Here is a 71,135-nt window from a genome sequence, read left to right on the forward strand (position 1 = left end):
CCCTCGAATGGGTTCTTCCTGAGCTTGCAGACTTGTCGTCGTCAGTCACGATCTCCCTCTTGGTGTGATCTCCCGACATCACTTCGAGTGGTTAGACTCCAATGAAGTACCGACTTTGATACCAATTGAAAGTCGCCTAGAAGGGGGTGGATAGGCGGAAACTGAAATTTACAACTTTAAACACACTACAAGCCGGGGTTAGTGTTAGAATAAAAACCGAGTCCGGGAGAGAGGGAAAACAAATCAACCAAGAAAATAAAGCGGATGACACGATGATTTGTTTTACTGAGGTTCGGTTCCAAAGAACCTAGTCCCTGTTGAGGTGGTCACAAAGACCAGGTCTCTTTTAACCCTTTCCCTCTCTCAAACGGTCACTTAGACCGAGTGAGCTTTCTTCCTTGATTTCCTGGGTCACTTAGACCCCACAAGGACCACCACACAATTGGTGTCTCTTGCTTCACTTACAAGGCTTTGAGAGTAAGAGTGAGATAAAGAAGAAAGCCAACCAAGCAACAAGAGCAACAAGGAACACAAGACGATCTTCTCACAAGTCCTAAAATACTAGAGTTGAATTGTGGACTTTGATTGGATCGGAGGCTTTGATTTGTGTCTTGGAGTGTTGTATTTTGCTCTTGTATTGAATGAGGAGTAGTGAATGCTTGGATGGTTGGAGTGGAGGTGGTTGGGGGTATTTATAGCCCCCAACCACCAATTCAACCGTTGGGGCAGGCTGCTGTCGATGGGCGCACCGGACAGTGTCCGGTGCGCCAGCCACGTCACCCAACCGTTAGGGTTCTGACGGTTTCGATCGTTGGAGCTTTGTCTTCATGTGCCACCGGACTGTCCGGTGCCGCACCGAACAGTCCGTGTTCACTATCCGGTGCGCCTTCTGGCGGCTGCTCTGACTCTGTGCAAACTATCCGCGCACTGTAGCACTTTTGCAGGTGTCCGTTGCAGTCGACCGTTGCGCTGGAGCCGTTGCTCCGCTGGTGCACCGGACAGTCCGATGAATTATAGTGGAGCGCGGCCTCAGAAACCCGAAGGTGAAGAGTTCGAGTCGATCGCCCCTGGTGCACCGGACACTGTCCGGTGCGCCAGACTAGGGTTCTCTTCGGTTTCTTTTGCTCCTTTCTTTTTGAACCCTAACTTGATTTTTTATTGGTTTGTGTTGAACCTTTAGCACCTGTAGAATATATAATCTAGAGCAAACTAGTTAGTCCAATTATTTGTGTTGGGCATTCAACAACCAAAATCATTTATCGAAAAAGGTTAAACCATATTTCCCTTTCACTTGACATGCGCTACAAACCCTATCTTTCTCAAAATGAACATTGGTTAGTCCCAAAATGTGTTCTCCCTTTAGAAGCTTGTGAAGATTCTTCATCCCAACATGGGCTAGTCGGCGATGCCAGAGCCAACCCATATTAGTCTTAGCAATTAAGCAAGTATCGAGTTCAGCTCTATTAAAATCAACTAAGTATAGCTGACCCTCTAATACTCCCTTAAATGCTACTGAATCATCACTTCTTCTAAAGACAGTAACACCTAAATCCGTAAAAAGACATTTGTAGCCCATTTTACAAAATTGAGAAACTGAAAGCAAGTTATAATCTAAAGAATCTACAAGAAAAACATTAGAAATTGAATGGTTAGGTGATATAGCAATTTTACCAAGTCCTTTGACCAAACCTTGATTTCCATCCCCCGAATGTGATAGCTCTTTGGGGATCTTCGTTTTTCTCGTAGGAGGAGAACATTCTTTTCTCCCCTGTCATGTGGTTTGTGCACCCGCTATCAATAATCCAACTTGAGCCCCCGAATGCATAAACCTGCAAAACAATTTAGGCCTTGTTCTTAGGTACCCAAACGGTCTTGGGTCCTTTTACATTAGAAACAAGCACCTTAGGTACCCAAACACAAGTCTTTGATCCCTTGTGTTTGCCCCCAACATATTTGGCAACTATTTTGCCTGATTTGTTCGTTAAAACATAAGAAGCATCAAAAGTCTTAAATGAAACATTGGGTTCATTTGATGCAGTAGGAGTTTTCCTTTTAGGCAATTTAACATGGGTTGATTGCCTAGAGCTAGAAGCCTCATTTTTATACATAAAAGCATGGTGTGAAACATTATGAGGTTTCCTAGCATGAATTCTCCTAATCTTATGCTCAGGATAACCAGCAGGATATAAAATGTAACCCTCGTTATTCTGATCCGTGGGAGCCTTGCCCTTAACAAAATTAGACAATCTTTTGGGGGCATTAAGTTTGACATTGCTTCCCTGTTGGAAACCAATGCCATCCTTGATGCCAGGGCGTCTCTCATTATAGAGCATGCTTCTAGCAAATTTAAAATTTTCATTCTCTATCTCATGCTCATTGATTTTACTAGTTAATTGAGCTATATGATCAGTTTGTTGTTTAATTAAGGCAAGGTGATCATGAATAGCGTCAACATTAATATCTCTACATCTAGTACAAATAGTGACATGATCAACAGTATATGTAGAGGGTTTGCAAGCATTTAATTCATCTATCTTAGCGTGTAATATGGCATTCTCATCTCTAAGACAGGAAATAGAATCATTGCAAACATTTAAATCTCTAGCCTTGGAAATTAAACTAGCATTCTCAGTTTTAAGGCTAGAAATGGATTCATTCAATTTATCAATCTTAGCAAATAAACTAGCATTTTCATTTCTAAGATTGTCAACTGAATCATGGCAAACATTTGATTTTTCAACCTTAGCAATTAAACTAGTGTTCTCAGCTCTAAGGTTGGAAATGGTGTCATGGCAAATGCTAAGCTCTTTGGTCAAGTTTTCATTTTTCTCTACTTCCTGAGCATATTCTTTACCTTAACATGGTTCTTATTTTCCTTAATAAGAAATTCCTCTTGGCTATCCAAAATTTCATCCTTCTCATGAATAGCTCCTATTAATTCATTCAATTTTTCTTTCTGTTGTATGTTAAGGTTGACAAAAAGGGTATGCAAATTATCCTCATCTTCACTAGAGCTACCCTCATCACTAGACGTTGTATATTTAGTGGAGGCTGTAGATTTTACCTTCTTCCTTTTGTCGCCCTTTGCCATGAGGCAATTGTGGCCGACGTTGGGGAAGAGGAGTCCCTTGTTGATGGCGATGTTGGCGGCATCTTCGTCGGAGGAGGAGTCGGTGGAGCTCATGTCGGAGTCCCATTCCCGACACACGTGGGCATCGCCGCCCTTCTTCTTGTAATATCTCTTCTTCTCCTTCCTCTTTCCCTTCTTGTCGTCGCCCCTGTCACTGTCACTAGATATAGGGCATTTAACTATAAAGTGATCGGGCTTACCACATTTGTAGCACACCCTTTTGGAGCGGGGTTTGTAGTCCTTCCCCCTCCTTTGCTTGAGGATTTGACGGAAGCTCTTGATGATGAGCGTCATCTCCTCGTTGTCGAGCTTGGATGCGTCGATGGGGAGCCTACTTGATGTAGACTCTTCTTTCTTTTCCTCCGACGCTTTGAATGCGACGGGTTGCACCTCGGGTGTGGAGGTGCCGCCTTGCTCCAAGTTGACAATTTGTTTGGAGCCTTTGATCATAAGTTCAAAGCTCAAAAACTTTCCTATAACCTCCTCGGGAGACATTAGCTTATATCTAGGATCACCACGTATTAATTGAACTTGAGTAGGATTGTGAAAAACGAGTGATCTTAGAATAACCTTGACCATTTCATGGTTATCCCATTTTGTGCTCCCGAGGTTGCGCACTTGATTCACCAAGGTATTGAGCCGGTTGTGGCTCCTCTCCTTGGTTGAGGACGAAACGACCGAGCTCCCCCTCGATTGTCTCCTGTTTGGTGATCTTGGTCACCTCATCTTCCTCGTGCGCGGTCTTGAGCACGTCCTAACTCTCTTTGGCACTCTTCAACCCTTGCACTTTATTATACTCCTCTCGACATAGAGAGGCGAGGAGTATAGTAGTGGCTTGGGAGTTAATGTGCCGAATTTGGGTAATCTCGTCCGAGTCGTAGCCTTCATCCCCTACGGAATGTACCTGCGCTTAAAACTCAACAATATCCCATATACTTGTGTGGAGTGAGGTTAGGTGATGCCTCATTTTATCACTCCACATACAATAGTCTTCACCATAAAAAACGGTGGTTTGCCTAATGGGACGGAAAGTAAATGAGTGCGTTTAGAAATGCGAGGATAGCATAAGGGGATCTTACTGAACTTCTTGCGCTCTTGGCGCTTAGAAGTGACGGATGCGACGTCGGAGCCGGAGGTGGAGGGCGACGAAGAATCGGTCTCGTAGTAGACCACTTTCTTCATCTTCTTCTTCTTGTCGCCACTCTTATGCGACTTGACGTGGGGAGGTGATTCCTCCCTTCCTTTGGCGCCGGACTCCCTTGATGGAGCCTTCCCGTGGCTTGTGGCCGTTTCCATTTTCCTCTTGGCGGATCCTCCCGACATCACTTCGAGTGGTTAGACTCTAAATGAAGTACCGTGTTCTGATACCAATTGAAAGTCGCCTAGAGGGGGGGTGGATAGGCACAAACTAAAATTTATAACTTTAAACAAACTACAAGCTGGGGTTAGCGTTAGAATAAAATCCAAGTCTGGGAGAGAGGAGAAAACAAATCAACCAAGAAATAAAGCGGATGACACAACGATTTGTTTTACTGAGGTTCGGTTCCAAAGAACCTAGTCTCCGTTGAGGTGGTCACAAAGACCGGGTATCTTTCAACCCTTTCCCTCTCTCAAACGGTCACTTAGACCGAGTGAGGCTTCTTCCTTAATCTCACGGGTCACTTAGACCCCGCAAGGACCACCACACAATTGGTGTCTCTTGCCTCGCTTACAAAGCTTGAGAGTAAGAAGTGAGAAAGAAAAGAAAGCCAAGCCAAGCAAACAAGAGCAACAAGGAACACAAAGAATCCTCTCACAAGTCCTAATGTGCTAGAGTTGAATTTGAGACTTTGAGCGGATCGATCACTTGAATTGTGTCTTTGGAGTGAAGTGTATTGCTCTTGTATTGAATGCACTGTTGTGAATGCTTGGATTGTTGGAGTGGAGGTGGTTGTGGGGTATTTATAGCCCCAAACCACCAATTCAACCGTTGGGGGTGGCTGCTGTCGATGGGCGCACCGGACAGTCCGGTGCGCCAGCCACGTCACCCAACCGTTAGGGTTCTGACGGTTTCAACCGTTGGAGCTTTGTCTTCTGGTAGCACCGGACAGTCCGATGCCGCATTGGACAGGTACTGTTCACTGTCCGGTGCACCTCTGGCGGCTGCTCTGACTTCTACGCGAACTGTTCGCGCACTGTAGAGTTGCAGACGACCGTTGCAGCCGACCGTTGCGCTGGCTAGCCGTTGCTCCGCTGGTGCACCGGACAGTCCGATGAATTATAGCGGAGCGCGACCTAAGAAACCCGAAGGTGGCGAGTTTAGAGTCGTACGGCCCTGGTGCACCGGACACTGTCCGGTGCGCTAGACCAGGGTGCTCTTCGGTTTCTTTTGCTCCTTTCTTTTTGAACCCTAACTTGATCTTTTTATTGGTTTGTGTTGAACCTTTATGCACCTGTAGAATATATAATCTAGAGCAAACTGGTTAGTCCAATAATTTGTGTTGGTCATTGAACCACCAAAATTATTTATAGGGAAAAGGTTAAACCTTATTTCCCTTTCATATGGACATATGTTGCGCCTCCGTAAAATTCCATGAATTTTTGAGATTATTTATGTAGTATTATTTTATTTTTGCAGAAAATCACCAAAATACAATTAAATTCATAAAATATTTTAGGGTCAACTGGAGATTGCAAATAAGTTACCAATACTAATAAATAGTCTCTAAAAAGATAACCATAAGTTCCAACATGGAAATAACCTTAAGTCTATTAATTTCATATAAATTTGGACATTATTTCAATGATTTTGGCCTAAAGATGTGTTCAAACAAAATATGTGATGTACTATAAAGTTATAGATCTCTTTGAGCTCTATAATTATCATATTAACTTTATCTTCATCAAATTTCATATGTAAAGGTTATGATTTTATAACTATATTATGCAGAAAATGAAAAAACGGCTACCTGAATTCTGTGTACCAGAATCCGACCCCGAATATTCGGGTATTTATCGATAGTCCTCGCTCTGTATCCGACCCGAATCCGAAGCCGCACTATCTGAGTATTACCCGTATCCATCCCGAATGTAAAAATACATGAATCCGTATGCGAAAAACGGATATTTACACTATCCATATCTGGTACCGGGCGGGTATACATGACCAGTTTTCCTGTTGGCCACTTGTTCTCAAATGCTATGAGTCAAGAACAGGACAACACAAATGTTAATGGTTAAAGACCTTCGTCCTTCGAAGCATTATCTCCCTTAGGATATAATGATCCTCAGACGAAGGTTATGAAGGACAAACCTTCATCATCTCAATATGTAATGAAAAGCAAGGATATATGAGACATATAAAGAACATGAATAACTATATCAAATTATTAGATTATCTACGTTCTCATTATATGTTCATGAACAAACATTAATGACATTAAGTTACATTTGTACCTTCGGCTTGTCAGAAGGTAAGAATTCAAGAGTGACGTGCGAGTGAATACAAGTTAGCTTAAACAGTACGATGTTATTGTTCATCTATTTATAGGCACAGGACGCAACCTGGATAAAATTACATTTATGTCCCTGACATTTACTATTAGCTAAAAAGTAAACAGTCGAGGGCTAAGCTATCTTTTCCCTTTTAAGTCGGTTTCATTCTCCATCGTCATCTTTACGCTACGCCGAAGCTCCTTCGTCCACAGCTTCAGAACCTGCAAGTTTTGAACTTCACTGTTGTCTTACAAGTTTTGAACTTCACTGTTGTCTTACTTCTATGTGATTACGATTGCTATCGGTAAATCATCTTTATTAGTTAAATTGTTATAGCTAATGTTGTCAAATCGAACCTGCAAGTGTGGGCACTGCAAGAAACTTGCTCCAAAGGTAATGGATCTCCTACCCTGTAATCACTCCCTTTACTTACACATGGGCTGTGTTCTGATTAGTTTAATCACTCCCTGAAGATCTTGGACGCAGGGCCAACCTGCTACTTACACATGGGCTGCTACCAAGTACGAGGTCCAAGGGTTCCCAACCATCAAGATCTTCAGAGACCAGGGGAAGAACATTCAGGAATATAAGGGCCCTAGGGAGGCTGATGGCATTGTGCATTACTTGAAGAAGCAGGTTGGCCCTGCGTCCAAGGAGATCAAGTCACCGGAAGATGCGGCGGCCCTTATCGATGACAAGAAGATCTACATTGTAAGCTTCCAATTCAAAGTTTTCACATGTTTTTATTCAGTAATCACTGAATCTGTATTATGATGATCAAGCCAAGTGATCATCTTGAGCTGACAACTGATTGTACATAATAATTGCAATTTTATAGGTTGGTATCTTCGCTGAATTCAGCGGCACCGAATTTACAAACTTCATGGAGGTCGCAGAGAAGCTGAGGTCTGACTACGAATTGCTTGGTTCCTACTCCTACCTTATAAATATTTGGCAATGGACATTGCTCAGTATACTTTGATAACTGACAAATGGCTATAAATATAGTTTGATCCCATAAGCTGCCTTTCTGTTTTTTTCCAGCTCCAATAAAATCTCCAGCATTTCTTTCATAGCCTTAGTCAAGTTCAATTGTTTAAGTAGTCTCCATCAAATATTGTTCTATCCGAAAGAGATGAGAAGTACTTTAAGACAAATGTTATGGTTGAATAGAATGATTGAATTGTAGTAATGTTCAAAATTTAGATTACAATAATAGAATGTCATTTTGAAATTTTTATCCACTTGTTGAGTTCCCTTTCAATTAACTGGGGATGAGGGATATATGCTCTGTGTAGTTTATTATTTTTCGTGTATGACCAAAGCAATAGCAAACCTAAATGGTCCAATTGATGTTCTGTTTTTTGGTGCATGCACACTACTGTATAACTTTAGTATTACTTTCGTGATCTCTGCTGACAGATGACATGCTCCTTTTGTAGTGTCTTTGAAGCCTGAACTTTTTGAAGGATTGAGGTTTGACTTCACAAAAGGGTTGAATCAAAAGTTTTCTCTTAGCCATAGGTAAGATCATTACATAAGGGCAGACCCAGGGCCAGAGGCTCCCACTTTTACTATTCGGTTGATCGATTCACTTGTTTTCCTCGATCGTGAGCTGCAGGGGTTGAGCAGCAGAACGATGGGTATGTGAGTCCCCGCTCCCCTTCGGTGCTCACTCGCTCAACTCCGTTTCGTCCCCATTGCTCTTGTATTAGATTGTTTGTTCCTTAGGTAAAGCCAATTGCGTGAAATCATAAATTTAGTAGCTAATGTAGATGTGTGTAGTTTAGAAGTAAAGGTTATTGAGAGCACCTAGAGGGGGGGGTGAATAGGTGATCCTGTAAAACTTCAAAACTTAAGCCACAAAAACTTGTTAAGTGTTAGCACAATTATGGCCAAGTGGCTAGAGAGGAGTCAAAACACAATAACCACAAGAATTCAATCACAGAGATGACACGGTGGTTATCCCGTGGTTCGGCCAAGTACAAAACTTGCCTACTCCACGTTGTGGCGTCCCAACGGACGAGAGTTGCACTCAACTCCTCTCAAGTGATCCAATGATCAACTTGAATACCACGGTGTTCTTGCTTTTCTTTTCTCAATCCCGTTTGCGAGGAATCTCCACAACTTGGAGCCTCTCGCCCTTACAAAAGATGTTCACAGAGAATCACGGATCAAGGCAGGGATTAGCAACTCACACAACACAAAGATCACAGCGAATACGCACACACAAGACCCAGACTTGAGCTCAAGAGACTAGCACACTAGAACGGAGCTCAAATCACTAGAATTTAGAACAAGTGCGCAAGATTGATGTGTGAGTGATCAAGAGTGCTCAAGGAATGCTTGGTTGTCCTCCTCCATGCGCCTAGGGGTCCCTTTTATAGCCCCAAGGCAGCTAGGAGCCGTTGAGAACAAATCCAGAAGGCTATCCTTGCCTTCTGTCGTCGGGCGCACCGGACAGTCCGGTGCACACCGGACACTGTCCGGTGCCCGATTTCTTTCCTTAACAGGCGCAGCCGACCGTTGGCGACCGTTGCAGATCTGGCGCACCGGACAGTCCGGTGCACACCGGACAGTCCGGTGCTTCCTTCCGACCGTTGGCTCGGCCACGTGTCGCGCGCCGATCGCGCGGCCGACCGTTGGCCCGGCCGACCGTTGGCTCACCGGACAGTCCGGTGCACACCGGACAGTCCGGTGAATTTTAGCCGAAGTCGCTAGAGAAAAACCCGAGAGCAGCCTCTTCGGCCGAGGCAGCCTGGCGCACCGGACACTGTCCGGTGCACCACCGGACAGTCCGGTGCCCCAGACCGAAACAGCCCCTTGGCTGTACACAGCCAAGTCTTCTCTTCTCTTCTTCTTTCTGTTTCTAACACTTAGACAAGATATTAGTACACAAAAACAATGTACTAAGGCTTAGAAACATACCTTAACTTGTGATTTGCACTTTGTTCATCTATGGGCATATTTTCACATTTAAGCACTTGTGTTTGCACTCAATCACCAAAATACTTAGAAATGGCCCAAAGGCACATTTCCCTTTCAATCTCCCCCTTTTTGGTGATTTATGCCAACAGAACATAAAGCAAGTGGAACAAGTGCAAAACTACTTCAAATAAAAACTAACTTTGAGTTTTATTCAATTTTGGCATATATGGATCATCCTTTGCCACCACTTGGTTTGTTTTTGCAACTCAAACTCAAATCTCTATTTCTATGTCAACCACACATGTTGAGGCACAAAGAGAGTCATTCCAAAAGAGGTTGATCAAAGATTTCAAAAACTCCCCCTAAATCCCATAATCAATACTTCTCCCCACAAGAAGCCAACTTTTCACAAAAGAGACAATAAGAGAGTTTTGACAAAACAAAAGCTCTACTCTACTATTTTCAAATCTCTCAAGTGGTAGCTGATCCATTTATCGCTTTGGCCTGTATTTTCTCCCCCTTTGGCATCAAGCACCAAAACGGGATCAATCTTGGCCTTATAACCCCATTGCCTCACCAAAATCTTCAATTAAGAGCAAAATGCAATAAGAGTTCATGAGATGAACTTGGAATTAGTTACCCTCTCATTGGAGTGCAGTGGAAGTCTTTCATGGTCCAAGTCCACCTTTCCCTTTCAATCCTCCTTCGAGACTAAATCATCAAACTCAAGTACATGGTTAGTCTCAAAGGGTCAAGTTGTAACACATCTCCCCCTAAACATGTGCATCACTTTGCAACGGACTTGTGAGGTCCAGGGAGTGTTTGTACAACTTGAGCACCACAATAAGCAACAAAATGCAGAATGAACATGATCAAAGGCATAAACACATGTATGCTACAATTCAATCCAAGTTCCGCGAATCTAAGACATTTAGCTCACTACGCAGCCTGCAAAAGGTCTTCTCATCTAGAGGCTTGGTGAAGATATCGGCTAGCTGGTTCTCGGTGCTAACATGAAACACTTCGATATCCCCCTTTTGCTGGTGGTCTCTCAAAAAGTGATGCCGGATGTCTATGTGCTTTGTGCGGCTGTGCTCAACAGGATTTTCCGCCATGCGGATAGCACTCTCATTATCACATAGGAGTGGGACTTTGCTCAGATTGTAGCCAAAGTCCCGGAGGGTTTGCCTCATCCAAAGTAGTTGCGCGCAACACTGTCCTGCGGCAACATACTCGGCCTCAGCGGTGGATAGGGCAACGGAAGTTTGTTTCTTAGAATTCCATGACACCAGGGACCTTCCTAAGAATTGGCACGTCCCCGATGTACTCTTCCTATCGACCTTACATCCAGCATAGTCGGAATCTGAGTATCCAACCAAGTCAAAGGTAGACCCCTTTGGATACCAGAGCCCGAAGCAAGGCGTAGCAACTAAATATCTAAGGATTCGCTTCACCGCCACTAAGTGACACTCCTTAGGATCAGATTGAAATCTAGCACACATGCATACGCTAAGCATAATATCCGGTCTACTAGCACATAAATAAAGTAAAGACCCTATCATTGACCGGTATGCTTTTTGATCAACGGACTTACCTCCTTTGTTGAGATCGGTGTGTCCGTCGGTTCCCATCGGCGTCTTTGCGGGCTTGGCGTCCTTCATCCCAAACCGCTTTAGCAGATCTTGCGTGTACTTCGTTTGGGAGATGAAGGTTCCGTCCTTGAGTTGCTTCACTTGGAACCCAAGGAAGTAGTTCAACTCGCCCATCATCGACATCTCGAATTTTTGCGTCATCACCCTGCTAAACTCTTCACAAGACTTTTGGTTAGTAGAACCAAATATTATGTCATCGACATAAATTTGACACACAAACAAATCACCATCACATGTCTTAGTGAAAAGAGTTGGATCGGCTTTCCCAACCTTGAAAGCATTAGCAATTAAGAAATCTCTAAGGCATTCATACCATGCTCTTGGGGCTTGCTTAAGTCCATAGAGCGCCTTAGAGAGCTTACACACGTGGTCGGGGTACCGTTCATCCTCGAAGCCAGGGGGTTGCTCCACGTACACCTCCTCCTTGATTGGCCCGTTGAGGAAAGCGCTCTTCACATCCATTTGGAACAACCTGAAAGAATGGTGAGCGGCATATGCTAGCAAGATTCGAATTGACTCTAGCCTAGCCACAGGAGCAAAAGTCTCCTCAAAATCCAAACCTGCGACTTGGGCATAACCTTTTGCCACAAGTCGAGCCTTGTTTCTCGTCACCACCCCGTGCTCGTCCTGTTTGTTGCGGAACACCCACTTGGTTCCCACAACATTTTGCTTTGGACGAGGCACCAGCGTCCAAACTTCATTTCTCTTGAAGTTGTTGAGCTCCTCCTGCATGGCCAACACCCAGTCTGGATCTAGCAAGGCCTCCTCTACCCTGAAAGGCTCAATAGAAGAGACAAAAGAGTAATGCTCACAAAAATTAACTAATCGAGAACGAGTAGTTACTCCCTTGCTGATGTCACCCAGAATTTGGTCGACGGGATGATCCCTTTGGATCGTCGCTCGAACTTGGGTTGGAGGTGCCGGTTGCGCTTCTTCCTCCATCACATGATCATCTTGTGCTCCCCCTTGATCACACGCCTCCTTTTGATGAACCTGTTCATCGTCTTGAGTAGGGGGATGCACCATAATTGAGGAAGAGGGTTGATCTTGCTCATCTTGTTCCTGTGGCCGCACTTCTCCAATTGCCATGGTGCGTATGGCGGCTGTTGGAACGTCTTCTTCATCTGCATCATCACAATCAACAACTTGCTCTCTTGGAGAGCCATTAGTCTCATCAAATACAACGTCGCTAGAGACTTCAACCAAACCCGATGATTTGTTGAAGACTCTATACGCCTTTGTATTTGAGTCATAACCTAATAAAAACCCTTCTACAGCTTTGGGAGCAAACTTAGAATTTCTACCCTTCTTCACTAGAATGTAGCATTTACTCCCAAATACACGAAAGTACGATACATTGGGTTTGTTACCGGTTAGTAGCTCATATGACGTCTTCTTGAGGAGGCGATGAAGGTAGACCCTGTTGATGGCGTGGCAAGCAGTGTTAACGGCTTCCGTCCAAAAACACTCGGGGGTCTTGAATTCTCCTAGCATCGTCCTCGCCATATCGATGAGCGTCCTGTTCTTCCTCTCTACCACACCATTTTGCTGTGGTGTGTAGGGAGCGGAGAACTCGTGCTTGATCCCTTCCTCTTCAAGGAACTCCTCCACTTGAAGGTTCTTGAACTCGGATCCGTTGTCGCTCCTTATCTTCTTCACTTTGAGCTCAAACTCATTTTGAGCTCTCCTGAGGAAGCGCTTGAGGGTCCCTTGGGTTTCAGACTTATCCTGCAAAAAGAACACCCAAGTGAAGCGGGAAAAATCATCAACAATAACTAAACCATACTTACTCCCTCCTATGCTCAGATAGGCGACAGGTCCGAAGAGGTCCATATGCAGCAGCTCCAGGGGTCTTGAAGTGGTCATCACGTTCTTGCTGTGATGCGCTCCTCCCACTTGTTTACCTGCTTGACAAGCTGCACAAGGTCTATCTTTTTCGAAATGCACGTTAGTCAAACCTATCACGTGTTCTCCCTTTAGAAGCTTGTGAAGGTTCTTCATCCCCACATGTGCTAAGCGGCGATGCCACAGCCAGCCCATGCTAGTCTTAGCTATTAAGCATGCATCTAGACCGGCCTCTTCTTTTGCAAAATCAACTAAATAAAGTTTGCCGTCTAATACACCCTTAAAAGCTAGTGAACCATCACTTCTTCTAAAGACAGACACATCTACATTTGTAAATAGACAGTTATACCCCATATTGCATAATTGACTAACAGATAGCAGATTATATCCAAGAGACTCTACTAAAAACACATTAGATATAGAGTGCTCATTAGAAATTGCAATTTTACCTAACCCTTTTACCTTGCCTTGATTCCCATCACCGAATATAATTGAATCTTGGGAATCCTTATTCTTGACGTAGGAGGTGAACATCTTCTTCTCCCCCGTCATATGGTTTGTGCATCCGCTGTCTATAATCCAGCTTGAACCCCCGGATGCATAAACCTGCAAGGCAAATTTAGGCTTGGGTTTTAGGTACCCAACTCATGTTGGGTCCTGCAAGGTTAGCACAAATATTCTTAGGGACCCAAATGCAAGTTTTATCTCCCTTGCATCTTGCCCCTAACTTCCTAGCAATTACCTTTTTACCCTTTCTACAAATAGCAAAGGGAGCATTGCAAGCATAATAAATGGTAGAAGGTTCATTTGCTACTTTCCTAGGAGCATGAATAACATTCTTTTTAGGAACAACATTTTTCCTAGTAACATTTCTATCATACACATATGAAGAACTAGGAGCAAACATGGCATGAGAATCATAAACATATGAATCATTACAAGCATTTCTAGCATGTCTCCTATCATGGTACATAAAGGCATGGTTCCTTTTTGCACTACTAGCCATAGGAGCCTTCCCTTTCTCCTTGGCGGAGATGGGAGTCTTATGGCTTGTTAAGTTCTTGGCTTCCCTCTTGAAGCCAAGCCCATCCTTAATTGAGGGGTGTCTATGTCACACCCGGATTTTAGGGGTCCAAAACCCGGGCGCGAACATAAACACCAGGTGTGCTGGGACCAAGTCTCACACATATGATGCATAGTGGCACAGGATCGAATGTCACATCTTTACTATATAACAGGAGTTCTGTACAAAAATAATTAAATAATTACATCATATGAGGAAACGATCCAGCAACCCAAAGTTGACTGGGAGACGACGGCCTAGACCTCTCACGAACTCATCACAGCATCCTCCATGCGCCTCATCCTGTGGTACCTGTTCTTGACCTGTGGGGGGGTGTGAGACAGCAAGAGTGAGCTCACATACGTTCATCGCTCAACAAGTTGTGGGGAATAATGTGCATGAACCCGCCAAAGGTGGGAGCTCATGAAGTGTAAGGCTTACCAAAGAGGATGGTTGAAGCTGAGCATTGCTTTTAAAGTTGGTCAAAATTTTATTAGCAATTACTAAGTATAAGTAAATACCAACCCAATTAAATAGTAGAACAGAAGTAACAACATCACCTGCGATGCAATGCATATGACAAATTGAATTTAGTTCCATAAATTAATCATGTGAGGGTCCGAGCTGCTCATGACCGTGAGCACGGCTAGTATACCAGTTTTACACTCTGCAGAGGTGGCGCATCTTTACCCACAAGTCATGTTACCCATCTGCCAAGGGATCGCGACTTCCCATACACCTCTACCGAGGAGGCGAGGCAGGGTAACACTACGAGGCCTTTACAAAGTTCCACTAGCTTCAGAAAACCCGCTACAGTTTATAGGAAGCTCCAATGCAGGAATTCCCTTGCAGGACCGCCATCGCAGCAAAATCCTCCCGAGGGTCTCCCTACACTGACCACTCCCCTACTGCCCTTGCCCCTTTCGGGTAAGGTAGTCCTCCACTAGCTTTCCTAATTAATCAGCCAAGGGCGTCCCATTATACCCTTGTGGTAGCACTGTTTTCCCGGGTGGTCGCTCCATGTTCCAATTAACATAATGATCTTATCATGAACGATAAATAACAACGGATAACAAAAGTATAATCATGAGTAATGTATCTTCATACCCAAAACCACATAAAGCACTAGCATGTACTACCCAAAAAGTTTTAGTGGTAAACAAGGTATAAAGATAATCAAACTAGGGTAACCTATTGGGTCCCATCAAAATTAACCTATGCAGATCATTATGATTAATCAGAACATGGCTGGGTAAAAAGAAGTGATCAAGGGCACAACTTGCCTGAGACTTGAGATTCCAGGTACCAGGATGATCTTCAGGTGACACGTGTCCTCACGCTAGTCGTAGCATTACAAACAAACAGTGTATAGGCAAAATTAACATTACACCAAACATAAGAATACACTGCATAAAAATAATCTACGCGAAGCTACGAGACTAACGCAACTTGAACGGATCAAATCGGAGTTAAAACGGAGGAGTTATGATTTTCTGAAGATTCTATGTGTTTTGTACAAAATTAAATAGGATATAAATTTTAATGTGACTTTCATGTCAAGACAGCGGTACTAAATGCTAGACAATAATATTACACAATTATAGGAATTGGAACGGATTAATTTGGGCTTAATATGAATTTTCTATGAATTATACAAGTTTTACAATTATTTCTATACTCAAAATTAATTTCTAAATCTCTTTTTCCTATTTTCTTTAATTACTGGACTGGGCGCACTATTATCAGAAACTGCATGGGCTAACACGCAAAATTGCCCAAGACTCAGGATTCCCACAGACAGGACTGCGGGTTGAATAGTTTGAAGTGGAGGGTCTCTTTAAGAAAATACCCGGCCGAAGGGGTACGGGTGAACGCGGACCGCCCAGATTAGATCCGATGGTGTAGATTAGATCTGGGCGCTTTATAAACCGGTATGCAACGTCAACCGTACGATCAAAGATCCACGGCCCACGAATGCCCACGATCCAATCTACCGCGAGCCACACGATTAAAATCTAATGGCTCGGACATAAATGGCGAAGGGGTGCCCTGCTTCTATTTTCAGCCGTCCATATAGGATCTAACGTCCCAGGCGCTTTCTTCCTCATGCCGTAGCCAGGCGGCGGCGCGTTTCCAGCCCAGACGGCGGAGAGATGGCCGGCGTTCGGTGATTTGCCCCAAACTCCAATCCGATCAGTGCTATTCGAGGAGTGCAATATGGTGGATCGTAGTGAGGCTTCTTACCGGAGTGCGAGGTGGTGACGAGGCCCGCCCATGGCAGGTGACGCTTTGGCGGCGGAGAGCTCACATCGGTGAGAAATTCCAGCCGCGCCGAGAACGAATCCACCCAGGCGAAGCTGCGACGAACATCCGTGTGCGCTGCGCATCCTTGCGGCGAAGCTCCAGTGCCCAACACCAGCGCCAACACCCGCCCAGACCAAGGATGGTGGAGCAGCGCCCGAACCCATGGCGGCACCCCTTTTTCTCTCTCAACTTCTCTGCTTGTCGCCATGGCTGCGGAAGAGACGCAGGGTCGGTGGGAAGAAGGGGGCCGCATGCGCGCTACTTATCCCCAGGAGCTCAGGAGATCCGGAGTCCGCGGCGAGGGAGATAGGTGAGCTGATTACGCGAGAACGGCGGAGTTCGTTGGGATTAGCATGGCGCAAGGAAGGGTGATGACCAGGTGGCCCCACCGGTAAGCCACACACATGAGTGGCAGCGAAACCGGGCGTTTGAGAAACGGTCAAGCGGGGCCCGCCTGTCGGCACTTCCCCCACGTTCCGCGCGCGGTCGAACCCGACCAGTGGGTCCCACACGATAGGGTGCCGGGTGGATGCGCGCACACAGGAAGTTTGGGCCGCGCTGTAGATAGGCTTAGGTGGGCTGGCAGGTGGTTTGGGCCCAATCCGCAGTTTATTCTTTCCCTTTTTTTTCTTTTATTCTTTTATGGTTTCTTTTCCCTTTTGTTTTTAGAATTCAAATTTAAATTAGAATTCGGTCTTGTGATCCATCAATGTTAAAAGTGTACCCAGTTCAATCTTTTGGAGTATAGAAGTACTTTCTTATTTATATATTTTGTTCTACCTTATTTGCTTAATGGTGTTTTCTCTTTTCTCAATTTTCTAGAATTCCCTTTTGAATTTCTAAATTTCCACTTTGGATTTTAATATATTTCTTGTCACATTTATTATTTTATTTTGTCACAATACGCACACAAAAGAAAATCCCAGCATGATGTATAATTTAGTTGAGTGTCTTTTGTTGATTATTTATCTGTGGAAGTGAGGTGTCCACATGAAATGATCAATATAGGTCACACATATATGTATACAGGAACATAATTTCTCTTTTTAGACACTTCTTACAAAGTGGGTATTACAAATCCTACCCCCTTAAAAATAATCTCGTCCTCGAGATTAGTAAGCAGAAGGGTTATACCGAGGTTGGTTTATAATTGAGATTGTAGTTTCTAATGGATTCAAAAATTAAGAGTCTCTCTCTTTCTCTTTTTAAAATACTATTTAGCAAGTACTTAGAAATGCATGGGTATCTTCTATGTTTAGACACACAGGTAAGAAGAGAGATGGTCAGAGTGAGGTTAGCTGATGGTAAGAAGAACTTGGTAAGGGAAGACTCCTGTCCAAGGTGGTAAATTTGAATCATCTCGAGATCTGATTTGACTCCTATTCTTCCATGTCGAGGTTGATCTCCTCCTCCTTGCTCTTTGGTGTCTCCATCCGGGTTTGGGACAGGAGGTTAAGATAGATCTATTATGTAGGTCAAGTTGTTGGGTATGGCCGAGTTGATCTAGGATCTCAAACTTGTTTATAGGAGCAGGGTCTAATGTATTTCACCAGGATTAACTAACTTCTTAGGTCACTCTCTTTAAATTGGATCATAGTAGATTAGATGGGATCTAGATTAGATTGGTACAACTAGGTTAGACTAGATAATGTCTAATTACTTTGGATTAGATCATGGTGGTTACTCCAGGATGAGATAAGCAAAGTGGTTAGGATAAGATAAGATAAAATCTTTTAAGATGAGATGAATCTATTAAGGTAAGACAATATCTTTTAAGATAAGATGGATCTTATGAAGCTAGATATATTTTAATGGGGGGTATTCTTAGTTGATCTAGTTATATTATGATTTCTTTATGCTTTTATGCATATGTAGATGCAATTGTGGACATTACTCCACAACTCATCACACTCAATCAAAGATCCAAATCAAACAAGTATCATAAGAACAAGCATTCAAGTTCATAGATATCTATAAAAATAGTTTTGTTTTTTTTGTTCCTATGATTAGGTCTCCTATTCCTAAAGGTCACTTTAGGCACAGGATTTCAAAGTGTGAAATCCACATTTGTCTTTAGAATGAAAAAAAGATAAGAATAATCAGAGTAAAGCGGAAATAGATGAGAAAGATTAAGAAAAGTATAGAAAAGAATCAGAGTAGCAAAGGTAAGTAGACAATGGTTGTCCAGTTCTACCTAGGTTTCGTCCTACAGTCAACATTCCTCTGATACCACTTCTGTCACACCCGGATTTTAGGGGTCCAAAACCCGGGCGCGAACATAAACACCAGGTGTGCTGGGACCAAGTCTCACACATATGATGCATAGTGGCACAGGATCGAATGTCACATCTTTACTATATAACAGGAGTTCTGTACAAAAATAATTAAATAATTACATCATATGAGGAAACGATCCAGCAACCCAAAGTTGACTGGGAGACGACGGCCTAGACCTCTCACGAACTCATCACAGCATCCTCCATGCGCCTCATCCTGTGGTACCTGTTCTTGACCTGTGGGGGGGTGTGAGACAGCAAGAGTGAGCTCACATACGTTCATCGCTCAACAAGTTGTGGGGAATAATGTGCATGAACCCGCCAAAGGTGGGAGCTCATGAAGTGTAAGGCTTACCAAAGAGGATGGTTGAAGCTGAGCATTGCTTTTAAAGTTGGTCAAAATTTTATTAGCAATTACTAAGTATAAGTAAATACCAATCCAATTAAATAGTAGAACAGAAGTAACAACATCACCTGCGATGCAATGCATATGACAAATTGAATTTAGTTCCATAAATTAATCATGTGAGGGTCCGAGCTGCTCATGACCGTGAGCACGGCTAGTATACCAGTTTTACACTCTGCAGAGGTGGCGCATCTTTACCCACAAGTCATGTTACCCATCTGCCAAGGGATCGCGACTTCCCATACACCTCTACCGAGGAGGCGAGGCAGGGTAACACTACGAGGCCTTTACAAAGTTCCACTAGCTTCAGAAAACCCGCTACAGTTTATAGGAAGCTCCAATGCAGGAATTCCCTTGCAGGACCGCCATCGCAGCAAAATCCTCCCGAGGGTCTCCCTACACTGACCACTCCCCTACTGCCCTTGCCCCTTTCGGGTAAGGTAGTCCTCCACTAGCTTTCCTAATTAATCAGCCAAGGGCGTCCCATTATACCCTTGTGGTAGCACTGTTTTCCCGGGTGGTCGCTCCATGTTCCAATTAACATAATGATCTTATCATGAACGATAAATAACAACGGATAACAAAAGTATAATCATGAGTAATGTATCTTCATACCCAAAACCACATAAAGCACTAGCATGTACTACCCAAAAAGTTTTAGTGGTAAACAAGGTATAAAGATAATCAAACTAGGGTAACCTATTGGGTCCCATCAAAATTAACCTATGCAGATCATTATGATTAATCAGAACATGGCTGGGTAAAAAGAAGTGATCAAGGGCACAACTTGCCTGAGACTTGAGATTCCAGGTACCAGGATGATCTTCAGGTGACACGTGTCCTCACGCTAGTCGTAGCATTACAAACAAACAGTGTATAGGCAAAATTAACATTACACCAAACATAAGAATACACTGCATAAAAATAATCTACGCGAAGCTACGAGACTAACGCAACTTGAACGGATCAAATCGGAGTTAAAACGGAGGAGTTATGATTTTCTGAAGATTCTATGTGTTTTGTACAAAATTAAATAGGATATAAATTTTAATGTGACTTTCATGTCAAGACAGCGGTACTAGATGCTAGACAATAATATTACACAATTATAGGAATTGGAACGGATTAATTTGGGCTTAATATGAATTTTCTATGAATTATACAAGTTTTACAATTATTTCTATACTCAAAATTAATTTCTAAATCTCTTTTTCCTATTTTCTTTAATTACTGGACTGGGCGCACTATTATCAGAAACTGCAGGGGCTAACACGCAAAATTGCCCAAGACTCAGGATTCCCACAGACAGGACTGCGGGTTGAATAGTTTGAAGTGGAGGGTCTCTTTAAGAAAATACCCGGCCGAAGGGGTACGGGTGAACGCGGACCGCCCAGATTAGATCCGATGGTGTAGATTAGATCTGGGCGCTTTATAAACCGGTATGCAACGTCAACCGTACGATCAAAGATCCACGGCCCACGAATGCCCACGATCCAATCTACCGCGAGCCACACGATTAAAATCTAATGGCTCGGACATAAAATGGCGAAGGGGTGCCCTGCTTCTATTTTCAGCCGTCCATATAGGATCTAACGTCCCAGGCGCTTTCTTCCTCATGCCGTAGCCAGGCGGCGGCGCGTTTCCAGCCCAGACGGCGGAGAGATGGCCGGCGTTCGGTGATTTGCCCCAAACTCCAATCCGATCAGTGCTATTCGAGGAGTGCAATATGGTGGATCGTAGTGAGGCTTCTTACCGGAGTGCGAGGTGGTGACGAGGCCCGCCCATGGCAGGTGACGCTTTGGCGGCGGAGAGCTCACATCGGTGAGAAATTCCAGCCGCGCCGAGAACGAATCCACCCAGGCGAAGCTGCGACGAACATCCGTGTGCGCTGCGCATCCTTGCGGCGAAGCTCCAGTGCCCAACACCAGCGCCAACACCCGCCCAGACCAAGGATGGTGGAGCAGCGCCCGAACCCATGGCGGCACCCCTTTTTCTCTCTCAACTTCTCTGCTTGTCGCCATGGCTGCGGAAGAGACGCAGGGTCGGTGGGAAGAAGGGGGCCGCATGCGCGCTACTTATCCCCAGGAGCTCAGGAGATCCGGAGTCCGCGGCGAGGGAGATAGGTGAGATGATTACGCGAGAACGGCGGAGTTCGTTGGGATTAGCATGGCGCAAGGAAGGGTGATGACCAGGTGGCCCCACCGGTAAGCCACACACATGAGTGGCAGCGAAACCGGGCGTTTGAGAAACGGTCAAGCGGGGCCCGCCTGTCGGCACTTCCCCCACGTTCCGCGCGCGGTCGAACCCGACCAGTGGGTCCCACACGACAGGGTGCCGGGTGGATGCGCGCACACAGGAAGTTTGGGCCGCGCTGTAGATAGGCTTAGGTGGGCTGGCAGGTGGTTTGGGCCCAATCCGCAGTTTATTCTTTCCCTTTTTTTTTCTTTTATTCTTTTATGGTTTCTTTTCCCTTTTGTTTTTAGAATTCAAATTTAAATTAGAATTCGGTCCTGTGATCCATCAATGTTAAAAGTGTACCCAGTTCAATCTTTTGGAGTATAGAAGTACTTTCTTATTTATATATTTTGTTCTACCTTATTTGCTTAATGGTGTTTTCTCTTTTCTCAATTTTCTAGAATTCCCTTTTGAATTTCTAAATTTCCACTTTGGATTTTAATATATTTCTTGTCACATTTATTATTTTATTTTGTCACAATACGCACACAAAAGAAAATCCCAGCATGATGTATAATTTAGTTGAGTGTCTTTTGTTGATTATTTATCTGTGGAAGTGAGGTGTCCACATGAAATGATCAATATAGGTCACACATATATGTATACAGGAACATAATTTCTCTTTTTAGACACTTCTTACAAAGTGGGTATTACAGTCTACCAATAGTGTAGGCATCCCTTGCAAATTTTAGTTTTTCAAATTCACTTTTGCTAGTCTTAAGTTGGGTATTAAGACTAGCTAATTCATCATTCAATTTTGAAATGGAGACTAAGTGTTCACTGCACGCATTAATATCAACATCCTTACACCTAGTGCAAATTTCAACATGTTCAACACAAGAGTTGGATCTATTTGCTTCTACTAGTTTAGCATTTAAGTCATCATTAATGCTCTTTAAGTTAGAAATAGAATCATGGCATGTTGACACTTCACAAGCAAGCATTTCATTCCTCTTAATTTCTAATGCAAGGGATTTTTGAGCCTCTACAAACTTATCATGTTCTTCATACAACAAATCCTCTTGCTTTTCTAAAAGTATATTCTTTTCATTCAAGGCATCAATTAATTCATTAATTTTGTCTATCTTAGATCTATCTAAGCCCTTGAACAAACATGAATAATCTACTTCATCCTCATCACTAGATTCGTCCTCACTTGAAGAAGCATAGGTAGAGTTGCGAGTACATACCTTCTTCTCCCTTGCCATAAGGCATGTGTGACGCTCGTTGGGGAAGAGGGTTGATTTGTTGAAGGCGGTGGCGGCGAGTCCTTCATTGTCGGAGTCGGAAGAGGAGCAATCCGAGTCCCACTCCTTGCCTAGATGCGCCTCGCCCTTTGCCTTCTTGTAATGCTTCTTCTTTTCCCTCTTGTTTCCCTGTTCCTGGTCACTATCATTATCGGGGCAGTTAGCGATAAAATGACCAATCTTACCGCACTTGAAGCATGAGCGCTTCCCCTTTGTCTTGGTCTTGCTTGGCTGCCCCTTGTGACCTTTTAGTACCGTCTTGAAGCGTTTAATGATAAGAGCCATTTCTTCATCGTTGAGTCCGGCCGCCTCAACTTGTGCCACCTTGCTAGGTAGCGACTCCTTGCTCCTTGTTGCCTTTAGAGCAATGGGTTGAGGCTCGTGGAGTGGTCCGTTCAACGCGTCGTCGACGTATCTTGCCTCCTTGATCATCATCCTCCCGCTCACGAATTTTCCAAGTACTTCTTCGGGCGTCATCATCGTGTACCTGGGATTCTCACGAATATTGTTCACGAGATGAGGATCAAGAACGGTAAAGGACCTGAGCATTAGGCGGACGACGTCGTGATCCGTCCAACGCGTGCTTCCGTAGCTCCTTATTTTGTTGATAAGGGTCTTGAGCCGGTTGTAAGTTTGAGTTGGCTCCTCTCCCCTTATCATGGCGAATCGTCCAAGCTCGCCCTCTACCAACTCCATCTTGGTGAGCATGGTGATGTCGTTCCCCTCGTGAGAGATCTTGAGGGTATCCCATATCTGCTTGGCATTGTCCAAGCCGCTCACCTTATTGTATTCTTCCCTGCACAAAGATGCTAAGAGAACAGTAGTAGCTTGTGCATTTTTATGAATTTGTTCATTGATAAACATAGGGCTATCCGAGCTATCAAATTTCATTCCATTCTCTACAATCTCCCATATGCTTGGATGGAGAGAGAATAAATGACTACGCATTTTGTGACTCCAAAATCCGTAGTCCTCCCCATCAAAGTGTGGAGGTTTACCAAGAGGAATGGAAAGCAAATGTGAATTCGAACTATGTGGAATACGAGAATAATCAAAAGAAAAGTTTGAGTTAACCGTCTTTTGTTTGTCGTGGTCGTCGTCCTTTTGGGAAGAAGAGGATTCGTCGCTGTCGTAGTAGACGATCTTCTTGATGCGCCTTGTCTTCTTCTTCTTCCCATCTTTGCGCCTGTGGCCCGAGCCCGAGTCGTTGGACTTGTCATCCCTTGGCTCGTTGACGAAGGACTCCTTCTCCTTGTCGTTGATCACAATTCCCTTCCCCTTAGGATCCATCTCTTCGGGCGGTTAGTCCCTTTCTTGAAGAGAACGGCTCCGATACCAATTGAGAGCACCTAGAGGGGGGGGGGTGAATAGGTGATCCTGTAAAACTTCAAAACTTAAGCCACAAAAACTTGTTAAGTGTTAGCACAATTATGGCCAAGTGGCTAGAGAGGAGTCAAAACACAATAACCACAAGAATTCAATCACAGAGATGACACGGTGGTTATCCCGTGGTTCGGCCAAGTACAAAACTTGCCTACTCCACGTTGTGGCGTCCCAACGGACGAGAGTTGCACTCAACTCCTCTCAAGTGATCCAATGATCAACTTGAATACCACGGTGTTCTTGCTTTTCTTTTCTCAATCCCGTTTGCGAGGAATCTCCACAACTTGGAGCCTCTCGCCCTTACAAAAGATGTTCACAGAGAATCACGGATCAAGGCAGGGATTAGCAACTCACACAACACAAAGATCACAGCGAATACGCACACACAAGACCCAGACTTGAGCTCAAGAGACTAGCACACTAAAACGGAGCTCAAATCACTAGAATGAAGAACAAGTGCGCAAGATTGATGTGTGAGTGATCAAGAGTGCTCAAGGAATGCTTGGTTGTCCTCCTCCATGCGCCTAGGGGTCCCTTTTATAGCCCCAAGGCAGCTAGGAGCCGTTGAGAACAAATCCAGAAGGCTATCCTTGCCTTCTGTCGTCGGGCGCACCGGACAGTCCGGTGCACACCGGACACTGTCCGGTGCCCGATTTCTTTCCTTAACAGGCGCAGCCGACCGTTGGCGACCGTTGCAGATCTGGCGCACCGGACAGTCCGGTGCACACCGGACAGTCCGGTGCTTCCTTCCGACCGTTGGCTCGGCCACGTGTCGCGCGCCGATCGCGCGGCCGACCGTTGGCCCGGCCGACCGTTGGCTCACCGGACAGTCTGGTGCACACCGGACAGTCCGGTGAATTTTAGCCGAAGTCGCTGGAGAAAAACCCGAGAGCAGCCTCTTCGGCCGAGGCAGCCTGGCGCACCGGACACTGTCCGGTGCACCACCGGACACTGTCCGGTGCACCACCGGACAGTCCGGTGCCCGAGACCGAAACAGCCCCTTGGCTGTACACAGCCAAGTCTTCTCTTCTCTTCTTCTTTCTGTTTCTAACACTTAGACAAGATATTAGTACACAAAAACAATGTACTAAGGCTTAGAAACATACCTTAACTTGTGATTTGCACTTTGTTCATCTATGGGCATATTTTCACATTTAAGCACTTGTGTTTGCACTCAATCACCAAAATACTTAGAAATGGCCCAAAGGCACATTTCCCTTTCAGTTATTTCAAAGTATTTTCCATAATAGCAGAGTAAACACTTTAGATCCAAACTGAGTACTTTATGGCTTTTTTATAATGGCAGAAATGGGCAATTTCAATAAAACAATAGTTATTATTATTGTTGACGATTGGAGTTTGTTAAAGTAATGCCTAGATGTTACTGGTTATTTTGATGATTATTTTTATTCATCTTCTCTCCCAGCGTGTCTTCTCAGAATTAAGGTGGAGTATGCTTGGTGTGAAGTACACTGTACACAAACTAAACACACCCAGGTCAGTTTTGCTTATTAGCAGAGCTTTTCATCCATCTTGAAAAATAAAACTGAAATTCTTTTTTCTTCGTTTGCTCGTCTACAATATCCGCACATTCTTATTTCGAATCATCTGCACACTGCACTGATTTGAACAGGCAAAGTGTTGGGCGGTGTTGTGCATCAAGAGCGCTCGCCACTTGGCACTGGCTAGCCAACTAGACACATACAACAATCCCTTTTGTTCTGTCATCACATCTTGGGAGCTGGATACTGATTACTATCTTCATGTGACGATAGCTAGGGATGATCTCATGTCTGATAGCTACCACTTGAGGCAAGTTTTAGTGGTTCTTTGGTTCACTTAACAAGATGATAACTCGTAATTTTAGTGGTTATGATACAATGATTTCATCCCCTTAACAAGATGATAACTCGCAGTTTGCACCTGGAAATAATGTGTTTGTGGGATCTGGAGTGCGGCTGGCGGGCGCGCGCACAGCATGTGCGACGGCTACTGCGACTGGTGGGCGGGCGCGACATGCATGGAGCGGATGGGTCCAGGGTGCGCGGAGCATGGTTGGGCGTTGGGTTGGTGCACGTTAAAACATAATGCAAATGTGAGTGGACAATTTATCTTATGAACATACTAACTTGAATCGTATTGATTCAAACCTTAGACGGCTATCAAAGGATGGCATTGGGGCCTTTAGACATCTTCTCGGTTTTGTACTGGTGTTACTTTTTTTTCATCATTTCAGAGCTTACAGATGGATCAGCGACCTTCAGGTCAAGAAACTCTATCTCAATCACAAATCTCCCTGTGACGGTGATATCGATTGCTCACACAAAACCGTCATGTTTCAGTTGTTTATCAAAAATCCCTGCATACGTGTAAAATACCTATTAGATAGAAATCAGTCATTCACTCCCACTTGCTCTGAGCACACTAGAACGAACAACTCAGCTAGGAATAACAGTAGCAACCAATTTGAAATCTCATTGGGCCACTGGTCATTCATATATTCAGAGATATACCATTTTGGGTCGTTGTCTGTTTTTTACTACTCAAATTCTGCATATATTCTTATAACCTAATCAAATAAACTGCAGGTATTTTATTCAAAAAAATATGCAGGTTTTATTTCATTTTCATGATGACGTACACACCGAGAATTTCATTTTCGTAACAGTATAACACATATTTGTAGATAAGTTATCACAGTATTATATGTTTCCGTTGCAACGCACGAGCACTCACCTAGTATGATATATGTCTAATCTTTATGAGTGCAGGTGAACCGATCGGTGAGACGGTGACCCATACCACATAGGTATGGGGATAAATCCATCTCCGCCTACAAATATATGTGACCCAACATGGTTATTTTTTTATATTAGATAGTACGCGGGGATATTTACCCATTGACCCACTTCAGACTCCTCTCTAGTGGGCTTTGTTATAGGTGTGGGCCAGGCCAGGCCCAGGGTTTCGGACCAAACTGTCGCGGCGCCGCGGCTCATATCGAATTCCAACACGGCGCCGAGCCGATGAGAAAGCCGCATCTTCCCCAGCCCACTTGTGACCTACCGATCTAGACCCGCGCTTGCCGCCGTCGAGTCGCCGGCCAGGCCAGCCTTCACCTTGTCACCGGCGAAATCCACGGCGGTGAGGCAACCGGCAGTTGAGAGTGCGCCTACAGTTGGGGGGCGGAGATGGGGAAGAAGCAGCACAGCAAGGACCGCATGTTCATCACACGGACGGAGTGGGCGACTGAATGGGGCGGCGCCAAGCAGAAGGACGTCGGCACGCCGTTCAAGCGCCTCCCCTTCTACTGTTGCTCGTAACTACGTTGTCTTTCCCTTACTTTCTGTTCCTCCATAGTCAAAAGAAGGTTTGCCTGGCGTGTGTGTTTCTGCTTGAGCTTGTAGGGTTTCATCATCAGATTGTGGGCTTTTAATTTATTTACATATGCTTTATGGTTGATGCCTGCTAAACATATTCCCTTAAATGATGCTGTATTAGTTCTGGTGGTTACTTTTCTAAGCTATTCTGTCCTAACACATGGCAGTTAGGGACATGGATTTGTAGATTGTAGATGATTGATAAATTCGGTATAATTCATTAAGATTGTTACTATCTGAATGTTATTTTCTCTGCTGATTATAATTGGGTGGTGTAGGCTCACGTTTCTTCCATTCGAGGATCCAGTGTGCACCGTCGATGGAAGCGTCTTTGATTTAATGTGAGTGGCTTAGCATTCCAGTTGAACGAGCTATTTATATTTCTATAAAAAAGTATTAAGGGTAAAAAATATTTGAAATCCTGAGTTTGTTGCATTTCTATGTAGGAGCATAATCCCATACCTTAAAAAGTTTGGGAAGCATCCAGTAACCGGAGCACCACTCAAGCACGAAGATCTGATTCCTCTCACATTCCACAAGAACTCAGATGGTGAGTTAAATCTAGGCTATGAGAATACCAATACTATCATACCAGGTTGATCTTCTAGTTGAATTGTGGCCTTTACAATGTAGCTTGTACCAAATGCTATCATACTCAGATGGTGAGTTAAATGTAGCTTGTACCAAATCAATCTGCTACGGCAGTTATGTCTTCCATCAATCTGGTCTTTACATCCACTTCATAATTAATCAATCATATTTTTTGGCAGGAGAGTTTCAGTGTCCTGTTCTGAACAAAGTTTTTACAGAATTCACACACATAGTTGCTGTAAAAACTACTGGAAATGTCTTCTGCTATGAGGTGATTTCATATTCTTTTCAAGTGTCTAGCTTGATATTATGGTATTTTCTTATCTTACATGTTAATGCTTTACGAACACAGGCAATCCAAGAACTTAACATCAAGCCAAAAAATTGGAAAGAGTTGCTAACTGACGAGCCCTTCACTCGCAATGACTTGATAACGATTCAGGTAACTACTATGAAGAATCTACTTGCTCAGTTTCTTGTCAATATTTTGCTGTTTAAGATAATTATGTTGACCTTTTGTAAATTTGGTAGAACCCAAACGTGGTTGATGGCAAGGTCCTTGGGGAATTCGACCATGTCAAAAAGGGCCTCAAACTTGAGGATGAAGGTTAAGTTATGCTTCTCTTTCCGTTACCTTTTTTCCATTTCAGTTGTTCCTGATTACCTTACATATTCTGGCAATCGGGTTGTTTTGCAGAGTTGCAGCGGATGAAAGATGATCCAACCTATAACATAAATATTTCTGGTGATCTTAAGCAAATGATTAAGGAACTTGGGACAGAAAAAGGAAATGAAGCTTTTTTGCAGGGAGGTGGAGGGCTGAAAGCTCAAAAGGAAAGAGCTGCGGCTCTTGCTGCAATTTTAGCAAGGAAGGAGAAGGATGACTCAAAAGCAGGAAAAGAACCTAAACCTAACCAAAGTTTCAGTATTGTAGATGCTGCTTCTGCTTCTGTTCATGGCAGGAGTGCAGCAGCAGCAAAAGCAACTTCTGCTGAAAAAACCGCTGCTAGAATCGCTATGCATATGGCAGGGGAACGAGCTCCTGTAAATGCTAAACTGGTATACAGTCATCCCGTGTTTATGTGTTATGCTGTTCCTTCTTTACCTGTGCATCAGTGTTGCCTTATGGTAAGTATTCAACCATTTCAGGTCAAAAGTCGTTACACTACTGGAGCAGCGTCGCGTTCTTTCACATCGACTTCTTATGATCCTGTTACCAAAAATGAATATGAGTATGTTAAAGTTGAAAGGAATCCAAAAAAGAAAGGTTACGTTCAGCTGCATACAACGCATGGTGATTTGAATTTAGAGCTTCATTGTGATATAACTCCTCGAACTTGTGAAAATTTCCTCACACATTGTGAAAATGGTTACTACAATGGTCTTATCTTCCATCGGAGCATCAAGTATGTTGTGATCACATTAGTCCTTTTTTTTTCAAAATGTTCCTATAATTCTTATGGTGCTATCTAATTCTCGTCGTTATTTACCATTCCCTTTCTACAGAAACTTCATGATCCAAGGCGGCGATCCAACTGGCACAGGAAGTGGAGGAGAGTCCATATGGGGTAAACCGTTCAAGGACGAGCCAAACTCAAAGCTGCTACATTCTGGAAGAGGTGTAGTCAGCATGGCAAATTCAGGCCCTCATACCAATGGATCCCAATTTTTTATCTTATACAAGTCTGCACCACACTTAAATTACAAGCACACGGTATTTGGCATGGTGGTGGGTGGTTTGACCACACTTTCAACGATGGAAAGGGTTCCTGTCGATGATGATGACCGGCCAATGGTTAGTATTGCCAAGCCAATTTCTGCTAGTATGATGGTTATTTAAAGCATTGAGATCATTATTTATAGCTTTGAATGTTATACTGTGTTCTCCACTACTGTATTTTTCAATATCAACAGACCCTGAACATGTATTCCTATGCCGACCTCTATTTTTCAGGAGGAAATAAAGATTCTAAAAGTCAGCATATTCGTGAATCCTTACACAGAGCCAGATGAGGAAGAAGAAAAGGCAAAGGAGGAAAAGAAAAAGGATGAGGATTATGTAATGTTGCATTCTATATCTTGTTTTATCTATAGACTTAGACTATTTACATTTAAAATTTTCCAATTGTACTAACATATAGTTTCATTGATTCAGGATAAGGTGGGATCATGGTATAGCAACCCAGGAACTGGTGTTGCTGGTTCAACAAGTACTGGTGGTGGGGTTGGCAAGTATTTAAAAGCTCGGGCTGCTGGTTCTATTGATGTGACTGGAAGTGCTGGTGTAGCTGATGATTCGAGCAAGAAGAGAAAAGCGACTGCATCTAGTGTAGAGTTCAAAGATTTTTCTGGATGGTAGATGTTATGTGTGTGTACGTATGTCGATTTCTGCTTCTCAGGAAAAAAATGGCGGTTGCATACTATGGTTGTATCGGTGTTCTGGACACGTTCAAATCATGTGGTGTGGTATGTTAAGTGTTAACTGTGTAAAATCACATGGCCTACTTGGAAGTGTGCTCTGTAAGTTTTGATTCGAGCTTGCTTCATACTGAAGAGTGAAAAATATGTATATTGCATCATCTGGTCAACTGATTCCAGTGTAAACTGTGACGGTTGTGCTTACCTAGCTAAAGATTGTGTTCCTTCTGATTTCTGAGCATGAACACTTTGTTCCTTCTGATTTCTGAGCATGGACAACACTTTGCGTACTAACTCAGCAAAAAAACGATACCACATGATTACACTTTGCGAACCAGATCAGCAAATCGATCGGATAATTATCAGATGTTCTATAAAAGGCAACTCGGTGATAATTCTATCTTGCTAACATATACGCACTCAAACTATCTTCAACCAGTAGTTGATCTAAGAAGATTGAGCCCCACACAAGAAAAAACAATCCCATGAAGAGATAAATAATCATGCTAATGTGTCCAAGTTTCCTTTATCTTCATTCTATTTTATTTTTGACTGACCTAAACGCGCTTAAGCAAAACTACCATGATCGACGCAACAGCCAGGAGCACAAAGGCAGAGGGCGCATTCGAAAAGTCTTTGCAGGAGCTCGTTGTCAGGGTCTTGATCTCCCCCTTGCTACGGCCCTCGTCAGAGGTTGCGACAAGATCTTGCATAATGTTTGATAGATTGGCCATCATCTCGGACACCAGGGCCTTCATTTTCTCCAAATAATCCTTGACTGATTCACCAGCGCTTTGAGGGAGGTAAGTGTTGCTTTGCAGGCTAGCTGCCTCACCATCCTCCACCTCATGCCCCGACACACTTGAAGCAACACTAGAACACTTGCTAAGCTCTGTAGGAAGGCAATAAGATGTGTTACTCAAGTAATCTACATATCACCGAAGGATGTTAACATTAATGCTTAGGTCTTGTTTGGTTTCACCTAGATAATCATTATATGCTAAACTTTATCTATTTGAAACCAAACTGACCAATTAATGGACTAGATAAAATTTAGCTAGAGTCCAATTTTCATTATCTCCTCAGCCCTAGCTAACGGTAGCTAATATGATCCTATCCTCCTGATTTTTTTTTCTGGTGGCATGAAATCAAAAGGGTATTCATGTCCTTTTGTTTGTATTAGCTAGTCCATTATCTAGGGAACCAAACACCTCACTGCTAGCTAATATTTTTCAGCTAAAGTTTAGGTAGGATGAAACCAAATAGAACCTTACTTGACTCATATGTCTTGTAGAACTTGATAACCTTTTCGTTCTTCATCACAGCATCCCAGACATTCTTATCAGAAGCAAGTGAGGCCACAACAACCTAGAAGCAACAAGGGTAGTCAAGATGGACTTGGCAAGCGATCTGTTCAAACTGACAGTAAAGGGAAAAAAGATAGAAAAAGAAAGTGTACTCGAGATAAAACTATTTAGCGTCTGCTTAAGGTTCACTGGACATACTGCAGAATACTTGCTGTAAGACTTTCATCACTTACAAAAGTAGGTTTATTGTGCTCAAGGTTCATTATGAACCGAGTAACCAGGATCATGCACTTAAATCAGAATGTGATATATAAAAGGAGCATATGCAGTTACCAGTTAGTGCTCAATCGAGGGAGTACAATCTATAGTATAGTCTAGTTGTATGATGGTTTCGTAGAATGAAAATGTTTGTTCGGAGGACTTCTAATCTCTCAATATATATAAACCTCATGAAAATAATCAAGTCCCACGTGCCTCCTAAATCTGATGTTAACGATAGCACTATTGAAGGAACAAACTAAAACAGATGGAGTGTTGCGCTGTTGGCATTTGCCATAAAAAGGCCAGAAAGACAAACCTGAGCTTCAGGGCTCTCCTGTAGCAATGTGAATGCTTGCACAACACGTCCAGAAGTTCCGGATGAGACGACTAAATTTTCGTTGTTATCTTCCTTCTTAGACACTTGTGAATGAACAACATCCTTAGGTGTTTCAGATTGAACAAGTTCCTGAAGCGCAATTTCTTGAGCAGACTTCGCGTAACTATCCAGCTGAGCAGGCCACTGATGTTTTTTAGGGGTTTCAAGTGAGAAATATGAAATTCATCATTGGCACTGGTTTCATGAAAATGACTTACCAGTTAGATTCAGGGGAAAAAGAGTATAGAGAATAAATGCCACGCATGCAAAAATGAAAAGGTTGGAAACATTATTCAAACAAAAGAATTTGCATGTAAGGCTTTTCTTTAAATACTAGTAGAATTTATTAATGAATTTTCATACGGTCATACCCCATTTTGCACGTTCATTGAGTTTCTACAGGTAATCCTCACTACCATATACAACATATTTCTTGGGCCATTCGTTTCTGGGACATATCATGATAGCCTCAGAAGCTTCCATTGTGCTGTAAAGCAAAAAAAAATTTGCACCCAGCCCAATCACAAATAACTCTTTTCAAAACTTGCTGCTTAGTATCAAAAAAGACCTTTGGTAATTGTCTAAGTAAACATGAGACAGTTGCCAACTAACAGATCATTTTGTTTACAACAAAGTGCAGCGTAGTAGAAGAGAAACTTATCACTTTGCTACGAATCGAAAGATGCAAAATAAAACGTATTGTTGATAGCATGCTATTAGCTAACGATAATGCTTAAGCAATTCACAAACAATTTGCACGTTGCAACTCCATGTGCCCACGAACATTGCAAAAAATAATAACAAATACTGAACTGACTTAATATTTGATTGAATCATCTGGCTTTTTCCTTAAAATAAAGACAGAGTAAAGAGATACCAACATATTGCAAAAACAACAGAGAAGAGAGACGTCGATGAGAAAAAAGAGAAAGAGCACCCACATCTCGAAGGCGTCCTTGAGGTCGAGCGTGGCAGCCATGGATTCCTCATGAGTGGGCACGGGGCCGAACACCTCGCGGACGGTGATGACCCAGTCGTCCACCGCGAACGTGGAAGCCTTCGGATCGTCGGCGGAGGAAATATGGGACGATGGGGTGACAGCACGCCGCATTTAGGCTGCGGAGCGGTAGCCGCCGATCACTGCGGCCTTGGCGGCCGCGCGGATGCTTCCTCCGGCCATGGTCGGTAGATGATGGATTGCTTCGCCGCGTGCGAGATAGATCGCTTAGACGGGCTCCAACAAGGGCCGGTGAAGCATTCTCTACGCTAAATATATCGGATGAATCTATTCGTTTCAGCAACACCCGGTATGACCTTCGATAAATTATAGAGTGCGTTTGTGATCCGGCAAATGTGGTGGACCCCGCTACCACTCGCTATCCATTGTTCACTCAGCTCCGCTTCCTGTGTTCTCCGCGCAAACAGAAACTTCCCGTCGGGTGCTGTAACAGGTGAGCTTTTCGCGGCCGACGATGGTGTACATCCGTGTCAGTGCTACGACCTTCAACTCCTTCGTTGTCCTAGACATGCTGCCGGCAACACTCGGTCCTCGTCTCGCGGCCGCAGCAGCCAGCAGGTGGTGGCTGGGAGGTGTGCACCCAAGTTACTCAACGTATGGCCGCATGTGGTGGCTGCCGCTTGAGACCAAGAACTACCGTGAATTACCTTGAAAGAATTATGACTGTTTTTTTATTTGAACATATGGCATACAAACAATAATTAACATTTTATTAAAACAGTTAGAAAAAATAGAGAATAAGATATAGATGATAAAATTTAGAGGATGTTACTGGAAAAAGTCTAGATATAGAGGATAAAATCTTTTAGAGAGTTCTGTAAATGACAGAGAATATTTTTTTAGTGAATAAAATTTAGAGGACGTTGCTGGAAACCACTGCTTTTCGGTGATTTTCGGTGATTTTGCTGGAGAACATATGACATACAAACAGTGAATATTCCTTTAGCAGTAGATCAATCAGTGATTTTTGGTGGGAGCGGAGCTGTGGGAGCCACTGCTTTTCCCGTCTCCGCGATCTGCTGAGCAAGTAGGGTTTGATCCTTTAGTACCTGGTACATCGCCTTCACGCCCAAATTCTGATTGATCTACATCTGATTCTAAACCCATTGGATATCACCCACTCTGGTGAACAACAAATCGATGCTCTCGACGACACAAATAGAGTTTGGACTGACGGTTTTGGCGGCGTCGTGTTGGATCTGCCCGCAAATCACACTGAGTGGTAAGGGATTTATGGAACAATCGACCACCGTCACCAGTTCTGCACGGCAAACGATAGGATCTCCCAACCCAGACCTCTTACGGCTGTGATCGACAGAATAAGCAGTCCAACAACGAGAACACGCACCAGGAAAGTGACCTTTGATACCATCTATCGTGGGCTCGTGGCCGTAGCGATCGCCGGCGACGTGAGAGATGGCGGTACAGAGGAACACGACGCACCAACTTGCAGGAGAAGTTGGTCACGGTATTTGTATTCTCCTTTTCTTCTTAGTTCTCCCTTATATAGCAGAGTTTAACTCTCTTACAATGAGCCCATACAGGTGCCAAAACAAACTATGAAATATTTAGGCACTGTTTAGGATAGCTGGACCGCTCTAGTTCCAGAAAATTTGGTAGAGTTAGTGAAGCAGGTCATTAGGTGCTCCAGAAAATCGTGAAGCTGTAAACCTTTAGAAGATATTTAAAAACATTTAGATAAGTCATTTTATTTATTATTTAGATTATTTTTTAAAAAATATTTAAATTGATATTATAAACTACAGCTCCACACTGAAACTGAAACTTGAAGCCATCACACACCACCTTAGACAAAACTCTCCAGCAGAGCACTCCGTCTCCTGTCACCCCTTGGACCTGTAGCTAGGCCGGCACACCAGGCGTGACATTCAGATGCACAAAGAATGACCAAATGATCATGAGACCCTGAATCAGGTTACATAGCCGTCAGCACACATTTCCAACTAGATCAAACGGTAAGACCAATGCTGAATGGGCAAGCAGATTATTCTTGAAAGTAAGACGAGTGGATCGCCACAACACCTCGCCCAAAAGGCCACAAAGTTTTATCTGATTTCAGTGCAAACTCCAAAAACTGCACATTTACAAACCCTGCATCTACATCTGACCTATACAGTGTAGACCGACGTGTCGTATGTCGATACTTTGGTATCTATCAATGTACCACATCTTGAATTATTCTAAAAGAACTTCAGATTTTTCAAGAATCCCTCCACTCCTCAGGGAGACGCCACCGTTTGTGCCAGTAGATGGACACCCGGGACCAGAGAGGGAACATGAAGCTATAGTCTGCGGCTTCATCAGGGACTCCCCCTATCGTCAGAGGCAGCCAGACATACCGCGAATCTCTAAGATCGGATGGGTTCCACCGATCAGCCATGAAGATGAATGAGCCCGGCAGCCCTGGAACCGGCAAGACAAATGTGCTCTGGGAGAAGAACGTTGTTGATCTGAAGACCTCGTTCCCTCCCACACAAGGATTCCCCAGCGTCTCCCAAGGTCCCATCACTGATGTTGCTGCGTGAGCCAGCGCAGTGTTTGGAGCCCAGCCTGTGCAGCCAGACGTTACCATATAGTAGGTGCCTTCATGCTTGAAGAGCGCAGGAGCTTCTCGATGCTGTGCGATGAGAAGCCTTCGCATCACATCAGTGACATCAAGGTAGTCGTCAGTTAGCGGACCAATGTGGAGCTCGCTGTTGTCCTCAGAAGAGTATATCAGGTAGGCCTTCCCATCATCATCCTTGAAGATGGTCATGTCTCTACTCTCACAGTCATGTGGACGCTTGCTGTAGAGATAAGTGAATGGGCCTGTCGGAGAGTCACTGACGGCCACACCAACTGAAGCTTTGGTGTAGTTCGCATCATCTATGTGCATCCACATCACATATTTGCCAGTCCGATCATTGTATATCACCTTGGGCCTCTCTAGGACATTGGATTTGTGAAGATCATGTGTTCCATTCTTCTCACCACGGAGGACAAGCCCTTCATTTTTCCATGCCCACAGGTCCTTCGAAGAATAGCAACTTACTCCAATGATGTCAACCTGGAAAATGATTTGGTAAAAGTTAGTAGTTAGAGATGAGAAAGACATAAAACAATGTACGGAATAGGAAGGTGGAGTGGTGGACAAAACAAACATGCATTTAAGTACAGAAGCAATAGTAGCACCTACAAAGTTCTGATGTTGAAGTGTCAGTTCAGTTTGTCAGTAGCAACATATGTACTAATTATCCGTGTTTCTGGAAAATTTAGTAAACTATGCTGGTTCCACAGTGTGCCCAATGTTGGTATTCATTCTTTATATCAGAATAGTCAGGTTGAAGTCTAGCCGGAGATTCCTTAACTAGAAATGCCTCAAATCATAACCGCCGAAGTGTTTTTTTTTGGCTGCCCACAAGAGTTCAACTTTATAAACATAAAAGGAAAGCTCTTTCTGGTTGTTGGCAGTACCATAATGCTGTTACACTATCAGTCACTCGGTTTAATCAATTAAAGAACTGCAATCACACAGCACAATGCACCTCCCAATGAACCACCGCTGGTGTCAATGTCTAGTGGGAATGAAAGAACTGAGATCACTGGCACAATGCACCCAGATAATCACCCTTGGCGTGCATATATATATTTTCAGGTGTATGCACGCATGCTTGTCTGCCTTAGTGCCTTTGCCTTCTAATCTCAATGGGCCAAAGTTCTTCTCTAATCATGATCTAACATTCTGGTTTTGCCACAAAAAAACCTACAGGTGCATGACAAAAGCCTGTAACCAGATTTTTTATTTGGTATTTTGCAAATTCGAACCCAAATCTACTGATATTTCATAGTTCCAATTTGGTGTATAAAAAGTGTTAGTTTGTAAGCAAAGAAAATGTTGGAGCTCAAACCAATTTCATATGAATAATAAACAATCGAAATTGTTACTAGGTTTTCATCTCTATGCACCAAGTAACCTGCTTTAAAACAACCCAGTCAATTTTCTCACCTTACCAATAGACCATAACTTCCAATACGTCCCCTAGAAATTTGGCCTCACCAACAGAATCTAAAAGGTCACGAAAATTAGATGTATGCATTAGCACACACTACATATGGACTGAAATGCTCGGTCATATTTAGAGAAATTAAACCTTCTTCTACATATTAGCTTTTTTTTTCAAGTGTTGCACATATTAGTTTTTTTTATCTGTTGCACATATTAGTTTTTTAGGAGTTCCACAATGTTTCTATGTATCTCCAAGTTGGTTTATCTAACGAGAAAGAAAAACATAATCTCTCAAACAATATGATTACTAAATCTTGGAGCAAGAGATTAGTTTGGAACAGCAACGCAACAAACTGCAATTCCTACACGGAAGTTCTGAAATGGGGTAAGTTGATCCTTTCCATCATTCTTCTCCAGCCCACATTTCTGTCTACTGGTCATGTGCAATGCATGCTAAAGTCGAAATTCTGAAAAGGTACTAGCTAGCTAACATAGACGAATTTGATGATGTCAGATTTATATTTTGGGGCATGCACACTAAAAATGCATTTGAGTTAGACATTCACATTAGGTGAAACAATTGAGTTGAGTACTTCTACAGCCAGATACCGTTTGTTTCAGACCACAAATAGGTGCTGATAGTATCAGAAAGTACAACTCACCCTGTCTGCTCCCTTGCTGTGAGCTTTGTAGGTTTTGCCATCCTTGTTCTCCCCGTACCAGAAATAGGTGTTGGTCCTCTTATCATACAGGACACCTCCTCCATGAGCTTGAATTGGTTTTCCATCAGTGTCCAACCAAATTCTTCCTGGGTAGTAGAAGTACATGCTGTCATTTCCACCATTGATTGGATCCACAGCCGTGTTCAGTTCTGGGAAGAACATATCATGCACTGCAGAAGACTCATCCAAGAACTCATCCACTATTGTAGGCGACTTCTTCTCTCCCTTGCGGCGCACAGCCCGGGGATTCCTCCGGCTCCGGGGAGGAGCTAGCCGGAACTTCTCCTCCTCCACCACTTCCAGTTCCCTCATAATCGATCGGCGGATCTCGTGTGTACTCATATTCTCACCCTCCTCCTTATGAATGATGAGAAGATGGAAATTCACAACGACGACCAATGCCGCTAGGCTCCACAGTACCAGAGTTAGGGACCGGTGGGTTGCCGCCGGGTACCAGCGGAAACCCAACGCCTTTGGGTGCCTGCTCCGCATACCCATGGCGCCGCTTAACTACTCCAGTTGACACGCGCTGCAGCAAAAGTGGAGGAGTTGAGCTCAAAAACTGCACAAAATTAGGCTGGAAAGAAACATCAGTTGGAATTTATGCAAAGAGGATAATTCGCGTGCCAAATCAAGAAGGGTGAAATTGGAGCAGAATGAAGCGGAGTTTGGAAATTCTCCGGAAAAGAAATGAGTTTGTTACCAACACTCAACAAACCCAGATTCGTGTTCTACACTCAAGTCAGGGAACTACTAAAGGAAAGAGGCAGGCAACCTTAACAGCTATTAATCATGGCCTACTACCGGACTACCCGCTCCCTGGCCGCCGCAAAAAATGAAGCAACCAAAATGGAGAACTGTATCAACAATCCAGTAACACAGCTCATCATGCTCAGGCATAGATTCGTACGGAGACCAGATAATTCAGCAGGAACCACACACAAACTTATCAGGAAAAGAAAAATGAAGAGGCGAAAAGGAGAAGATGGAGAGAAAGCGATGCTCACCATGGCAGGTTGATCCAGAGAAGCGAAGAGGACAAATGAAAGCTAATCTAAACTAAAACAAACCTGCTACCAGCTAGCTGTAGAATACAACAATAGAACAATTTCAGAAGCTAGCAGATATTAAAATCGGCGCAGCTCACCATGGGCTAGTCCTTGTCGAGATCTTGGCGAGAGATGGTTGGGGCGCCCCGATTAGCTTAGCCCGAGCCGCGATCCCAGGGAGATTAGTGGGGCTGTCTTGGCTTGAGCGGCTGGCAACGCGACCTGATGAGTGGTTTGGTAATTGGTATGGCTGGGTGGCTGCCTTCCTTGCGAACAGTTCGCGAACTGCGGCGTTGCTCTGGAAAGGTCGCCCGTCACATTGTGGTGGGTACGGCGTGAGAGTAGAGTGGAGGGGCACTCGGACACCTGGCTTGTGCCCGCGCAGCGTGCCTTCCGTTGGGTTACGTCCGTACTCGTCTCGACTCTCGAGTATGCCAGGCAGTAGCTGTGCGTTGGTGTCGTGTATACCGTACTCTTTGTAGAGTAAAATAGGAAATAACATAGAGATGTGATAGAAGATATGTTGAGACTGTGTTCAGCGGTTCCCCTAAATTTTTCTCATGTATCACTTTTTTGTGTCACATCATAAACATTTCACCCCCTATTTTTTCATCTCCCGCAGTGGTTCCCTCTAAATACTCCCTCTATACCCCACTACAACTATAAAATATCATTTTCTATATCTACTATCAATTTTTTATCTACTAACAATTACTCGTGGACCCACAGCACAGTGCCGTAGGGGATAAACAATGTTCCCCTACATCCGAGGAGAGAGAAACGATGAACGCTACGTAGAGTAAGGGGAAGGGGGCAGCGATGTGCGCAAAGAGGTGCCCTGTAGCCACCACAGCAAGGGGAGTGGAATGCTCGCGGGGACCGTTGAAGAGAGTCAGAGTATAGGGAGTGAGATAGGGGACCACCTCTTAAGTTTACCAGCTAGGTTAGACAAACCTTATAAAATAAGAGCACGGTAGTTAGTGTTTGGACTAAGAGTCCTAACCAACTAGTAAATAATGTCGTGTGGCCAGTGTCGGGGACCATAATTAGGGGTACCCTCAAGACGCCTAATTCTCATCTGTTAACCCCCATCAGCATAAAGCTGCAGAGGCCTGATGGGTGCGATTAAGTCAGGGATCAGTCCATACCAGCGACTCGATCATGCCTCGCCCGAGCCTAGCCTCGGGCAAGGGCAGCCGACCCCGAGGGGTTTCTGTCTCGCCCGAGCCCCCCCCCCCTTTTAACGGCGGACACATCTCCGGCTCGCCCGAGGCCTTGCCTTCGCTAAGAAGCAGCCCTGACTAAATCGCCGCGCCGACCGACCGAGTCGCAGGAGCGTTTAACGCAAAGGTGGCCTGACACCTTTATCCTGACACGCGCCCTCCGGCAGAGCCGAAGTGACCACCGTCACTTCGCCGCTCCACTGACTGGTCTGACAGAAGTACAGCGCCGCCTGCGCCACTCCGACTGCAGTGCCACTTGACAGAGTGAGACTGACAGGCAGTCAGGCCTTGCCAAAGGCGCCATAGGAAGCTCCGCCCGACCCAGGGCTCGGACTCGGGCTCAGCCCCAGAAGACGGCGAACTCCGCTCCGCCCGACCGAGGGCTCGGACTCGGGCTAAAGCCCCGGAAGACGGCGAACTCCGCTCCGCCCGACCCAGGGCTCGGACTCGGGCTAAGGCCCCGGAAGACGGCGAACTCCGCTCCGCCCGACCCAGGGCTCGGACTCGGGCTAAGGCCCCGGAAGACGGCGAACTCCGCTCCGCCCGACCCAGGGCTCGGACTCGGGCTAAGGCCCCGGAAGACGGCGAACTCCGCTCCGCCCGACCCAGGGCTCGGACTCGGGCTAAGGCCCCGGAAGACGGCGAACTCCGCTCCGCCCGACCCAGGGCTCGGACTCGGGCTAAGGCCCCGGAAGACGGCGAACTCCGCTCCGCCCGACCCAGGGCTCGGACTCGGGCTCAGCCCCAGAAAACGACGAACTCTGCTTCGCCCGACCCCGGGGCTCGGACTCCGCCCTGGCCTCTGCCGAACAACCTCCGCCTCGCCCGACCCAGGAGCTCGGGCTCGGCCTCGGCCATGGAAGACAGACTCGACCTCGGCTTCGGAGGAGCCTCCACGTCGCCCGACCTAAGGCACAGGCCCGCCACGTCCACAGGAAGCGCCATCATCAATCTACCCCGAGCTGACTCGGGCCACAAAGAACAAGACCGGTGTCCCATCTGGCTAGCTCCGCCAGATAGGCAATGATGGCGCCCCGCTAGCCCTGTGACGACGGCGGCTCTCAGCTCCCTTACGGAAGCAGGGGGACGTCAGCAAGGACTCAACCGCTCCGACAGCTGTCCCTCCGCCAGGCTCCATTGCTCCTTCAATAGCCACGACATCATACCAGCAGGGTGCCAAGATCTCTCCGGCTGCCACATTGGCATGTACTTAGGGCGCTAGCTCTCCCCCGCTAGACACATAGCACTCTGCTACACCCCCATTGTACGCCTGGATCCTCTCCTTACGCCTATAAAAGGAAGGACCAGGGCCTTCTTAGAGAAGGTTGGCCGCGCGGGGACGAGGACGGGGCAGGCGCTCTCTTGGGGCCGCTCGCTTCCCTCACCCGCGTGGACGCTTGTAACCCCCTACTGCAAGCGCACCCGACCTGGGCGCGGGACGAACACGAAGGCCGCGGGATTTCCACCTCTCTCACGCCCGTCTCCGGCCACCTCGCTTCCCCCCTTTGCGCTCGCCCACGCGCTCGACCCATCTGGGCTGGGGCACGCGGCACACTCACTCGTCGGCCTTAGGGACCCCCCCGTCTCGAGACGCCGACAGTTGGCGCGCCAGGTAGGGGCACGCTGCGTGTTGACGAGCAGTTTCCCGTCAAGCTCCAGATGGGCAGTCTCCAACAACCTCTCCAACCCGGGATGGTGCTCCGTTTCGGGAGTCTTGAGTTCATGTCCCTCGACGGCAACTACGACATGATACTCCTTCCACTGCCGCGTGACAATGACAATGGCGGCCGACAACCCGCCCGCCGGCGGCGGAATCGACGACATCTTCCTCGCATGGTGGAAGAACGACATTCGAGCTCGCCCCGGCCTCTCCCCCGCCAACGGAGGAGGAGGCGGGGCAACCAAGGCCGAGCGGGAGGCAGCGCTTCGTCGGCTGTCGAGCGAATCGACGTCCCAAGCGCCCCAACGGGGGGCGCGTCGGGCGTCGACTTCGCGTCTGAGACGAAGGCGAGAGCCGTCCCCCCGCGACACGCCAGTCTCGAGCAAGTGGACGACGCCAGCGCGCTCGCGGAGGGCCTGCAGGACGTCGCCCTCGTACCTAAGACGACGGTGCAATCAGTCCCCGACGTGACTATGTCGCTCCTCGTCGATCAAAAGGTACTGACTGATTCCCATCCTACGTCATTTCGACTCGGCCTCAACCCGCCTAGCGACCTCGCTTTGGCGGGCGCTCTCGTTGAGGCGAGTGCAACCCCGCTGGGGTTTCGTATGCGGTCGCCTTGGGACCGATTGACGGACGTCTCGACCTACGGACCCTCTGGGTCCGAGGAAGATGACGATCCCATCATCTGTCGGGATTTCTCTGGGTTTGGCAACCCTAGTGCCATGCGGGACTTTATGACCGCATGGGACTACTGCCTCTCCGACTGTTCCGACGGTAGCCGCAGCCTTGACGACGAGGACTGCGGCCCGAGCCGCGAATGTTTCCACGTCGAGCTAGGGGATCCCTCCGAAGGCAACCACCTCGGCATGCCGCAGGACGGTGATCTCCCTAGGCCGGTGCCTCGCGCCGACATCCCGCGGGAGCTAGCTGTGGTCCCCGTTCCGGCGGGGGGTCACGACCCACAGCTCAAGCAAGTCCACGGGGCGCAGGCCAGGCTCGACGAGGGAGCAGGAGCGCTCGAGTCGATCCGCCGGGACGTCGGGCAGGTATGGGCGGGCCAGCCCCCGGCCGGAGAAATACGTCACCTGCCCCAGGGTTTCCAGCACCGCGTCGCCAACAATGTCAGGGTCAGGCCGCCACCCGCATCCAGCGAGGTCGGTCAGAACCTGGCGGCCGCGGCGATGCTCCTCCGCGCGATGCCGGAGCCATCAACCACCGAGGGTCGGCGAATCCAGGGAGAGCTCAAGAATCTTCTGGAAGGCGCTGCGGCCCGATGGGCCGAGAGCTCTGCCTCCCGAAGGCAGGGGTACCCCTCGGAACCTCATGTCGCGACCTCCCGATTCATGCGGGAAGCCTCGGTCTACACCGGGCGCACGCGCAACACCGCGCCTGCGGCCCCGGGCCACCTCGGCAACGAGCACCATCGTCGCGACCGTCGGGCTCACCTCGACGAAAGGGTGCGCCGAGGCTACCACCCCAGGCGTGGGGGACGCTACGACAGCGGGGAGGATCGGAGTCCCTCGCCCGAGCCACCCGGTCCGCAGGCCTTCAGTTGGGCCATCCGACGGGCGCCGTTCCCGGCTCGGTTCCGACCCCCGACTACTATTACGAAGTACTCGGGGGAAACGAGACCGGAACTGTGGCTCGCAGACTACCGCCTGGCCTGCCAACTGGGTGGAACGGACGACGACAACCTCATCATCCGCAACCTCCCCCTGTTCCTCTCCGACACTGCTCGCGCCTGGTTGGAGCACCTGCCTCCGGGGCAGATCTCCAACTGGGATGATTTGGTCCAAGCCTTCGCCAGCAATTTCCAGGGCACGTACGTGCACCCCGGGAATTCCTGGGACCTCCGGAGCTGCCGGCAACAGCCGGGAGAGTCTCTTCGGGACTACATCCGGCAATTCTCGAAGCAGCGCACCGAGCTGCCCAACATCACCGACTCAGATGTCATCGGCGCGTTCCTTGCCGGCACCACCTGCCGCGATCTGGTGAGCAAGTTGGGTCGCAAGACCCCCACCAGGGCGAGCGAGCTGATGGACATCGCCACCAAGTCCGCCTTTGGCCAGGAGGCGGTCGAGGCCATCTTCCGAAAGGACAAGCAGCCCCAGGGCCGCCCGTCGGAAGAGGCCCCCGAGGCGTCTACTCCGTGCGGCGCCAAAAAGAAAGGCAAGAAGAAGTCGCAAGCGAAACGCGACGCCGCCGACGCAGACCTTGTCGCCGCTGCCGAGTACAAGAACCCTCGGAAGCCCCCCGGAGGTGCTAACCTCTTCGACAAGATGCTCAAGGAGCCGTGCCCCTACCATCAGGGGCCCGTCAAGCACACCCTCGAGGAGTGTGTCACGCTTCGGCGCCACTTCCACAAGGCCGGGCCACCCGCAGAGGGTGGCAGGGCCCGCGACGACGACAAAAGGGAAGACCACCAAGCAGGAGAGTTCCCTGAGGTCCGCGACTGCTTCATGATCTACGGAGGGCATGTGGCGAATGCCTCGGCTCGGCATCGCAAGCAAGAGCGCCGGGAGGTCTGCTCGGTGAAGGTGGTGGCGCCAGTCTACCTGGACTGGTCCGACAAGCCCATCACCTTCGACCAAGCTGACCACCCCGATCACGTGCCGAGCCCGGGGAAATACCCGCTCGTCGTCGACCCCATCGTCGGCGACGTCAGGCTCACCAAGGTCCTGATGGATGGGGCAGCTGCCTCAACATCATCTACGCCGAGACCCTCAGGCTCCTGCGCGTCGATCTGTCCTCCGTCCGAGCAGGCGCTACGCCCTTCCACGGGATCATTCCTGGGAAGCGCGTCCAGCCCCTCGGACGGCTCGACCTTCCCGTCTGCTTCGGAACGCCCTCCAACTTCTGAAGGGAGATTTTGACGTTCGAGGTGGTCGGGTTCCGAGGAACCTACCACGCGGTGCTGGGGAGGCCATGCTACGCGAAGTTCTTGGCCGTCCCCAACTACACCTACCTGAAGCTCAAGATGTCGGGCCCCAACGGGGTCATCACCGTCGGCCCCACGTACAAACACGCGTTCGAATGCGACGTGGAGTGCGTGGAGTACGCCGAGGCCCTCGCCGAGTCCGAGGCCCTCATCGCCGACCTGGAGAACCTCTCCAAAGAGGTGCCGGACGTGAAGCGACACGCCGGCAACTTTGAGCCAGCGGAGACGGTTAAGGCCGTTCCTCTCGACCCCGGTGGCGACACCTCCAAGCAGATCCGGATCGGTTCCGAGCTCGACCCCAAGTAAGAAGCAGTGCTCGGCAACTTTCTCCGCGCGAACGCCGACGTTTTCGCAAGGAGTCCCTCGGGCATGCCCGGCTTACCAAGGGATGTCGCCGAGCACTCGCTGGATATTCGGGCAGGAGCCCGACCCGTCAAATGGCCTCTGCGCGGATGACACCCGGGGGCTGCGCACACCCCCGGGAAAGGCCGCTTGTCATCGTCGACGTTCTGGAGCCCGGAACGCACAAGTTGGCCGGCGGTCACGGCGAGGTCTACAGCAACGCTCGGAACGTCCGACAGCTACGTCGCGTCTACCCTTAAGACGTTTTCAAGTTGTTCGTACACCTCGCTCCCGCGCAAGTCTCAGTCATCAAGGAAGGGCCGACCTCGCCTCGGCAGAGCCCGACCCTCCCTCGGGGGCTAAAAAGGGGGAACCTCCCTGCATCAAGACTGGGTGTACCTCTCCGCGTCCAAAATTTTCGATCAAAAAAGGCTTTTTTGCGTTCTCCCGGCTATATCAGAAGCAGGGCCCCAAGGAGCAAACGTGGGTGCATGTAAGTGGCAAGGCCGACTGGGCCGAGGGATTCCTATACCTCCGGGTTAAGGACACCCTCACTCGTCACCCGCCACGAAAAATGACCCCTGCTCGGGAAGCCACCCTGTTATTGACGAACAAAGTCGGACACGCAAAATAAAAGGAAGAGTACGACTCCATGCAATAGAAGCAAAGTGTTCAGGCCTCGGCGGCCACAGGAGGACGCGCGCACATCCAACAGAAACTGGTCCAACAAGAGTTAGGCGTCGCCTTGGGAAGGAGCCGCGCCTTCAGCTCCGTCTCCGCCTTCGGTGAGGTCCACCTCGGCTTTCGGCGACGGCGCAGGGGGGAGGATTTCCGCCTCAAAGGTGGTCGCCAGCACTGCGCTCGGACCCGCGGCGACCGCGTCGAGTCGCTGGATTTCCGCCAGGGCAGCTTCGTCTTCATCAGGAAGACAATACCCCTCGCTAACCCGCTCCAGGTCCACGACGTAGTGGGAAGCGAGCACGGCGAAGGCCCGCCTGACGCCGTGGTGTAGCGCCTCGTGGAGCCTGCTGCGCGCGTGATCGCCCAAGGCTTGAAGGCGGCTTTGAGGGGAGCTTCCTGAGGGGACATCGCCGGAGCCAAGGGCCCGATAAACGTCTGAGATGGCTTCGGACATGGCCGTGAAGTCGGCTTCCCTCTGCTCGGCCGCCCCGGCAAGCGCCTTGGCGGACTCCTTGAGGGCGGACTCGAGCTCTGCGAACAACCAGAAGAAAAACCTCAAACACAAGCAGAGGAAACAAACAAGAGCAAGAACCAAGGATGGTCAAGGCTTACCCCCGGCCCGGGCGCGCTGCTCCGAGGTCGCGGCCTGGGCCGCGGCTAAGTCGGCCGCGAGGGCGTCGGCCCGGCTTTCGGCCTCGGCAGCCCGGCCCCGAGATCGGTCCCGCTCCTCGACGACCTGGACGAGCTCCGACCGCTGCCGTTGCACCTCTGCTCGTGCCGCGGTCGCCTCCGTGCGCGCCGCTGCCGCCTCGGCTCTCAGGTCAGCGCAGAGCAACTGGAGGTCCGCTACCTCGGCACCCTGCTGGGAAAGGCGCGCAGTGGCCCTGGCAAGCGAGGTCCTCAGGGACCGCAGCGAGCCCCAGACATCGACTTCACGGCGGATGAACGACGACTTGGCGGCGCTCCGACCCGACAGATCCTGAGGGAAGGAAGCGGGGCGTCACGAAAAATGCCTCGGTCACAGAAGAAAAACAAAGGTATGCCTGAAACCGTTACCTGGAGGAGCTTGGGGACGTCCCCGCAGAAAGCCTCCAGCAACGACCGGAGCGACCCCACCGTTGCTTCGGCACGCTCGGGGAGCTCGTCCCAGGACTGGTCCTCCCGTTCATCATCGAGAACGAAGACGGGGTCCGAGGCCTCACGGGTCCGGAACCGGAGCAACTGGCGCTGGACCTCGGGGCTCCGCCGCACAGCGACGAGGCCGTCGCCCGGCAGGACGAATCGAGCCTCCCCACCCGCCTCTTCCGAGGCACCAGGCACCGACACATCAACCAACTCGGCGTCGACAGCCACCGGACGCTCCTCAACCGGGACGGCGGCGACTTCAGTAGCGACAGGCGCCGACATGGCCGGCACCACCGGTGGGCTCAGGACCACGTCGGCGTCAGCCGCCTCTCCTATCGCAATGGCCGCCTCGGCAGAGGAGCCGGCCTCGGGAACCTGCTCCACGGCGACCGGCGCCGTCTGAGCCCCCTGAGGTGGAACGCCATGCGAGAGGGTCGGTTGAACGGCAAGGCCCGAAGCGGCGCTGGCCGCACAAGCCGGCGTCTTCTTAAGTGCCTTCCGGGGTGCCAGGTCGGTCAGCCCATGGCTTCGCTTACTGAGGAGAAAAGAAAAATCACGGCCGAGACCTATGAATAGGAAGCCACGACGAAGACATTCCGAGGTGCTTACCCACTTCGGGCCATGATCCACCGCGCCTGGGGGGAGGTTTCTTGGATCCCGGCTCCCGAAACAGCTGCCGGGGTCCGCCTCGCCGGCAACTTCGGCGCCACCTTTGCTTTGGACGCCCGGGGAGCAGATGGCCCGGGCACGGTCGCGATGACTCGAGGGTCACCCCCATGCGCTGCCGGTACGAGCGGCGGCCCCTGGGGAGCAGACGCCCTGACCTGGCCCTCCGCAGCCACCTCAGCTTCTCCAGCCGAGGGGTCAGGTGACCTTTCGGGTTGTCCCCGTGCCTCGGGCCGGGACCCCGACGCCCCAACTCCGGGGACTGACGGTATCGGCCCGCTCGGGGGCTGGCTCGACGGCTCCTGGCCACACCCCAGGCCGGGGCTGAGACCGAGACGGGCGGCCATGTCGTCCTCCTCCTCATCATCGTCGTCATCATCGTCGTCGGGTGTCTCCGGCGACGGCTCCCTTGGGAGTCCTTCCCTCTCCTGCTGGCGACGACGTTTCTCCAAGGCGTCCCGAGCCCGCCTCCGCTCGCGGGCCCGGGTCTTCTCCGCGTCCTTCTTCTTCTTCTTCTCCTCCGCGGCGACCCGCCGCGCTGCTCGGTCCACCGCGTCCTCCGGGACCCGTGGCAGGGAGGGCTTGTGCCACCCCACCTCCTAAAGAAGGGGGAAAGAAACCCAATCGTAAGAGCCAGGAGCAACCCGATGTATGAAGAAGGGAGGAGCGAACACTCACCAGAGTCACGCACCCCTGGTCGGGGCGCATTCAAAGCTGGGAGAAGGCGTGGGAGTCCGGCTTCCCCATCGCAGCCGACACCCGCCATTGGAGGGCGTCGAAGGGAAGAGGATCAGGGGACATCCGTGAGCCCTCCCAGTCGGCCTCCGGGGTCATCTCCCAAAGCGACAGCCGCCGCTCCGCCAAGGGAAGCACCCTCCGACGGTGGATGGCGGCAATCACTCCCGCAGCGGTGAGTCCCCCTTCCCGCAACGCCTCCAAGGCCTGGAGGAGTGGCTCGAGGTTCTTCTGCCTCTCGTGCGGGGTCCCGTGGCGCCAGGCGTCAGTGGCAGCGGAGATTACTCGCTGGGAGAACGGCGGGAGCAACTCGCCGTCGTTCCGGAGGTAGAACCACCGGCGCTGCCACCCCTTGTTCGAGGACGCAAGGATGGCGGGAATATACAGCGACGCCCGTGACTGCCTCAGCAGAAGGGTACAGCCGCCGGCCCGCACCGCTGCACGGACTTTCCTCTCCCCCGTCGGCGAGGCGAAAAGCTCCGTGCAAAAGAAATGGGTCCACAAATCCCAATGGGGGGCGATCCCCAAGTACCCCTCACACACCGCGACGAAGATGGCGGCCTGCGAGATGGAGTTGGGGGTGAGGTTATGCAACTCCACCCCATAGTGGTACAGGATCGCCCGCATGAAGCGGCCCGCCGGCGCGCCGAATCCCCGCTCGTGGAAGGAGACAAAGCTCACGATGTACCCCGACGGTGGGGACGGAGCGGCTTCACCCGCGGGAGGAATCCATTCCGGTCGCTGCTTGTCGGTGAGGGGACGGAGCAAACCCTCGCCGACCAGATCTTCCAGGTCGCTCGCCGTCACCGTGGAAAGGGGCCATGGATCACGCGGCGGAATGATGGTCACCCGCTCAGCCATCACCAAGCTAAAGGGGATGGCGGCGCGAAGGGCAGGAAGGGCGGTTCTCTCTTCTCTGGCTAGATCTCTCGGGTTGCCAAAACCTAAGGGGCAGGCAGGAAGCGGAGCAAAGAACCGTCACCGGACCCTCTCCGGGGTATATAAAGACCAAGGCGAAGACGGTTCCAACGTTCCGCCCGGACCGGACGCGGGATTCAAAAACGCGAAGCGAAACAGCCGCTCCTCGAACGGCTCGCACACACGCAACGGCAACCCCGCCAACTACTCGCTCCGTCGCATTAACTCCGCGACTGGACAGGCGGCACTTCTGGCAGGAGCAACGGGCGACGCTTCGCCGAAACAACCGCGCCGGAAAAGGTACGCCGCGTCGTTCGGTTTCGTATCCTTTTCCCTTTTTCCTCTTTTCTCTATCTCTTGCGACAGGGACCGGGAAAGGGGGATACCCCGAAAGGGATCCTTCCCCGTGAAGGAACCAGACTCCGAGCCTCCTTACTGATCAGAGGTTCGAAGGCTAGCCCCCCGAAGGGTTCAACAACCGCCTCAGATCGCGTGGGCCCGACACCCACTACTGGTTAGAGGTTCGAAGGCCGGCCCCCCGAAGGGTTCCACGGCCGCCTCAGGCTACTCGGGCTCCGCGCCCATTACTGATCAGGGGTTCGAAGGCTGGCCCCGAAGGGTTCACAGTCGCCTCAGACGCCGAGCGAGGGATGACCAGGGGTACGTTCGATACATAACCAAGGCTCGGGCTGCGCTCCCGAGGTACCCTAGGACATTTCCGAGACCAGCGGGAACGATCTTGTAACGGAATCCCATCGGAGGGAGGCATCGAGCCCTCGGACCCCGTCGCCAGGGGACCGGGTCCGGCAGATCACCCGCAGGTACTTTTTGGGCGTGCCTCTGGGCCCCTAGCCGACCCCCAACGAACGGGGCACGGACGTCCACTCGGATTACCCGCTTGCAGCTCACCGGAGACACCATGTTCGGTGCCCATCGAGGGTAACATGGCGCTCTCCCCCCTCCTCCTTGCGGAAAGGTGACATAGGGGCGTATGTAAAAAAGCCGAGTCTGTACCTGATCGCCCTCTCGCTCTGTGCAGAGGCTCGGGGGCTGCTCTCGCAAACCTGGCTCCGGCCAAACCGTTGACAGCGTCAACATACCAGCCCGAGAACTTGGGCCCCGACCGTGCACCCGGGCTACGGCCTGCTCGCATGAGGGAACAACCAGACCAGCCGAAGCATTACGCAAGGCATTAAGACCTCGAAGGAGTGAAACCACTCCTCCGAGGCCTCGGGGGCTACACCCGGCGGGTGCGCTCGCGCGCACCCACCGGAACAAAATGCAACCGAGAAAGGCTGGTCCCCTTGCAAAAAAGTGCGACGAAAGCCTCCAAGCGAGTGCTAACACTCCCTTCGAGGCTCGGGGGCTACTGTCGGGGACCATAATTAGGGGTACCCTCAAGACGCCTAATTCTCAGCTGGTAACCCCCATCAGCATAAAGCTGCAGAGGCCTGATGGGTGCGATTAAGTCAGGGATCAGTCCATACGAGCGACTCGATCACGCCGCGCCCGAGCCTAGCCTCGGGCAAGGGCAGCCGACCCCGAGGGGTTTCTGTCTCGCTCGAGGCCCCCCCTTTTAACGGCGGACACATCTCCGGCTCGCCCGAGGCCTTGCCTTCGCTAAGAAGCAGCCCTGACTAAATCGCCGCGCCGACCGACCGAGTCGCAGGAGCGTTTAACGGAAAGGTGGCCTGACACCTTTATCCTGACACGCGCCCTCCGGCAGAGCCGAAGTGACCACCGTCACTTCGCCACTCCACTAACTGGTCTGACAGAAGGACAGCGCCGCCTGCGCCACTCCGACTGCAGTGCCACTTGACAAAGTGAGACTGACAGGCAGTCAGGCCTTGCCAAAGGTGCCATAGGAAGCTCCGCCCGACCCAGGGCTCGGACTCGGGCTCAGCCCCGGAAGACGGCGAACTCCGCTCCGCCCGACCGAGGGCTCGGACTCGGGCTAAGGCCCCGGAAGACGGCGAACTCCGCTCCGCCCGACCCAGGGCTCGGACTCGGGCTAAGGCCCCGGAAGACGGCGAACTCCGCTCCGCCCGACCCAGGGCTCGGACTCGGGCTAAGGCCCCGGAAGACGGCGAACTCCGCTCCGCCCGACCCAGGGCTCGGACTCGGGCTCAGCCCCAGAAGACGACGAACTCTGCTTCGCCCGACCCCAGGGCTCGGACTCCGCCCTGGCCTCTGCCGAACAACCTCCGCCTCGCCCGACCCAGGAGCTCGGGCTCGGCCTCGGCCATGGAAGACAGACTCGACCTCGGCTTCGGAGGAGCCTCCACGTCGCCCGACCTAAGGCACAGGCCCGCCACGTCCACAGGAAGCGCCATCATCACTCTACCCCGAGCCGACTCGGGCCACAAAGAACAAGACCGGTGTCCCATCTGGCTAGCTCCGCCAGATAGGCAATGATGGCGCCCCGCTAGCCCTGTGACGACGGCGGCTCTCAGCTCCCTTACGGAAGCAGGGGGACGTCAGCAAGGACTCAACCGCTCCGACAGCTGTCCCTCCGCCAGGCTCCATTGCTCCTCCGACAGCCACGACATCATACCAGCAGGGTGCCAAGATCTCTCCGGCTGCCACATTGGCATGTACTTAGGGCGCTAGCTCTCCCCCGCTAGACACGTAGCACTCTGCTACACCCCCATTGTACGCCTGGATCCTCTCCTTACGCCTATAAAAGGAAGGACCAGGGCCTTCTTAGAGAAGGTTGGCCGCGCGGGGACGAGGACGAGGCAGGCGCTCTCTTGGGGCCACTCGCTTCCCTCACCCGCGTGGACGCTTGTAACCCCCTACTGCAAGCGCACCCGACCTGGGCGCGGGACGAACACGAAGGCTGCGGGATTTCCACCTCTCTCACGCCCGTCTCCAGCCACCTCGCTTCCCCCCTTTGCGCTCGCCCACGCGCTCGACCCATCTGGGCTGGGGCACGCGGCACACTCACTCGTCGGCCTTAGGGACCCCCCCGTCTCGAGATGCCGAGAGCCAGAATCTAGATGGTGTGCGAGTTAACACAAGCAATTTATCATTGTTCGGGCAATGAAAGCTCTACTTCCAGCAGAGGGGATGAGGTTTATATTACTCGCACCAGGGTGTCTGCATTAGGGATTACAAGCACCGCGGGAGAGGGGAAGTCCCCAAGTGCCAATATCGAAAGACTTAAGGGATGTTTGGTTCGGGCCTAACTTGCCACAATTTGCCTGACTTTTATGTCTAAAGTTAGTTATTCATTTTGAACGACTAACCTTAGACAAAGTGTGACATAATTAGACACGAACCAAACAGACCTTTAGTGAAAAACTAATGAGTGTCCGCCTCTGTCTTGGAGGAGCTACGACTGCCCTATTTATACACCTAGGAGATGCACGCTGCTGAACCGAGGGTCGTCGTGTTTCGAGAGGAGAAGTCTTGGCATCTGTGGGTGACAAAGACGATGCACTGCGTTTGTTGACTTGGGCTTGCTATTTTCCCACTGAGAGCCGAGGGCGAGGCCGAAGGGTTGGCCATACGCCCGAGCCCTAAGGGAAGGGATGTCTTACCGTAGTTGTTGTATTAGGGCTTCGGTATGGGTAAAAAGCCTGCTTATGGGGTGTGTCATCGTCCTTTGCTTAGGTTGTCGTCGTGATTCCTTGCCACATTTATCGAGGTCAGAGCCCTACTCGGGCGAGGCAGAAGTCTTCCCAAGGCGTTGGATGAGCCATCCCTTAACGTATGCCACAGCCGGCGGAGTGGCCGCCCGCAAGATTCGCGGTAGAGCAGGTGGTCGAGGCCGAGCTCGGGCAAGGCGAAGAATTTACCCGAGGCCGAGGCCAAACTCAGCATTGGGCGAGGCGAAGAAATCGCTCGAGGACCAGAGTGCGTCTGAGGGTGGGATTCGGCGTCGGGCGAGGCGGAGATTTGAGCCCGAGGGCCGGTCTGTTTTGCCTATCCTATTAGATGTCCCATCAGGGGATGGCAGACGGTGTGCGCGTACTGCAGCGGGGGGGGGGGGGCGTAATCATGTTGTTGCACCCGGATGTGACTTGAAAGGGAAATAGGCTTTAAACCTTTTCCTAAATGATTTTGGTGATTGAATGTCCAACATAAACAATTGGACTAATTAGTTTGCTCTAGATTATATGTTCTACAGGTGCCAAAGATTCAACATAAAACCAATAAAAAGAACAAGACAAAAGTCAAAAGAAAGGAGCAAAGGGGCAACCGAAGGCACCCCTGGTCTGGCACACCGGACTGTCCGGTGTGCCACCGGACAGTGAACAGTACCTGTCCGATGCACCAGGGAACTCAGACTCAAACTCGCCACCTTCGGGAAAGTCTGGGCCGACGCGCTATAATTCACCGGACAGTGTCCGGTGCGCCAAGGGAGGTCGGCCTCAGGAACTCGGCAGCCTCGGGATTTCACGAAGACTGCTCCGCTAAAATTCACCGGACTGTCCGGTGTACACCGGACTGTCCGGTGTGCCAGCGGAGCAACGGTCATCTGCGCTCAACGGTCGACTCTGACAGTAAACAATGCAGAACAGTACACGCGGCAGAAGTCAGAGCAGAGGATCAGAGAGGCACCGGACTGTCCGGTGCCACATGAGGACAAAGCCTCCAACGGTCGACCAGCTCCAACTCCAACGGATAGGATGACGTGGCCGGGGCACCGGACATGTCCGGTGTGCACCGGACTGTCCGATGCGCCCATCGCCAGCAGACTTCATCAACGGCTAGTTTTTGGATGGTGGCTATAAATACCACCCCAACCGGCCACTTCAAGGAGTGGGAGTCCAAGCAACATTCCAAGTCATCTAGTTGACATACTCAAGCCCTCCCAACCACCTATATTCATTGATCCATCCTATACACAAGATTTAGTCCACTACAACCAACACAAGTGCCACAAAAGAGAGAGCAAGCAATTGAGAGCTACTCAATTGAGTTTAGCCCTAGCGCCTTGTGAGATTCATTGAGAGATAGTGTGTGCTACATCTTTGTGTTCATTTGCGCGTGGAGTTTTTGACTCCCATTCGAATTTCCTCCAAAGTGTTGGAGGCTTGTAAAAGCTAGCAAGAGACACCAAAGATTGTGGTGGTCCTTGTGGGATCGAGAGTGATCCTTGAGAAGAAGAAGAGCTCGTCGATCCTTGTGTGATCGGGAGAGAGGGAAAGGGTTGAAAAAGACCCGTCCTTAAGTGGACTCCTCAACGGGGACTAGGCCTTCGAGGGCCGAACCTCGGTAAAACAAATCACCCGTGTTCATTGTGCTTTTGCTTGTGATTTGTTTGCTTTCCCTTACTCTAAGTTCTCTTGCACTATTCTTTGCTCATATCATTTGGTGTTGCTTCAAGTTAAAATCTCATTTAAGAGAAGCAACACTCCGCAAGAAAAGAACTTGAGTTAGTGCTCTTTTTCATCTAAGATTTCTTGCTGTGTTATCATAGAATTATTAGTTGTATTAATTTATCTTTTCCGCATTATTTGAAAGCTATACTCTTTACTAGCAAGAACTTAGTTTTTATACTCCGATAATTGTTCATCTTGTTCTAACCACTAATCAAAGGATCTAGTTGGGGGATAAAGTTTTAATTTTCAGGTTTCGCCTATCCACCCCCCCTCTAGGCGACTTTCAATTGGTATCAAAGCTAGGCACTTCATCTTGAGTCTAACAACTCGAAGTGATGGCTCGTAGAAGATCCCAAAAGAACAAGAAGACCCAGGAGAACCCAACTCGGAAGGAGGTAACTCTTGAGATTTTATTTGATGATTGTTCTAACTATGATTCATGGTCATCTAGTGTGATAAATGCTTTTAGAACCATAGATCCACAATTAGAACAAATTTTAGACAAGAGTATTATCCCTCCTAACTATGCTAGGGAAGATGTTTCCAATGAAGACCAAAGATGTATACGCTTAAACTATCTAGCTTTTGACATCTTAGTTAATTCTCTTAGCAAGGAAGATTATCATGCCCTCATAATAAATCATTATGAACATATTCCCGATGCGCATGATATTTGGACTAGAATTAGACGTAAATTTGATGAGTCCAAACATGATAGTTCATTTTGTGTCTCTACTTCCTTTGGTATTTGTGATACTAACCCTTGCAAGGAAGAAGAAGAAAATGAACGATGGAGACCAAACGATGAATCCACCTCTCCAAAAGGTTTGTCTTCCCATTTCGATTCCCACATATGTTGTGTGGCTAATGAAAATGATAGCGGAAGCACAAATGAGGATGAGGAGGAAGAAAGAAGCTTTGTGCATCTCTACGCTCGCCTAAGCCAAGAAGATAAGGCGGTCATGCTCAAACTTCTAGAGAGAGCGAGAGAGCAAAGCGAAGCTCGTCAAAGGCTAGAAGATATTCTCTCTATAAAGATGCAACACTTTGACGAGTTGACTAAAGAACATGAGGAGCTAAAGTGCTCTCATGTTGATTTGGTCCAAAGGTATGAAACTATTTCAATTGAGCAAGATAACACTTTACATTGTATCGCTCAATTAGTAAATAGGAATACCTTGCTCAAGGACCAAGTAGAAAAGCTAAAAGTTGAAAATCTAGCTTTTCAAGATAAATATGATATGCTTCTATGTTCTCATGAAAATCTTATGGATTATCATATCATATTAAACATTGCTCATGAGGTTGTGATAGAGAACTTAAAATCCCAACAACCTCATTCGTGCACATGTATTCAAATTGATACTATATTACCATGTGCTAATGCTTGTTGTTTGTCAACAAGCAAATCTTCTTTTGAGCTAGAATTTGCAGGAACAAATGATGATACATATCAAAAAGCTCAAAGAAGAAAATGAGAGGCTAAAGATGAGCTTGACACAACTAAAAGGGAAATGCATTGCCCAACCTTCTCAAGATAACCGTAATCATATGGTGAAGAAGCTTGAGACGGGAAAAACCGCGGCATGCACTACATCCCTTGAAGAAAATGTCAAGGATTTGAGGATTGCCATGAGGAGGAAACAAACGATGAAATTCAACACCTCCTCCAAAAGCCTCAACCACGCCTCCACAAAAGGTAACATCCAAGGTAATGATCAAGCCACACTTCACATTAAGAGGTGTAGTGAATGCTTTGAAGTGGGGCACTTGATTAGGTCATGTCCCTATATTAATGGCTTGATTATTAACAAGGATGATAGACTTTGTTTTAAATGCTCCAAGAAGGGACACTTACTTAGATCCTGTCCCCATTTAAAACAAAGAGGCATAGGGTTAGAAAAGAAAATTTTTACTAACCATGTAGCAAGCAACAAACAAGGAAAGAAGAAATCTTCACAACTTGGAAAACGCCTATGCTACACATGCCGAAAGAAGGGACATCAATGCAAAGATTGTCCCATTGGTAAAAATCCCACTCCTAACTTGTCATTTGATTCATATATAACTAGGCAACCCAAGATTGCAACTTGTGCTAGAAAGGCAACAAGTTTACCAAGCGCTAGCACAAAGGACACTTGGGTTCCTAGATCTTTGTTTACTAACCTTAACGGACCCATCAAACGATGGGTACCAAAATGTGCTTGACAAGCCTTGTAGGAGAAGGAGATGGTATGAACCTTTGGGGTGCTTGAGGGAGTTAATTCAATTCTTATCAACTCAAGCTATCAATCTTCAAATGATCTACATATTCAAGATTGACCCAAGGTCACTTCAATTTATTGTATTCAAAACTCATATCATCTCGGGAAGATATTAATGTTGTAGGAAATAAAGAATCATCATCAAAGCCTACAACATGGAGGAAAGTCAAGGGATGGTAACATTTATATTCTTAAGTACAATTATCTTAATTTGTCATGTGCCTTGTGTAGTCACATAGAAATAGAAAGCACTTAAGCATATGTTAAAATTATGTTACCATTCTTTGAAGAAATTCCTCTCATATGGTAGATTGTGTACTTATCAATTCTATATTATGACAATCTACATGTTTTAAATTGTTGCAAGTTCACATGGCATGTCTTTACATTAATTGCCATATTCTAGATATAGAGAGATATTTCATGTTTTTAAAAGAATAAGGTGTCATGTAAGAAATTCAAATACTTAGGACACTTATAAAAGGAAAAATTCTCTCTATAGCTAGAAAAGTGAGACTAATGTTTTTATCTAAGTAATTTAAGTAGTCTCACTTATAGAGAATAAGTTTCTCTATGGAAATGCGTATCTCATCATGTCTAGGAAATTCTATCCAATAATTCATGTTGTATCTCTTATTGCTTAATTGGATATGATTCTTCTACATTTATCGCTCTCCATGTAATGAATTAGAATTATTCCCTTAAGTCTCAAGAATTTAACCATGCTTGTTTTATGAGTTTAAAACTAGGCATACTTCTTGGAATGATCTAGTTCATATTATAAAGTTTCCATGCTTTAGTAATTCACCTTTTCATTCCCTATCAAAATGATTACTAAATGGAAACTAGTGCTTGTGTTGCTAACGTATCTCTTGAGCTTACTTATAAATATGCATAGAAGGGAAAGTACACAAGCCTCATGGGTTGATCTTCACCCAAAAGAAGAAAGGTAAAAGCAAAGGTATGAGAACTCATCTTCTTAATTAAGTTTAGTTCCCATCTCAATGGGTATTTAATCTAAATTATCATATTCTACCCTTGTGAGGAATAGATTCGCTATTGGACCGAAATTAACTAAGTGTGCATTCAAATATCATTTTCTTAATGCTCATGTCCATTAGAACCTACTTAATGCCTTTGCGATAATTATATATATGTTATCATATTGATTTGCTTCCAAGTGATGATTAACTAACTTCAATATGATAAAGTAAAATCTCCAATGATTATTAAAATGCTTAAAAGGTGCTCACTCATTTTTCTCAAATGAAATGCACTAATGTTAAGGATTTTACTTCATGTCTGTGTGACTTATGGATGATAAATTGTTCATATTTATTTTCAAAAAAAAATCATCATTCACCATATACTCCCTTGCGCTATTGACATCTCTCTTGAGTATTTTCAATAAGTTTGGAAGGAAAAAGAGACAACTACAAAGGGAGGACACTCAAATGAAAAAGGAAGAACATCAAGGGCAACAACACCTACTTGGACAATAAGGTTTTCACAACAATCAATGGTGTGGTTGTAAGCATTCTAAATCCTTTTTCATTATGAGGTTACCAGGCTTAAGTTATTTGTTGCAAAATTTATGAGCCTTGATCAAAATGTATAATGCTTCCCCCTTTATGTCCTTAAAAATGAATGCATCGAAATCATTTCTTTAAATTACTTGATGCATATCTTTAAGGGGAGTCCATTATTATATTTTGATTATGTTGAGACTATTGCTTTATCTTAGTAATTTCATATAGTCTCTTGCATGAGAATAATGTTTCTCATATAGTATGCTACTTCACATCAATCAAACTTGTTAAAGTAATATCGCTTTTATCAAGGTTTGTTGCTTTCATTTCTAAAAGTAGCATGCTTATTGGATTCTCCTATTTTTAAGCTTGATTGAAAATTTAATGCCTTTGTTGTTTTCTTGATCGCATATTGGTTGATCATTGAACAACTTCAATTATCACTTATGCTTCTTAGTGCCTCATGTAATTTGAATTTGATTTCAATTGGTATGCACTAAGGAAAAAGGAGAATTCATGATTCATTTATGCAACTTGTGATCCATTTGATATATGCTAACAATAACTTGAAAAAGATCACTAGTTATAGAACTCTCTCTTGTGCAAAGTATTTCCACATATTGTCATTAAGTATAGGTCTTAAGCAACCAAGTCTAAAGACAAAGCACAACGAAGAGAGCGTCTCTATGTGAAGGTACAAAAGGGTAAAACCACTTCCTTTCATTCAAACTTGTACCTAAATCTTCCTTTTTCTATACTCTCTTTACATATCTTGTTTAAAAGGAACAGAAAGCATGTCCATGCATATCCCTGCTTCATATCTAGTTTAACTTCTCAAAAATTCATTCATGCTTTAATGCATCTTTGTTGAAACTAGATGAAGTGTTTTAATTGTCAAAGAGCTTAAAGCTTAACCTTGTAACGAGGATAGGCTGCCTTTGTTCCAAAGGTGGATGGTCCTTAAGCCTCTTTGAAATCCTTAAGGGAAAATGCTTGAAATGTTTACAACATGTTTTCATAAGTGCATAAACTGTCGTGAGCATCACACTTATAATATGACACAATGCACTTCACATTCTGTATGATATAGATATGTTCTCATTAACCTAATTATGTGCAATTGGCATTTAAGGTCATAATATGTGTTCCTCTCCATGCACATACTTAGGGGGAGCAATCTATGTTATATAGAATTATGATCATGCTTAATTTGACATATCTCTTGATCATATCTCTTTCATTTTGGTACAAATGCATATATCCTATTATTCCCGTACCATGACTACGACTAATATGTTTCCAAGTATATTACTATGATAAGTCGTAGATTGAAAGGGAAATGGAGTCTTCGGCGAAAACAAAGGCTTCCACTCCGTAAATCATACTTCGCCATCACTCCAAGCAACTCTCTATTCTTTGGGGGAGAAATGAGCATCAAAGAAAAGGACTTCGTCTTTGGAGAGAGTAAGAGCCCAAAGCTAAAAGACCGGACTTCGCCTTTGGTATAATCTTAACTCATTTATTTATGCCCAAAGGGGAAGATAGCACTTCGAGGGCTCTAATGATCCCGTTTTTGGCGATTCATGCCAAAAAGGGGGAGAAATGAGCCCAAAGCAAGCAAAAGGACCGCACCACCACCACCAAATTCAAAAACTTAGTGCTTTCCAAAAGTGTTTATCATTTGGTATCCTATTGTGTTCAAAAGGGGGAGAAAATAGTATTTCAAAAATGATATATCAAAACCCTCTTGAACACTAAGAGGTGAATCTCTTTTAGGGGGAGTTTTGTTAAGTCAAAAGAAAAGCATTTGAAACAGGGGGAGAAAATTTCAAATCTTGAAAATGCTTTACAAACTCTTATTCATTTACCTTTGACTATTTGCAAAAACAAAACTTGTGGTGCAAACGTGGTCCAAAATGTTACATAAGAAAGAACCATTCATGCATATCTTATGAAATCAATATTGGTTTAATTCCAAGCAATCTTTGCACTTACCGTAGGCAAACTAGTTCAATTATGCTCTTATATTTTTGCTTTGGTTTGTGTTGGCATCAATCACCAAAAAGGGGGAGATTGAAAGGGAAATAGGCTTTAAACCTTTTCCTAAATGATTTTGGTGATTGAATGTCCAACACAAACAATTGGACTAATTAGTTTGCTCTAGATTATATGTTCTACAGGTGCCAAAGATTCAACATAAAACCAATAAAAAGAACAAGACAAAAGTCAAAAGAAAGGAGCAAAGGGGCAACCGAAGGCACCCCTGGTCTGGCACACCGGACTGTCCGGTGTGCCACCGGACAGTGAACAGTACCTGTCCGGTGCACCAGGGAACTCAGACTCAAACTCGCCACCTTCGGGAAAGTCTGGGCCGGCGCGCTATAATTCACCGGACTGTCCGGTGTACACCGGACAGTGTCCGGTGCGCCAAGGGAGGTCGGCCTCAGGAACTCGGCAGCCTCGGGATTTCACGAAGACTGCTCCGCTAAAATTCACCGGACTGTCCGGTGTACACCGGACTGTCCGGTGTGCCAGCGGAGCAACGGTCATCTGCGCTCAACGGTCGACTCTGATAGTAAACAGTGCAGAACAGTACACGCGGCAGAAGTCAGAGCAGAGGATCAGAGAGGCACCGGACTGTCCGGTGTGCACCGGACTGTCCGGTGCCACATGAGGACAAAGCCTCCAACGGTCGACCAGCTCCAACTCCAACGGATAGGATGACGTGGCCGGGGCACCGGACATGTCCGGTGTGCACCGGACTGTCCGATGCGCCCATCGCCAGCAGACTTCATCAACGGCTAGTTTTTGGATGGTGGCTATAAATACCACCCCAACCGGCCACTTCAAGGAGTGGGAGTCCAAGCAACATTCCAAGTCATCTAGTTGACATACTCAAGCCCTCCCAACCACCTATATTCATTGATCCATCCTATACACAAGATTTAGTCCACTACAACCAACACAAGTGCCACAAAAGAGAGAGCAAGCAATTGAGAGCTACTCAATTGAGTTTAGCCCTAGCGCCTTGTGAGATTCATTGAGAGATAGTGTGTGCTACATCTTTGTGTTCATTTGCGCGTGGAGTTTTTGACTCCCATTCGAATTTCCTCCAAAGTGTTGGAGGCTTGTAAAAGCTAGCAAGAGACACCAAAGATTGTGGTGGTCCTTGTGGGATCGAGAGTGATCCTTGAGAAGAAGAAGAGCTCGTCGATCCTTGTGTGATCGGGAGAGAGGGAAAGGGTTGAAAAAGACCCGTCCTTAAGTGGACTCCTCAACGGGGACTAGGCCTTCGAGGGCCGAACCTCGGTAAAACAAATCACCCGTGTTCATTGTGCTTTTGCTTGTGATTTGTTTGCTTTCCCTTACTCTAAGTTCTCTTGCACTATTCTTTGCTCATATCATTTGGTGTTGCTTCAAGTTAAAATCTCATTTAAGAGAAGCAACACTCCGCAAGAAAAGAACTTGAGTTAGTGCTCTTTTTCATCTAAGATTTCTTGCTGTGTTATCATAGAATTATTAGTTGTATTAATTTATCTTTTCCGCATTATTTGAAAGCTATACTCTTTACTAGCAAGAACTTAGTTTTTATACTCCGATAATTGTTCATCTTGTTCTAACCACTAATCAAAGGATCTAGTTGGGGGATAAAGTTTTAATTTTCAGGTTTCGCCTATCCACCCCCCTCTAGGCGACTTTCATGACTGCTGCCTTGTTAGCCACTGTGCTCCTGTCGCCGTGGCGTGGAGTAGGTATGCACATTAAATGCGGGTGTTCCCCTCCTGTTTTCGGGCGCTTTTGTCTTATCCGCCTGGGATTAGCTCGGGTGGGACGAACGGAGCGGTGGCGACCTCGGACGAGGCGGAGTTCTGCCCGATGTGGGAGACTTCTCGGGGAGAAGCCTCAGTTTAAGAGGTACCTCGGTTGTTTCCCCTTGAGGGTTACGTCTATACTTCTCCTGAGTGCACTCTTCGGGGGAATAATTCGGGTATCCCTAATTATCGCCCTCGACAGTAGCCCCCGAGCCTTCCAAGGAAGTACCTTTGGTACTTGCTTTGGAGGCTCTGCTGCCTGCCCGCGGGCGTGCCACATTTTCTTCAGGAGTAGAACGTTTGATTTTCCGATGGGTGCGTGCGAGCGTACCCATCGGGTGTAGCCCCCAAGGCCCCGAAGAAGTAGTTGACTCCTTCGGGGGCTTTTGTTCTTAATAGGTCCAATTTGATCTTCAATCGATCTGTTGGAACCTTCAATGTGGTTTGCAAGGACAACCCCCGAGCCTTTGCACGGGACAAGAGGTCGATCGAGGGATGTCTCGACTTTTGGTTTATACGCGCCTTCGTCGCCTCTCCGCAAGGAGGAAGGGGGGGGAATGCATCATGCTACCCTCGATGGGCGACGAGCAGGACATTTCCGTTGAGCTATTATCAGGTAATTCGAGCGAGGTCCGAGCTCCATTCGATAAGAGTCGGCTAGTGGTCCAGAGACATGCCCCAAAAGATACCTACGGGTGATTAGCATCCTCGTCCTCGTAGGCCACATGGGAGGAATGGACACTGAGTCATGTTTCCAAGACAATCTCAATTTCTGGAGCTAGAGATGGGTTAGGCCAAACACATCAAAATGTTGTAAAACTTTGGAGTAGAATTGTTCTATAATAAAGTTGGTGGAGCAGAACTAGAATTGGAGTAGAGCAGTTCTAAACACCCCTAGTACCTGTCGCCTCAGAAGGAGCGACAGAGACCTATATGTAATTATTTTATTTTATTTTATTTTTTATAAACCAGTTCCTGCCTCTCGCCAGCACGACGCTATGCATCCTGTCGTTCAGTGGCATGGCGACAACATGATCTTCTTATTGTTGTCCTGCCACCAAGCGGTATGATACCTGATGCCGACTGGCGAGTAACAAAGACTAGTTTGTGAAAATATAAAAACTTACATACAAGTCCCTACCGCTTATCTAGTTTGTAAAAATATAAAAACTTACATACAAGTCCCTACCGCTTATCTAGTTTGTAAAAATATAAAAACTTACATACAGGTCCCTGCCACTTCTGTGGATGACAAATACACATAATCGTAACGTTTTACAGTTAGGAGTGGTAATAGATCACGATCCAAATATCTCTTCACAATAAGTTAAGTTCATTAATTAATTATAGTTAAAAATAAATAGAAATAGAGCTCATTCTAATCCGTTTCAATCCTCAAGGGCCTATTTGAAAGCACCCAATTTTTAAGAATATGGTTATAAAATATGAGGTGATTCTAAACATGTCAGTTTATGTTCTAATTTATAGAAATTGGATTCACGGTTTTTAAAAACCAAGAATCTAGCCTCCACTAACTAAAACCAGTTTATGAAACCTGAAATGTTTCCAAATACTATTTGCTAATTTTTTTTATAAAACAGTTGCTAGAAACCGGAGATATAAACTAGATTAAAAACTATGTTGCAACCAAACATGGTCTAAATTTTATAGCCATCACCATCCTTATTTACAGTAGGAATATAAAATTTGAATTTTTGTGTGCGCAGCAGCAGCTACAGATAGATACCATGACCAGTGTCCTGTCCAGCTATCAGTTGCAATCCCGTTGGCGACGGGAGCGGACACCGGAACGGAACGGAACGGAACTCGTGGTTGGACGACCTATCAGCAGCGGCCACGCCAGCGCGTATGATTGGCGGACCGGACGCCAATAATACCCTCGCCTCGAGGCCTCGACTCGACGCATCGCCGGTCGCCGCTGCTCGCTCGCGTTCGCGGCGCCCTCGCCTCCCTGTCACTCCCTCGTCCCCCGCCCCATCCACGCCGCGTCGCCCTCCGCCTCCAAATAAAGTAAATGCGGGTGACAGGACGCCACCACCAAATCCACCTGCGCCCTTAACCCATCGCCGCCCCGCTCGATCCCCTCCGCCTTCTTCGCCGCCGGCCCCCGGACTGCGAAGCTCCCAGGAGCCTAGAAGGACCCGGCGCCATGGGGTTCTGGGAGTTTTTTCTTAACTGGCTCCGCAGGTACGATGCACTTCCCTTGGGCTGCTTCGTCCTGTCTCGTGGGATTGATCTGCTGCGCATTGCGCCGCCGGGGTGTGGTGCGGGGGTTGGCGGGTAGGGGATCTGATATTTTCTTTTCATCTTTTTGTCAAGATTGATTAAGGTAGTTACGGATGTTGTGAAGTTGTAGCTTGCTGAGTTTGTGGCGTGTAGCTAATGTGATTATTACAGCGTGATCCTAATAGGGGAGAGGGCTGGGTTCATATTGGATGGTTGATGGTTCCTTCAGTAAGATTTGAGACCTTTGTTTGTGAACTGTCGTATGGTATGACCATCGGGTTATTTATCAATTAGACATGCTTTGCTCTCTTGGATAAATGGAATGCCGTATAAAATTCGTGAATATTACTTTTTTCAAAAGGATAAATGGGTTCATTTATCCTATGTTGATTATCATGTTTTGCACTGTCCTGTTACCCTGAATGATTATCATGTTTTGCACTGTTCTGTTACCCTGAATTCCTGCCAAGCCCCCTTTTTGGCTTTAGTTTGCTGTCTTGGATTTCATATTATGCAATATTATCTGTTAGCACTAGTAAGTTCTTCGTGGTACTCCAGGATTAACTTGATGCTCGTAGTTATTTGTTATACTTCAATCACTGGCATATAGTATAGGCAGTATAGATTAGATTTATTTCTTCTCTACCTACCATCCAGGTTGCCTTTGGACATGATGCATAAATGTACAAAATTGCTTGCATTCTAAGAATGTCTTGCACATGCACTTGTTGGGTGGCTGAGCATTACTTTGACATATGTAACACTTGTAAATGGATGAACTGATGTAATCTTCTGCTCCTTTCGATTCAAGGTGCTTGCCTGCTTGAATAACTATTTCTGCTTTTTTTACATCTGCAGCCTCTTCTTCAAGCAAGAGATGGAGCTTTCATTGGTAGGGCTCCAAAATGCTGGGAAAACATCACTTGTGAACTCCATTGCTGTAAGTATTAATCATTCTTTTCTTACCACCCATATACTGGATGTATAATGAAATATATGTATCATTCATAAACATGTATTTTTTGCAGACTGGAGGTTTTAGTGAGGATATGATCCCTACTGTAGGATTCAATATGAGAAAGGTTACCAAAGGGAATGTGACGATAAAATTGTGGGATATTGGAGGCCAACCTAGATTCCGGAGCATGTGGGAGAGATACTGCCGTGCGGTTTCTGCAATTGTGTATGCCTTTCATCCCCGATCACCAGCTGTCATGCTTAGTTGTGTCGTCTTGCACACATGCCTATTATTTTGTTAAGACAGTGTTCATACCATTCTGATAATGCAATTTATCAATTTATGTACAAATTCTTTCTCATCTATCCTACTTTTCTAAACGCTTTCTTTAAGGTTCTCAAAGCCTACTTCTCTTTCTCATCTATCCTACTTTTTCTAAACGCTTTCTTTAAGACAGTTAGCTTGCTTCTCGTGTCTTAGTTGTCGTGTGATGCCTTGATTATAAGTTTATGCTTCTATTAATTTGCTTTTTTTAATATATACTGATGTTTCTGTTTATTGTTGTACATTTTTATGTTGTTTTTTCCGTCTATGATGGTGGTGGTGCATTGTTTCTTTCTTTAAATCCTTTGCTGTTTTTCTTTTATGTAGATAATGATGAAGCATTTTTATCTGTTTCTGACTTCTGTTATATTTCTGAAATGATGAGCTGGAAGTTGTGCCACATGTATAGTTTTTTATTATGATTTACTTCCACAGTTTTTATATTTTATACCTCACTGTATTGAAACCTGCTGCATGACCTTCTTATTCTGAAGGTCGTAGCTGATACAAAATCAATAAGAACTTCTAGTGTTGGATATTTATATTATTTTGTTTCTGCAGGTATGTTGTTGACGCGGCAGATCGTGAAAACATGGCCATTGCAAAAGGGGAGCTCCATGATCTCTTGAGCAAGCCATCTTTGACCGGAATACCATTACTAGTAATTGGCAACAAAATTGACAAGCCTGAAGCTTTCCCTAAACAAACCTTCACAGAAATAATGTAAGTGCATACTAAGCTACTACACTCCATTATAATTTAGGTGCCGTTTGGTTCACAAAATATAACGTGATTCACACTCGATTACCAGTGGTAACAAGTTTGAATAGGATGGTATTACTTTCTAGTGTGGTATCTCATTACGATTAAATTTAAACAAACATTTAAACAAACATGGTTTAATGTTATTGGTTACTGTTTACTTTACAAATATGTGAATCAAGCAGCACCTTAATGTAAGTGCATGCCAAGCTACTACGCTCTGTTATGACTTTTTCTGAAAATATCAGTTCGATACACACACTCTGCTATGATTTTTTCCTGAAAAATATCAGCTCGACACAATTGTACTCATCTACTACATGGTGAATGTTATTGCAGGGGCCTAAAGACGATCACTGACCGAGAAGTGGCATGCTTCATGACATCATGCAAGAACTCGACCAACATTGATTCTGTCATTGACTGGCTGGTGAAGAACTCGAAAAAGAAGAATTGAACTTAAATCTGTACTAGCTATTAAAGCGCACGCCAATCTCTCTATTTTTGCATGTCGCATAGCATTGGAGCTGTAAATTATGCAAGAGGTATTAATCAGGGATGTTGTGTTCATAATTTTGTTAACCTGGTTTAGCAGTATGTTGGTGGACAGCGTCTGGTATTGTGCACGCCCGTGCTCTGAGGCTGCCTCCTGTGTTCCACTCAATTTTAGCTGTGCGATTTGTTCTCTTGTGTTCCACTCAATTTTATCTGCTTGATTTGTTTCACATTCTTTACGTTAAATCAAACAAAACTAGAACGAAGCGTTGTTGATGCAGTAAATGAATGTTGGTGAAAAGTGCAGTTAAATAATGAAAATGATTGTCTCACAGTTGTGAAGATACATCACGAGAGACGAGACATGGAAATACTTGCTTTTTGAAATATATAGATATAAACTATGGAAGAAATTAGAGGATTTGGATTGGAGGAAATTAGAGGATTTGGATTACGGGACGTTTGGATCCATTTATTTTAGAGAAATTGAAATTTATTTAATAAAGTAACCTATTCGGTTTGAGTTTTGACATTCTACCACTTTCTTAAATCACTATAAGTTGCTACAGTGATTTTCGGTGGTCACATTCACATACCGCCAACAATAAGACATTTGCCGTCGAAAATAGCTTATTTTCGGCGGCTTTAGGCCTATTTTCGGCGGTCAGGTGTCCACCGTCGAAAATAGCTTATTTTCGGCGACCGATTAACATGCCGTCGAAAATAAATGATTATTTTCGGCGGATGACACCTGGCTGCCGAAAATTAACAATTTTAGAGAAAAAATTGAAGTAAATGCAAAAAAAAAATTTCAGCAGCAATATAACCACAATAATATGACAGAAAAAGTAATTTCAGAATTACACATATTTAACACAAAGTATCACAATTCTTCACAACAACATCATAGTTCTCTAAAATCAAGTTCACAGTTCACCGCATCACAGTTCACAAATACATCACATAGTCTATTCAATATAAAACAAACTCACAATTCGGCACAAGACTCAAACCATCACATATCGGGGTCGTTGGAGTTGTGACCACTATCTTCAGAAGCGAACAACTCATTGACGAAGTCGTGTAACTGGTTTAGATTCTAAAGATAAAAAAGCATTAATAACAACATTGTTTACATGACCACTATTCAAACAAATTGTTTGTCAAACTAACCTCTCATGTAGTAGCTCCCTCCTTGCATAAGCTCCTCCTGGTGCTGGTATCACTGGTGGTGGCATGTTGTGACCCATAACCCCGAATCCTTACAAAATTAAGTTTAGTCAAGATTTGAAAGGTTAATACAAATGAGAAGTCTAAACTAAATTGAAGCACTTGAGATGGAGGTGGCGGAGCATGTAATCCCCACTGAGGCATCAGCGGATGAAATTGAGGGAAAACAAATTGTTGCTGCTGTGCCTGCTCTGTAAACCAAGACTATTGCAAATACAATATATTAGTTATAGGACAAATATCGACCGTGTTGAGAATAAATAAGACACTCACGTTCATTGTTTGTTGCGCCTGTGCGTTGTAAGCAGTCATGTACTCCGATTGCTGTTGGAGGAATGTCATTTGTTGTTGCCGCAGTTTTTCATGAAACCTTTCTTGCTACTCCCTCATAGCGTCCTCCATGCTAGAGTGCCGACTACGGCTGCTACCACAACCCGCCTGTGACGAAGAGCGGCCACAAGACCACAACTCTGTCGAATCGATCACACTGGTAAACATAGAATATCTTGAAAACAAGAAAATTAGCTATTCGGTAATAGTTCCAATATTATTGAAAAATTCACAAGTTAATATCGTCCATGCGCCTTTCCTCCAATAGAATGCACAACTTCAGCGTCGATGGTAGGCGCTCCTCGCCAATCGTAGTCTTCTCCACATTTTCTAACCATCTCCTACCCGTAAGTCCCCTGCAATACAATATGAAGGTTCAACACACATGTAATTTATAGTTATATGGCAATAAAACATTAATCCTAACAACAACTAACCATACGCTCAACAGCCGCTTGACTACATAGCTCATCGGAGATTTCACAGTTTTTCGCTCTATGCTCTCTCTTATAAACATCGATTGGGCTCGGGACAACTCCAGTTTAACATGACATTGAGTTTCTTTCCAGGATAGTCTAGGCCAGGAATGATTAAGCAAAGAAATATAAATTCAATTTATACAAAGAGAAGGTAGAATGTTGTATGGAATAACAAAGACGGGCCAACATGAGTATGATGATGCCATTTGACCAAAAGGTGTGAAGCCATCGGTCACGAGGCCGATTCGAACATTCCTCAGATCAGCTGCAAAGTCTGGATCAAACGTGTCGAGAGCCTTTCAAGCATCCCCATCTGAAGGGTGCACGATTAGCTCATCGTTCTCACGGACACCTTCTTTGTGCCATCGCATGTGCATAGCGATTTTTTAGATAGAAACAACCGTTTCACTCGAGGAGTTAGTGGCAAGTAGCGAAGCTGCTTATGTGCAACATCTGTCATCACCTTGTCACCCTCATCATTAACAACTTCCACAAATCTAGACTGTCCATATTTTTGACATTTTTTCTCTCCCGCATGCTCCTTCATGAAAAGAATACAATTATTTTTGCACACATCAATCTTTTCACAATCCATACCGAGACCTTTGATAATTGTCTTTGCATGGTACATGTCTTTAGACAACTTATTGGGCTTTGGCAGCACATCTCCTAATAACTTTAAAATCTCATTGTAACAGTTGTTCGAGAAAAAAATACTTGGACTTAATGGCCATGAGCCGGGTCACAAAAGCGACTATACTCACATCTGTGTGTTCATGCAACGGCTCTTCAGAGTCTTTTAGTAGTTTAAAAAATCTGGAAACCTCTGGTGTGGCAGGACCTTCGGAGCTTAGGTTTAACTATGAACGTGGCGAATCTAGCATATCATGCATCACATCATTGCCAACCCAATCATTGTTCTTCTCCTCTTCTACATTCGGGTTAAGTACTACCTCACCATGATGTTCCCACACCTCATATCCAGGCATAAATCCAAACTGATAACAATATAGGCTAACTCTTTCCTTATTAAGGAATATATTGTTTTCGTGTCGCCTACAAGGGCATCTGACAGTGCCGATTAATGACAAGGAGAATACGTGGTCCACAAATTCTTTGGTCTTGGCTACCCAATCATCAGAATGACACCCATTCCTACTCCAGCCATTATGATTAGTCTCAGCGTATATCATAAACTAGTTCTAACGAGTCTAGGTGCATGGTTGTTGGAGAGATCCTATATTTATGGAGAAAATTAAACATTTAAATCAGATTTTTTGTTTCCATGCATGAAAATCCATTTCCTTTCAACGCACATTCTTGCCATCCTACATTTGTGTGCATCCAACAGGAAACATATTTTTTCGCGCTGTACCGGAGTGCATAAATATATATATCGTGTAGCATAATTAGTGTCACTATATGTCATAAACCGGTTACAACGATCCTACCTGCATGACTATAGTCAAGATCCTACTTTTATGGATAAAATAAAACATTTAAATCAGATTTTTTGTTTACATGCATGCCAATCTATTTACTTTCAACCCACATTATTATCATCCGAAATTTGTGCGCATGCTACAGGAAACAGATTTTTTACGTGGTGTATCACGCTGCATAAATATCTATATAGTGTAGCATAATTAGTATCAGTATATGTCATAAATTGGTTACAACGAGCCTAACGACATTGCTGTTATAGAGATCATATATTTATGGAAGGAATTAAAAGTCGCCTAGAGGGGGGTGAATAGGCAAATCTGAAATTTACAAACTTAATCACACACTACAAGCCGGGGTTAGCGTTAGAAATAAAAGCGAGTCCGAAAGAGGGGGCGAAAACAAATCACAAGCAAATAAGGCGGATGACACGATGATTTGTTTTACCGAGGTTCAGTTCTTGCAAACCTACTCCCCGTTGAGGTGGTCACAAAGACCGGGTCTCTTTCAACCCTTTCCCTCTCTCAAACGGTCACTTAGACCGAGTGAGCTTCTCTTCTCAATCAAACG

At 46.7% G+C, this 71,135-nt stretch overlaps 4 protein-coding genes and 1 pseudogene across 4 annotated transcripts; 3 read left to right on the forward strand and 2 right to left on the reverse strand.

Annotated features, from left to right (window-relative positions):
- Nucleotides 1–6,943: 6,943 nt before the first annotated feature.
- On the forward strand, nt 6,944–7,680 carry LOC103644496 (protein disulfide-isomerase). Its single transcript, XM_008667692.1, has 4 exons — nt 6,944–6,997; nt 7,091–7,315; nt 7,443–7,575; nt 7,649–7,680. Exons 1-4 carry the CDS (start codon nt 6,944–6,946, stop codon nt 7,678–7,680), a joined length of 444 nt encoding a protein of 147 aa, XP_008665914.1.
- A 19,186-nt stretch (nt 7,681–26,866) lies between these two features.
- On the forward strand, nt 26,867–30,567 carry LOC103632256 (peptidyl-prolyl cis-trans isomerase CYP65). Its single transcript, XM_008654073.3, has 11 exons — nt 26,867–27,262; nt 27,602–27,664; nt 27,770–27,873; nt 28,094–28,185; nt 28,267–28,356; nt 28,446–28,521; nt 28,612–28,973; nt 29,064–29,320; nt 29,421–29,709; nt 29,869–29,973; nt 30,070–30,567. The coding sequence occupies exons 1-11, from the start codon at nt 27,135–27,137 to the stop codon at nt 30,271–30,273; spliced, it is 1,770 nt and encodes a 589-aa protein (XP_008652295.1). The 5' UTR covers nt 26,867–27,134; the 3' UTR covers nt 30,274–30,567.
- A 112-nt stretch (nt 30,568–30,679) lies between these two features.
- On the reverse strand, nt 30,680–33,944 carry LOC103644497 (uncharacterized; annotated as a pseudogene).
- Nucleotides 33,945–35,232: 1,288 nt separating this feature from the next.
- On the reverse strand, nt 35,233–39,303 carry LOC100285562 (glycosyl hydrolase, family 43 protein). Its single transcript, NM_001158453.1, has 3 exons — nt 39,170–39,303; nt 37,963–38,551; nt 35,233–36,361 (listed from the first exon to the last, which is right to left on the reverse strand). The coding sequence occupies exons 2-3, from the start codon at nt 38,518–38,520 to the stop codon at nt 35,516–35,518; spliced, it is 1,404 nt and encodes a 467-aa protein (NP_001151925.1). The 5' UTR covers nt 38,521–38,551; nt 39,170–39,303; the 3' UTR covers nt 35,233–35,515.
- Nucleotides 39,304–64,220: 24,917 nt separating this feature from the next.
- On the forward strand, nt 64,221–67,311 carry LOC100282662 (ADP-ribosylation factor-like protein 8B). The gene is made up of 5 exons (NM_001155570.2): nt 64,221–64,505; nt 65,403–65,484; nt 65,573–65,727; nt 66,388–66,549; nt 66,928–67,311. The coding sequence occupies exons 1-5, from the start codon at nt 64,468–64,470 to the stop codon at nt 67,043–67,045; spliced, it is 555 nt and encodes a 184-aa protein (NP_001149042.1). The 5' UTR covers nt 64,221–64,467; the 3' UTR covers nt 67,046–67,311.
- Nucleotides 67,312–71,135: the final 3,824 nt, after the last annotated feature.

The sequence above is a fragment of the Zea mays genome, chromosome 1, assembly GCF_902167145.1.
Source record: "Zea mays cultivar B73 chromosome 1, Zm-B73-REFERENCE-NAM-5.0, whole genome shotgun sequence".
NCBI classification, from domain to species: Eukaryota; Viridiplantae; Streptophyta; class Magnoliopsida; order Poales; family Poaceae; genus Zea; species Zea mays.

Bases quoted from the DNA above. Each gene is read 5' to 3' on its own strand.
- LOC103644496 (XM_008667692.1), top strand. From the start codon at position 6,944: ATGTTGTCAAATCGAACCTGCAAGTGTGGGCACTGCAAGAAACTTGCT. The intron at 6,998-7,090 runs GTAATGGATCTC...TCTTGGACGCAG, and splicing joins GCAAGAAACTTGCTCCAAAG to GGCCAACCTGCTACTTACAC. The intron at 7,576-7,648 runs GTATACTTTGAT...GTTTTTTTCCAG, and splicing joins TTGGCAATGGACATTGCTCA to CTCCAATAAAATCTCCAGCA.
- LOC100285562 (NM_001158453.1), bottom strand. From the start codon at position 38,520: ATGGGTATGCGGAGCAGGCACCCAAAGGCGTTGGGTTTCCGCTGGTAC. The intron at 36,362-37,962 runs GTGAGTTGTACT...ATCATTTTCCAG, and splicing joins ACAGCAAGGGAGCAGACAGG to GTTGACATCATTGGAGTAAG.
- LOC100282662 (NM_001155570.2), top strand. From the start codon at position 64,468: ATGGGGTTCTGGGAGTTTTTTCTTAACTGGCTCCGCAG. The intron at 64,506-65,402 runs GTACGATGCACT...TTACATCTGCAG, and splicing joins TTTCTTAACTGGCTCCGCAG to CCTCTTCTTCAAGCAAGAGA. The intron at 65,728-66,387 runs GTATGCCTTTCA...TTGTTTCTGCAG, and splicing joins CGTGCGGTTTCTGCAATTGT to GTATGTTGTTGACGCGGCAG.
- LOC103632256 (XM_008654073.3), top strand. From the start codon at position 27,135: ATGGGGAAGAAGCAGCACAGCAAGGACCGCATGTTCATCACACGGACG. The intron at 28,357-28,445 runs GTAACTACTATG...TAAATTTGGTAG, and splicing joins ATGACTTGATAACGATTCAG to AACCCAAACGTGGTTGATGG. The intron at 29,710-29,868 runs GTTAGTATTGCC...TCTATTTTTCAG, and splicing joins ATGATGATGACCGGCCAATG to GAGGAAATAAAGATTCTAAA.